Raw genomic sequence first — 72,089 nt, forward strand, 5'->3', positions numbered from 1 at the left:
ACCACCATTACCATACCTCCCAACTGTCCCGATTTCCGCGGGACATTCATGATTTTGGTGTCCTGTCCCGCGGTCCCGGTCGGCAGGAGGTATGTCCTACAGATGCCGATGAGCTGAATACTTAGGTGTTTAAAGCAGGAGCTGTCACAGCTCAGCTCCTGCTTTAACGCTGCGGTCCGACATTTGTAGCTGCGATGTGATGACATCATGTCACGCCTACAACTATGTGTATGAGGGAGAGAGCGGCGGCGGGGGAGCGATGGAAGGTGAGTGTAAGTGTTTGTATTAAACAATGAGGGGAATGTAATTAAGGGGGCCTATGAAATTGGGGGCAGATGGGGGGAGAACAACATCACATTGGGACAGATGAGGGGGGGGGGGAACGGTGTGGACTGGAGGGGTGTTGCAATGACAGGTCCCACTACCAACCTACCTGCCATTCCTAAAAATCCAGCCCAGTACTGAGCATTTACCAAAATACTCAGCAAACGAAAGTTATCTGCTGAGAACAAACATCCCTGGAGTATTCTCATCTCACCCACTTGAGTACTCTGTGTGAGATGTACACCTCCTCCATTATCTGACCGGCTATCCGCTTACACCCCCTCCATTACCTGACCGGCCATCGGCTTACACCCCCTCCGTCACCTGACCGGCCATCCGCTTACACCCCCTCCATCACCTGACCGGCCATCCGCTTACACCCCCTCCATCACCTGACCGGCCATCCGCTTACACCCCCTCCATCACCTGACCGGCCATCGGCTTACACCCCCTCCATCACCTGACCGGCCATCGGCTTACACCCCCTCCATCACCTGACCGGCCATCCGCTTACACCCCCTCCATCACCTGACCGGCCATCCGCTTACACCCCCTCCATCACCTGACCGGCCATCCGCTTACACCCCCTCCATCACCTGACCGGCCATCCGCTTACACCCCCTCCATCACCTGACCGGCCATCCGCTTACACCCCCTCCATTACCTGACCGGCCATCGGCTTACACCCCCTCCATTACCTGACCGGCGATCGGCTTACACCCCCTCCATTACCTGACCGGCCATCCGCTTACACCCCCTCCATTACCTGACCGGCCATCGGCTTACACCCCCTCCATTACCTGACCGGCCATCCGCTTACACCCCCTCCATTACCTGACCGGCCATCCGCTTACGCCCCCTCCATCACCTGACCGGCCATCCGCTTACACCCCCTCCATCACCTGACCGGCGATCGGCTTACACCCCCTCCATTACCTGACCGGCCATCGGCTTACACCCCCTCCATTACCTGACCGGCCATCGGCTTACGCCCCCTCCGTCACCTGACCGGCCATCGGCTTACGCCCCCTCCATTACCTGACCGGCCATCGGCTTACATACCCCCCCTCTTCTCCAGACAGGCCATCATACAATGCATCCTTGACAGGGCATCAGCGTTTCCCAATAATTTCCCTGGCCTGTGTTCTACATCAAACACAAAATTTTGCAGAGACAGGACCCATCAGGTAACCCTAGCATTTCTGTCCTTATTGATTTCCATCCATGTGAGGGGAGCATGGTCAGTGATCATTGTAAACTTTCTCCCGAGGCAGTGACACCTCAGGGCATCCAGCGCCCACTTAAAGAGGACCTTTCATCAGATTGGGCACAGGCAGTTCTATATACTGCTGGAAAGCCGACAGTGGGCTTCTGACAGTAAAGAGCTACGGTACCGGGACCGATAGCACGTTACCCGGGGCACAGATCAGGAAAGCTGCACTGAATTCAGCCCACTGTCGGCTTTCCAGCAGTATATAGATCTGCCTGTGCCCAATCTGATGAAAGGTCCTCTTTAATGGCCAAACATTCCCTCTCTACAATGGCGTAGTTTTTCTCAGCGGGGGACAGCCTCCTGCTCAGGCCCATTACTGGACGCTCCTCACCATTTACCACCTGGGACAGCACCGCTCCTAGACCTGCATCTGTCTGCACCAGGATCTCCTTCCTATAGTCCGGGGCTCTCAGCACTGGCTGCTGGCATAGAGCTTGCTGTAACCTCTGGAGCGCCTCCTCTGCCTCCGCTGTCCATTCGATCATCACTGACTTCCCACCTTTCATCAGGTCAGTGAGAGGAGCTGCAATAGAGGCAAAGTTTAGCACAAACCTCCAGTAGTAGCCCGCAATGCCAAGAAATGCCCGGACTTGCTTCTTGGTTAGCAGTCTTGGCCAGTTCTGTATTGCCTCCACCTTATTGATTTGGGGCTTTATTAGCCCTTTTCCGATGACATAGCCCAGGTACTCGGCTTCCTCCAGCCCTAAAGCCCATTTCTCAGGGTTGATAGTAAGGCCGGCCTCACTTATGGAGTCCAGTACTGCCTGCACCTTACAGAGGTGACTTCCCCAGTCTGGGCTATGAATGGCCACATCGTCCAGGTACATACCTCCCAACTTTTGAAGAACCGAAAGAGGGACAAAATGTGCGGCGCGTGTAGCGCGCCGCGGCAAATTTAGCCCCACCCACTTTTGTGTTGACTCCGCCCACTCGTTAATTTTTCATGTGCCCGCACACAGTATAATCCTCCTACAGTCACCCGTAAATTATATGTCCCCCCTCTATCTCTCCCCCAGTTTCATATACACCCTTCATCTGCCCCCAGTTTCATGTCCCTCTTCCATCTCTGCCCCCAGATTCATGTCCCTCCATCTCTGCCCCCAGATTCATGTCCCCTCCATCTCTGCCCCCAGATTCATGTCCCCCATCTCTGCCCCCAGATTCATGTCCTCTCCATCTCTGCCCCCAGATTCATGTCCCACATCTCTGCCCCCAGATTCATGTCCCTCCATCTCTGCCCCCAGATTCATGTCCCTCCATCTCTGCCCCCAGATTCATGTCCCCACATCTCTGCCCCCATATTCCTGTCCCTCCATCTCTGCCCCCAGAGTCATGTCCCCATCTCTGCCCGCAGAGTCATGTCCTCTCCATCTCTTCCCCCAGTGTCATGCCGTCCTCTCCATCTCTGCCCCCAGTGTCATGCCGTCCTCTCCTTCATCTGCCCCCAGATTCACGTTCCACCTCCACATTAAACTTACCTTCTCCTCCGCTCCCTCGCCGCTCTCTGCCCGCCTCTCTCGCTGACACATGCGGCTGAAGGAAGGAGCTGACACAGGTCAGCTCCTCGCTTCGCCGCTGCCCGCCTCTCTCCCTGACACACGCGGCTAAAGCTGCTCGCGTGCTCGCTTCGCCGCTGCGTCTCTCTCTCGCTGACACATGCGGCTGAAGCGAGGAGCTGACCTGTGTCAGCTCCTCGCTTCGCTGCTGCCGCCGGCTCCTGGCTTGTACATCGCGTACATCGCGTACATCGCGTCTACAAGCCAGGAGCCGGCGGCAGCAGCGAAGCGAGGAGCTGACACAGGTCAGCTCCTCGCTTCAGCCGCATGTGTCAGCGAGAGAGAGACGCAGCGGCGAAGCGAGCACGCGAGCAGCTTCAGCCGCATGTGTCAGGGAGAGAGGCGGGCAGCGGCGAAGTGAGGAGCTGACCTGTGTCAGCTCCTTGCTTCAGCCGCATATGTGTTCAACTCAGATCTGCGTCCTCTGGACGCAGATCTGAGTTGAAATCGGGACATACCTCCCTCCAACCGGGACCGCGGGACATGTCACCCAAATCGTGACTGTCCCGCGGAAATCAGGACGGTTGGGAGGTATGCAGGTAAGCCGCTGCGTAGTCACAATGTGGCCACAAGATCTGGTCCGTCAACCTCTGAAAGGTAGCAGGAGCTCCATGCAAACCAAATGGCCTAACCCTGTACTGGAACAGCCCTCTGGAACAACAAAGGCAGGTCTCTCTCCTTGGCTTCCTTAGACAGAGGTATTTGCCAGTAACCTTGTGTCAGCTCCAGTGTGGTTATGTACCTGGCATTACCCAACTTCTCAATCAGCTCATCAACCCTGAGCATAGGATAAGCGTCAGACTCGGAAATCTCATTCAATTTTCTAAAGTCATTGCAGAACCGCCAAGTACCATTGGGCTTTGGTATCAATACAATTGGGTTAGACCACTCACTTTTGGACTCCTCAATCACTCCTAACTCCAGTATGTGTTTGACCTCAGCTGACCCCACCTCCCTACGTGCCCCTGGTATCCTGTAGGGTTTGAGGTTTACTTTCCTCCCAGGTTCTGTCTCTCCATGGTGCTCTATCAGGTGGGTACGCCCTGGTAGATCAGAGAACTTGCGACTATTCTTCTGCAGGAACGCTCTTGCCTCATTGTTGGGGCACTAAGAGGGTCTCATTCACACTGACTGGAGGGATTGGTGGCAACGAATCACCCACCTCTGTATTTGAGGCCACCAAGGGTTCCCTCTGGTTCCAGGGCGTAATCAGGTTCACATGGTAGATTTGACAAGGCTTCCTTCTCCCTGGTTGGTGAACCTTATAGATGACTGGCCCTACTGTTTCCACAATTTCATAAGGGCCTTGCCATTTCGCTAAGAACTTGATCTCCACATTCGGCACCAAAATAAGGACTCTGTCCCCTGGGTTAAGCTCATGGACTCTGGCAGAACGATTGTAAATTCTGCTTTGGGCCTCTTGTGCACTTTGCAGATGTTCTTACAATTGGCCATGACTGTTGATATAAGGTCCTGCATTTGGGCTACATTGGAGCTAAGTGTGAACATGCTGCAGTGTCTTTGTGAGCAGAAGAAGGCAGTGAATGATTATTATATGCAGCAGAGCACGAGGACAATCTCTTCCTTCCAGATAGGTCATTGGAGGCTCCTGAGAGAAGTTCTCAAGCCCTTTAAAGAAGCCACCAAATTTGTAAGCAGCGATGTGAGACCTCTATTGTATATCTTACAAGAAACCCCTCAAATTCATGCAACAAGGGATGGAAGAGGAGGAACCGATTCCAACTCTAAGTCAATGTCAGCACTTGGTGTGGATGGAGGATGAGGATGATTATGGTTGAGGAACTGGGAATCCTGGTCTGGAAGAGGAGGAGGAGGAGGAGGACCCTCTCTTGGATGCAGAAGAAGCCCTTGATATGTCGCAGGCACAACCAGGGGAGGAGGCTGACCGTTATCATTTGTAAGTAGAAGATAAGGAGGAGGACAATGCTGGTCCAGAACACCAACCACGGCAGGCACCTGGTCCATGCATACACTGGCAATGACAAGTATATTACCCTGTTTCTCCACAAATAAGCCCTAGTTACAGTCACCCCCGCAGTGCGAGGTTATATCACGTGACATCACGGAGGTATCCTGTAGTCAAGGAGCCGTGTCCTCTCTGAATGTCTTCCATCTTTAGTCCTGGAGCCGTGTCCTCTCTGAATGTCTTCCATCTTTAGTCCTGGAGCCGTGTCCTCTCTGAATGTCTTCCATCTTTAGTCCTGGAGCCGTGTCCTCTCTGAATGTCTTCCATCTTTAGTTCTGGAGTTGTGTCCTCTCTGAATGTCTTCCATCTTTAGTCCTGGAGCCGTGTCCTCTCTGAATGTCTTCCATCTTTAGTCCTGGAGTTGTGTCCTCTCTGAATGTCTTCCATCTTTAGTCCTGGAGTTGTGTCCTCTCTGAATGTCTTCCATCTTTAGTCCTGGAGCCGTGTCCTCTCTGAATGTCTTCCATCTTTAGTCCTGGAGTTGTGTCCTCTCTGAATGTCTTCCATCTTTAGTCCTGGAGTCGTGTCCTCTCTGAATGTCTTCCATCTTTAGTCCTGGAGTCGTGTCCTCTCTGAATGTCTTCCATCTTTAGTCCTGGAGTCGTGTCCTCTCTGAATGTCTTCCATCTTTAGTCCTGGAGTTGTGTCCTCTCTGAATGTCTTCCATCTTTAGTCCTGGAGCCGTGTCCTCTCTGAATGTCTTCCATCTTTAGTCCTGGAGCCGTGTCCTCTCTGAATGTCTTCCATCTTTAGTCCTGGAGTTGTGTCCTCTCTGAATGTCTTCCATCTTTAGTCCTGGAGTTGTGTCCTCTCTGAATGTCTTCCATCTTTAGTCCTGGAGTTGTGTCCTCTCTGAATGTCTTCCATCTTTAGTCCTGGAGTTGTGTCCTCTCTGAATGTCTTCCATCTTTAGTCCTGGAGTCGTGTCCTCTCTGAATGTCTTCCATCTTTAGTCCTGGAGTCGTGTCCTCTCTGAATGTCTTCCATCTTTAGTCCTGGAGTTGTGTCCTCACTGAATGTCTTCCATCTTTAGTCCTGGAGTTGTGTCCTCTCTGAATGTCTTCCATCTTTAGTCCTGGAGTTGTTTCCTCTCTGAATGTCTTCCATCTTTAGTCCTGGAGCCGTGTCCTCTCTGAATGTCTTCCATCTTTAGTCCTGGAGTCGTGTCCTCTCTGAATGTCTTCCATCTTTAGTCCTGGAGTCGTGTCCTCTCTGAATGTCTTCCATCTTTAGTCCTGGAGTTGTGTCCTCTCTGAATGTCTTCCATCTTTAGTCCTGGAGTTGTGTCCTCTCTGAATATCTTCCATCTTTAGTCCTGGAGTTGTGTCCTCTCTGAATGTCTTCCATCTTTAGTCCTGGAGTTGTGTCCTCTCTGAATGTCTTCCATCTTTAGTCCTGGAGTCGTGTCCTCTCTGAATGTCTTCCATCTTTAGTCCTGGAGCCGTGTCCTCTCTGAATGTCTTCCATCTTTAGTCCTGGAGTTGTGTCCTCTCTGAATGTCTTCCATCTTTAGTCCTGGAGTCGTGTCCTCTCTGAATGTCTTCCATCTTTAGTCCTGGAGTTGTGTCCTCTCTGAATGTCTTCCATCTTTAGTCCTGGAGTTGTGTCCTCTCTGAATGTCTTCCATCTTTAGTCCTGGAGTCGTGTCCTCTCTGAATGTCTTCCATCTTTAGTCCTGGAGCCGTGTCCTCTCTGAATGTCTTCCATCTTTAGTCCTGGAGTCGTGTCCTCTCTGAATGTCTTCCATCTTTAGTCCTGGAGTCGTGTCCTCTCTGAATGTCTTCCATCTTTAGTCCTGGAGTCGTGTCCTCTCTGAATGTCTTCCATCTTTAGTCCTGGAGTTGTGTCCTCTCTGAATGTCTTCCATCTTTAGTCCTGGAGTCGTGTCCTCTCTGAATGTCTTCCATCTTTAGTCCTGGAGTCGTGTCCTCTCTGAATGTCTTCCATCTTTAGTCCTGGAGCCGTGTCCTCTCTGAATGTCTTCCATCTTTAGTCCTGGAGCCGTGTCCTCTCTGAATGTCTTCCATCTTTAGTCCTGGAGTTGTGTCCTCTCTGAATGTCTTCCATCTTTAGTCCTGGAGTTGTGTCCTCATCCACATATTGGTGGGTCCTCCTGGGTCTGGTTGTCTCCTTCCTGACATGGAGGTATCTGCAGGACATTTCCACCCCGTGACTCGTCTCCGTTTCACCAGATGTGACTTAATCAGAACAAACAACCAGATAAACAAAAGCACAAGAAGTAAATCTGAGCAGACGGGAGCGTCCAAACATCCGGGGTCTTAATGTGGAAAATCTGAGGAGACGTCTCAGTACTGGGGGGGGGGACACGGATTGTCCTTAGTCATCTGAGTAATAAAGTCTCCCCCTGGATTAGTCACTTCAGTTCTAACTAATCCCTAATATCCAGCACTTCCCTCTGCCGACGCCCCGTGGTCTGTTGTGGCCACAGCTGGAGGATGACCCTGAGGTTGGAGGGATTATCAGTATGATGGCGTCCTCCTGCGTATACAGTATACAGCTCAGCCTTAGACATACAGTATATATACAGTATATAGGCTGAGCGGTTTCTGTTTGGCTCTGTTCACATCACACTGTGGCCCTTTCTTTGCTGTTATATCTTATATTGTAAGAGTGGGGGAAGTGATCTATAAGGTACCGGCCGGGCAAGAGGAAGCCCGAACACATATACCATATACATGTACTAAACCCTGGAAGGACAGGGAGGTGCTGGCGTCAGTAGGTGCCCCTATAAGGTTACTACTCCTGGTAGGGCTTCACCGGAGGGGCACAGAGCACATATTGTACCCCCATAATTCACTTCCATTTGGCTGAATTGCTGGGTGCACGGGGCGTGGAGGCGGCTCCTGTGCAGCTCCTACATCGCAGACGTCCCCCTACACACTGCCAGGACTCAGTACACGTGTGGAGGAGGGGGAGGCGCAGGTCCTGCGAAGTGCTGGCGATGTACAGAGCAGAAGACCCTGCAAGTGCTAAAGGTGATGGTGGCTACAAACAGTAGAGTAAGACTGGGCCCCTACTGATGTGGGGACGCTGGGCCCCTACAATCCCTACTGCCTTCCTCCCCAATGCTGGCCCTGCCCACAAGGAGATAGGGACCGTCTTCTGCCGCTGCACTACATCTGCAGCCGGATCTGGCCTTGGTCCCATTTGGGATGCTCAGGGGTCCTGACCAATGCATTTGTAATGGTAAAATGTGGATTAATAGTCAGGCTCGGGGCCCACCGGGGAATTCACCGGTCCCCCTGTATACAATATAGATGTACTATGTATTATATAGATACACTGACTACATATATATAAGATAAGATAATCCTGTAATAGTGGCACAGTGCAGATACTCAGCATGTTACAGCAGCCTAGTAATACAGATACAGGATAATACACAGGAATATATTACAGGACACACAGACTGAGGAGAGAAGATATACTCCGAAGGCTCTAAGAAGTGTCCCCTGGACTCCGAAGGCCCTAATAAGTGGCCCCTGGACTCCGAAGGCCCTAAGAAGTGGCCCCTGGATCCTCGGCCCTAAGAAGTGGCCCCTGGACTCCCAGCCCTCGGCCTCCTGAGCAGGTAGAGTCTGCTGTGGCCCTTTCTGTGCAGCGCCTCCAGGTGATCGGCCCAGTCTAGTTTATTATTGAGGAGCACGCCCAGATACTTATAGGTCCTGACTATCTCCATACATGTTCCTTGGATCTCCACCGGGGTCGGAGCACCTCTCCGTTTACTAAAGTCCACCACCATCTCCTTGGTCTTCCCGGCATTAATCCTGAGCTGGTTCCGCTGGCACCAGTCCACACAGTCCCGGTATAAGTCTCTGTATTCCCTATCGTCGCCATCAGTGATAAGGCCGACTATAGCAGAGACATCGGAGGACTTCTGTAAGTAACAGCTGGAGGAGTTGTGCCTAAAGTCAGCAGTGTACAGTGTGAAGAGGAATGGGGCAAGAACTGGACCTTGTGGTGCCCCCGTACTACAGATCACAGTGTCAGACACACAGTCCTGGGCTCTCACATACTGAGGGCGGGGTGTCAGGTAGTCTAGGACCAGTAGGACAGGTGATGGTCCCTCCACCAAAGTTCAGTTTTCTCCCTCAGTAGTCCTGGCTGATGGTGTTGAAAGCACTGTATATATATATATATATATATATATATATATATATATATATAGTGACAGGCAGAGTGCTGGAGTTCAGGTATATTAGCCCCAGGTCTCTGACCTATGTGAGGTCCGGGGCAGATCTGAGGAGCCTGAGAACAGGGGCGGATCTGGAGGAGCCTGAGAACAGGGGCAGATCTGGAGGAGCCTCAGCACGGGGGCAGATCTGGAGGAGCCTCAGCACGGGGGCAGATCTGGAGGAGCCTCAGCACGGGGGCAGATCTGGAGGAGCACAAGCACAGGGGCAGATCTGGAAGAGACTCAGCACAGGGGCAGATCTGGAGGAGCCTCAGCACGGGGGCAGATCTGGAAGAGCCTCAGCACAGGGGCAGATCTGGAGTAGCCTGAGAACAGGGGCAGATCTGGAAGAGCCTCAGCACGGGGGCAGATCTGGAGGAGCCTCAGCACAGGGGCAGATCTGGAGTAGCCTGAGAACAGGGGCAGATCTGGAGAAGCCTCAGCACGGGGGCAGATCTGGAGAAGCCTCAGCACGGGGGCAGATCTGGAGAAGCCTCAGCACGGGGGCAGATCTGGAGAAGCCTCAGCACGGGGGCAGATCTGGAGAAGCCTCAGCACGGGGGCAGATCTGGAGAAGCCTCAGCACGGGGGCAGATCTGGAGGAGCCAGGATATTGGAGGTGGGGGGGGGGGTGATATAGGAGGGAGCAGGGGGTGATATAAGAGGTAGCAGGGGGTGATATAGGAGGTAGCAGGGGGTGATATAGGAGGTAGCAGGGGGTGATATAGGGGGTAGTGGGGGGTGATATAGGGGGTAGCGGGAGGTGATATAGGGGGTAGTGGGGGGGTGATATAGGGGGGTAGCGGGGGGGTGATATAGGGGTAGCGGGGGGTGATATAGGAGGTAGCAGGAGGTGATATAGGGGGTAGTGGGGGGGTGATATAGGGGGGTAGCGGGGGGGTGATATAGGGGTAGCGGGGGGTGATATAGGGGGTAGCAGGGGGTGATATAGGAGGTAGCAGGGGGGGTGATATAGGAGGTAGCGGGGGGGTGATATAGGGGGTAGCGGGGGGTGATATAGGGGGTAGCGGGGGATGATATAGGGGTAGCGGGGGTGATATAGGGGGTAGTGGGGGGTTATATAGGGGGTAGCGGGGGGTTATATAGGGGTAGCGGGGGGTGATATAGGGGGTAGCGGGGGGTGATATAGGAGGTAGAAGGGGGTGATATAGGAGGTAGCGGGGGGTGATATAGGGGGTAGCGGGGGGTGATATAGGGGGTAGCGGGGGGTGATATAGGAGGTAGCGGGGGGTGATATAGGGGGTAGCGGGGGGGTGATATAGGAGGTAGCGGGGGGTGATATAGGGGGTAGCAGGGGGTGATATAGGAGGTAGCAGGGGGTGATATAGGGGGTAGCAGGGGGTGATATAGGGGGTAGTGGGGGGTGATATAGGGGGTAGCGGGGGGGTGATATAGGGGTAGTGGGGGGTGATATAGGGGGTAGCAGGGGGTGATATAGGAGGTAGCAGGGGGGTGATATAGGAGGTAGCGGGGGGGTGATATAGGAGGTAGCGGGGGGGTGATATAGGGGGTAGGGGGGGATGATATAGGGGTAGCGGGGGTGATATAGGGGGTAGTGGGGGTTATATAGGGGGTAGCGGGGGGTTATATAGGGGGTAGCGGGGGGTGATATAGGGGGTAGCGGGGGGTGATATAGGAGGTAGAAGGGGGTGATATAGGAGGTAGCGGGGGGTGATATAGGGGGTAGCGGGGGGGTGATATAGGGGGTAGCAGGGGGTGATATAGGGGGGTAGCGGGGGGTGATATAGGAGGTAGAGGGGGGTGATATAGGGGGTAGCGGTGGGGTGATATAGGAGGTAGCGGGGGGTGATATAGGGGGTAGCGGGGGGGTGATATAGGGGTAGCGGGGGGTGATATAGGAGGTAGCGGGGGGGTGATATAGGGGGTAGCGGGGGGTGATATAGGGGGTAGCGGGAGGGGGGGTGATATAGGGGGTAACGGGGGTGTGATATAGGGGGTAGCGGGGGGTGATATAGGGGGTAGCAGGGGGTGATATAGGGGGTAGCGGGGGGTGATATAGGAGGTAGAAGGGGGTGATATAGGGGGTAGCGGGGGGGGTGATATAGGGGATAGCGGGGGGTGATATAGGGGGTAGCGGGGGGTGATATAGGAGGTAGCGGGGGGTGATATAGGGGGTAACGGGGGGTGATATAGGAGGTAGCGGGGGGGTGATATAGGGGTAGCGGGGGGTGATATAGGAGGTAGCGGGGGGGTGATATAGGGGGTAGCGGGGGGGTGATATACGGGGTAACGGGGGTGTGATATAGGGGGTATCGGGGGGTGATATAGGGGGTAGCAGGGGGTGACATAGGGGGTAGCGGGGGGGTGATATAGGGGTAGCGGGGGGGTGATATAGGGGTAGCGGGGGGTGATATAGGAGGGTAGCGGGGGGTGATATAGGAGGTAGCAGGGGGTGATATAGGGGGTAGCGGGGGGGGTGATATAGGGGTAGCGGGGGGTGATATAGGAGGTAGCAGGGGGTGATATAGGGGGTAGCGGGGGGGTGATATAGGGGTAGCGGGGGGTGATATAGGAGGTAGCGGGGGGGGTGATATAGGGGGTAGCGGGGGGGGTGATATAGGGGGTAACGGGGGTGTGATATAGGAGGTAGCAGGGGGTGACATAGGAGGTAGCAGGGGGTGATATAGGAGGTAGCAGGGGGTGATATAGGAGGTAGCGGGGGGTGATATAGGGGGTAGCGGGGGGGTGATATAGGGGATAGCGTGGGGTGATATAGGGGGTAGCGGGGGGTGATATAGGAGGTAGTGGGGGGTGATATAGGGGGTAGCGGGGGGGGTGATATAGGGGGTAGCGGGGGGGTGATATAGGGGGTAACGGGGGTGTGATATAGGGGGTAGCCGGGGGGGATATAGGGGGTAGCGGGGAGTGATATAGGGGGTAGCAGGGGGTGATATAGGGGGTAGCAGGGGGTGATATAGGAGGTAGCAGGGGGGGTGATATAGGAGGTAGCAGGGGTGGCATTGGAGGTAGCAGGGGGTGATATAGGGGGTAGCAGGGGTTGATATAGGGGGTAGCGGGGGGGTGATATAGGGGGTAGCAGGGGGGTGATATAGGGGGTAGCGGGGGGTGATATAGGGGGTAGCGGGGGGGTGATATAGGGGGTAGCGGGGGGTGATATAGGGGGTAGCAGGGGGTGATATAGGAGGTAGCAGGGGGTGATATAGGGGGTAGCAGGGGGTGATATAGGAGGTAGCGAGGGGTGATATAGGGGGTAGCGGGGGGGTGATATAGGGGGTAGCGGGGGGGGTGATATAGGGCGTAGCGGGGGGGTGATATAGGGGGTAGTGGGGGGGTGATATAGGGGGTAGCAGGAGGTGATATAGGGGGTAGCAGGGGGTGATATAGGGGGTAGCGGGGGGGGTGATATAGGGGGTAGCGGGGGGTGATATAGGGGTTAGCATTGCTTATACATGTACCATTACATGACCAAAGAGAAGGAAAGTGGCGGAAACATCAGGAAGTGAGAAGAACCAAGACGTACTGATTGTCGCTCTCAGTGGCAGGAATCTTGTGACTCCTTGGACGTGGGCAGACATATGTGGGCTCGGGGCAGGTGACGTCCTCTCCTCTGGGCCGCTTTAGGTCTTATCTCCTGTGTAATATTGGCCCCATAAATCTTCTTCCTCTATTGGCTTCTCCGGCGTTATCAGGAAGGACACATTATCTACTCAACACACAAGATCCAAAGATCATTCTACTCCCAGACAACAGCCGGACGGAGTCTTCCTCCCCGTAGCCGTGTTTACAACGTTGTAGGCCCCACCACCATCCCTGGTGACAGACCCTCCTCTGAAGACAATGAGCCCCATGTGGATATTCCTAGGATTTCTCCTGGCCGGCGTCACAAGAGCACAAGGTAAGAAGACTCCACATAAGACCTATGGGCCCCAGATGTGAGGGCCAACACTCAGCGCCCCCTTCTGGGTCGGCTCTACTGAAGGCTAGTGGTCATGGTGGGAGACGCCAGTCATGTCAGATAGTCGCGATGTCTCCTGGTATTACGGAGTGGAGACTCCTTCCACTGAGTATTGTGACCGCTCTAGTGCCGCACCCTCGTCTGTTCTAGAAGATTCACCATAGTCATGTTCAGTCATAGGAAGGTTCCAGAATCACTTGTCACATTAGAGGCGTCTTCTCCTGTTATTGTGGTTAGAACATGTCAGATTGGATCTTATCTGACTGGTGTTATCTGTGATCCCGCCATATCTGTCACTCTGATAGTAGCTGTGACCCGTGACCAGTATCACCATAATGGTATCTGTGACTCTAGACCAGTATCTGTGACCCGTGACCAGTATCACCATAATGGTATCTGTGACTCTAGACCAGTATCTGTGACCCGTGACCAGTATCACCATAATGGTATCTGTGACTCTAGACCAGTATCTGTGACCCGTGACCAGTATCACCATAATGGTATCTGTGACTCTAGACCAGTATCTGTGACCCCGTGACCAGTATCACCATAATGGTATCTGTGACTCAACCAGTATCTGTGACTCTAGACCAGTATCACCATAATGGTATCTGTGACTCTAGACCAGTATCTGTGACGCGTGACCATTATCACCATAATGGTATCTGTGACTCTAGACCAGTATCTATGACTCTAGACAGATATCTGTGACTCTAGACCAGTATCACCCTGCTGGTATCTGTGCCTCAACCAGTATCTATGACTCTAGACAGGTATCCATGACTCTCACCAGTATGCATCATGCTGCTGTGCCTCAACCAGTATCTGAGACTCTAGACCAGTATCTGAGACTATAGAGCAGTATCCGAGACTCTAGACCAGTATCTGAGACTATAGACAGGTATCTGTGACTCTGGACCAGTATCTGTGACACATGACCAGTATCACCATAATGGTATCTGTGCCTCAACCAGTATCTATGACTCTAGACAGGTATGTATGACTCTCACCAGTATGCATCACGCTGCTGTGCCTCAACCAGTATCTATGACTCTAGACTAGTATTTGAGACTATAGACCAGTATCTACGACTCTAGACAGGTATCTGTGACTCTAGACCAGTATCACTCTGCTGGTATCTGTGCCTCAACCAGTATCTATGACTCTAGACCAGTATCTGTGACTCTAGACCAGTATCTATGACTCTTAGACAGGTATCTGTGACTCTAGACCAGTATCACCCTGCTGGTATCTGTGCCTCAACCAGTATCTATGACTCTAGACGAGTATCTGAGACTCTAGACCAGTATCATCCTGCTGGTATCTGTGCCTCAACCAGTATCTATGACTCTAGACCAGTATCTGAGACTCTAGACCAGTATCTATGACTCTAGACAGGTATCTGTGACTCTAGACCAGTATCACCCTGCTGGTATCTGTGCCTCAACCAGTATCTATGACTCTAGACCAGTATCTGAGACTCTAGACCAGTATCTGAGACTATAGAGCAGTATCCGAGACTCTAGACCAGTATCTGAGACTATAGACAGGTATCTGTGACTCTGGACCAGTATCTGTGACACATGACCAGTATCACCATAATGGTATCTGTGCCTCAACCAGTATCTATGACTCTAGACAGGTATCTATGACTCTCACCAGTATGCATCACGCTGCTGTGCCTCAACCAGTATCTATGACTCTAGACTAGTATCTGAGACTCTAGACTAGTATCTACGACTCTAGACAGGTATCTGTGACTCTAGACCAGTATCACTCTGCTGGTATCTGTGCCTCAACCAGTATCTATGAGTCTAGACCAGTATCTGAGACTCTAGACCAGTATCTGAGACTATAGACCAGTATCTATGACTCTAGGCTGCTAACTGAGACTCTAGACCAGTATCTACGACTCTAGACAGCTATCTGTGACTCTAGACCAGTATCACTCTTCTGGTATCTGTGCCTCAACCAGTATCTATGAGTCTAGACCAGTATCTGAGACTCTAGACCAGTATCTGAGACTATAGACCAGTATCTATGACTCTAGGCTGCTATCTGAGACTCTAGACCAGTATCTACGACTCTAGACAGGTATCTGTGACTCTAGACCAGTATCACTCTGCTGGTATCTGTGCCTCAACCAGAATCTATGAGTCTAGACCAGTATCTGAGACTCTAGACCAGTATCTGAGACTATAGACCAGTATCTATGACTCTAGGCTGCTATCTGAAACTCTAGACCAGTATCTACGACTCTAGACAGGTATCTGTGACTCTAGACCAGTATCACTCTGCTGGTATCTGTGCCTCAACCAGTATCTATGACTCTAGACCAGTATCTGTGACTCTAGACCAGTATCTGAGACTCTAGACCAGTATCTATGACTCTAGACAGGTATCTGTGACTCTAGACCAGTATCTGAGACTCTAGACCAGTATCTACGACTCTAGACAGGTATCTGTGACTCTAGACCAGTATCACTCTGCTGGTATCTGTGCCTCAACCAGTATCTATGACTCTAGACAGGTATCTATGACTCTCACCAGTATGCATCACGCTGCTGTGCCTCAACCAGTATCTATGACTCTAGACTAGTATCTGAGACTCTAGACTAGTATCTACGACTCTAGACAGGTATCTGTGACTCTAGACCAGTATCACTCTGCTGGTATCTGTGCCTCAACCAGTATCTATGACTCTAGACCAGTATCTGTGACTCTAGACCAGTATCTGAGACTCTAGACCAGTATTTATGACTCTAGACAGGTATCTGTGACTCTAGACCAGTATCACTCTGCTGGTATCTGTGCCTCAACCAGTATCTATGAGTCTAGACCAGTATCTGAGACTCTAGACCAGTATCTGAGACTATAGACCAGTATCTATGACTCTAGGCTGCTAACTGAGACTCTAGACCAGTATCTACGACTCTAGACAGGTATCTGTGACTCTAGACCAGTATCACTCTTCTGGTATCTGTGCCTCAACCAGTATCTATGAGTCTAGACCAGTATCTGAGACTCTAGACCAGTATCTGAGACTATAGACCAGTATCTATGACTCTAGGCTGCTATCTGAGACTCTAGACCAGTATCTACGACTCTAGACAGGTATCTGTGACTCTAGACCAGTATCACTCTGCTGGTATCTGTGCCTCAACCAGAATCTATGAGTCTAGACCAGTATCTGAGACTCTAGACCAGTATCTGAGACTATAGACCAGTATCTATGACTCTAGGCTGCTATCTGAGACTCTAGACCAGTATCTACGACTCTAGACAGGTATCTGTGACTCTAGACCAGTATCACTCTGCTGGTATCTGTGCCTCAACCAGTATCTATGACTCTAGACCAGTATCTGTGACTCTAGACCAGTATCTGAGACTCTAGACCAGTATCTATGACTCTAGACAGGTATCTGTGACTCTAGACCAGTATCTGAGACTCTAGACCAGTATCTACGACTCTAGACAGGTATCTGTGACTCTAGACCAGTATCACTCTGCTGGTATCTGTGCCTCAACCAGTATCTATGACTCTAGACAGGTATCTATGACTCTCACCAGTATGCATCACGCTGCTGTGCCTCAACCAGTATCTATGACTCTAGACTAGTATCTGAGACTCTAGACTAGTATCTACGACTCTAGACAGGTATCTGTGACTCTAGACCAGTATCACTCTGCTGGTATCTGTGCCTCAACCAGTATCTATGACTCTAGACCAGTATCTGTGACTCTAGACCAGTATCTGAGACTCTAGACCAGTATTTATGACTCTAGACAGGTATCTGAGACTCTAGACCAGTATCTGAGACTCTAGACCAGTATCTACGACTCTAGACAGGTATCTGTGACTCTAGACCAGTATCACTCTGCTGGTATCTCTGCCTCAACCAGTATCTATGACTCTAGACCAGTATCTGAGACTCTAGACCAGTATATGAGACTCTAGACCAGTATCTATGACTCTAGACCAGTATCTGTGACTCTAGACCAGTATCTGAGACTCTAGACCAGTATCTGAGACTATAGAGCAGTATCCGAGACTCTAGACCAGTATCTGAGACTATAGACAGGTATCTGTGACTCTGGACCAGTATCTGTGACACATGACCAGTATCACCATAATGGTATCTGTGCCTCAACCAGTATCTATGACTCTAGACAGGTATGTATGACTCTCAACAGTATGCATCACGCTGCTGTGCCTCAACCAGTATCTATGACTCTAGACTAGTATTTGAGACTATAGACCAGTATCTACGACTCTAGACAGGTATCTGTGACTCTAGACCAGTATCACTCTGCTGGTATCTGTGCCTCAACCAGTATCTATGACTCTAGACCAGTATCTGTGACTCTAGACCAGTATCTATGACTCTTAGACAGGTATCTGTGACTCTAGACCAGTATCACTCTGCTGGTATCTGTGCCTCAACCAGTATCTATGACTCTAGACGAGTATCTGTGACTCTAGACCAGTATCCATGACTCTAGACAGGTATCTGTGACTCTAGACCAGTATCACTCTGCTGGTATCTGTGCCTCAACCAGTATCTATGACTCTAGACCAGTATCTGTGACTCTAGACCAGTATCTGAGACTCTAGACCAGTATCTATGACTCTAGACAGGTATCTGTGACTCTAGACCAGTATCTGAGACTCTAGACCAGTATCTACGACACTAGACAGGTATCTGTGACTCTAGACCAGTATCACTCTGCTGGTATCTGTGCCTCAACCAGTATCTATGACTCTAGACGAGTATCTGAGACTCTAGACCAGTATCATCCTGCTGGTATCTGTGCCTCAACCAGTATCTATGACTCTAGACCAGTATCTGAGACTCTAGACCAGTATCATCCTGCTGGTATCTGTGCCTCAACCAGTATCTATGACTCTAGACCAGTATCTGTGACTCTAGACCAGTATCTGAGACTCTAGACCAGTATCTATGACTCTAGACAGGTATCTGTGACTCTAGACCAGTATCACCCTGCTGGTATCTGTGCCTCAACCAGTATCTATGACTCTAGACCAGTATCTGAGACTCTAGACCAGTATCTATGACTCTAGACAGGTATCTGTGACTCTAGACCAGTATCACCCTGCTGGTATCTGTGCCTCAACCAGTATCTATGACTCTAGACCAGTATCTGAGACTCTAGACCAGTATCTATGACTCTAGACAGGTATCTGTGACTCTAGACCAGTATCACCCTGCTGGTATCTGTGCCTCAACCAGTATCTATGACTCTAGACCAGTATCTGAGACTCTAGACCAGTATCTGAGACTATAGACAGGTATCTGTGACTCTGGACCAGAATCTGTGACACATGACCAGTATCACCATAATGGTATCTGTGCCTCAACCAGTATCTGTGACTCTAGACAGGTATCTATGACTCTCACCAGTATGCATCACGCTGCTGTGCCTCAACCAGTATCTATGACTCTAGACTAGTATCTGAGACTCTAGACTAGTATCTACGACTCTAGACAGGTATCTGTGACTCTAGACCAGTATCACTCTGCTGGTATCTGTGCCTCAACCAGTATCTATGAGTCTAGACCAGTATCTGAGACTCTAGACCAGTATCTGAGACTATAGACCAGTATCTATGACTCTAGGCTACTATCTGAGACTCTAGACCAGTATCTACGACTCTAGACAGGTATCTGTGACTCTAGACCAGTATCACTCTGCTGGTATCTGTGCCTCAACCAGTATCTATGAGTCTAGACCAGTATCTGAGACTCTCACCAGTATCTGAGACAATATACCAGTATCTATGACTCTAGGCTGCTATCTGAGACTCTAGACCAGTATCTACGACTCTAGACAGGTTTCTGTGACTCTAGACCAGTATCATTCTGCTGGTATCTGTGCCTCAACCAGTATCTATGAGTCTAGACCAGTATCTGAGACTCTAGACCAGTATCTGAGACTATAGACCAGTATCTATGACTCTAGGCTGCTATCTGAGACTCTAGACCAGTATCTACGACTCTAGACAGGTATCTGTGACTCTAGACCAGAATCACTCTGCTGGTATCTGTGCCTCAACCAGAATCTATGAGTCTAGACCAGTATCTGAGACTCTAGACCAGTATCTGAGACTATAGACCAGTATCTATGACTCTAGGCTGCTATCTGAGACTCTAGACCAGTATCTACGACTCTAGACAGGTATCTGTGACTCTAGACCAGTATCACTCTGCTGGTATCTGTGCCTCAACCAGTATCTATGACTCTAGACCAGTATCTGTGACTCTAGGCCAGTATCTGAGACTCTAGACCAGTATCTATGACTCTAGACAGGTATCTGTGACTCTAGACCAGTATCTGAGACTCTAGACCAGTATCTACGACTCTAGACAGGTATCTGTGACTCTAGACCAGTATCACTCTGCTGGTATCTGTGCCTCAACCAGTGTCTATGACTCTAGACAGGTATCTATGACTCTCACCAGTATGCATCACGCTGCTGTGCCTCAACCAGTATCTATGACTCTAGACTAGTATCTGAGACTCTAGACTAGTATCTACGACTCTAGACAGGTATCTGTGACTCTAGACCAGTATCACTCTGCTGGTATCTGTGCCTCAACCAGTATCTATGACTCTAGACCAGTATCTGTGACTCTAGACCAGTATCTGAGACTCTAGACCAGTATTTATGACTCTAGACAGGTATCTGTGACTCTAGACCAGTATCTGAGACTCTAGACCAGTATCTACGACTCTAGACAGGTATCTGTGACTCTAGACCAGTATCACTCTGCTGGTATCTCTGCCTCAACCAGTATCTATGACTCTAGACCAGTATCTGAGACTCTAGACCAGTATATGAGACTCTAGACCAGTATCTATGACTCTAGACCAGTATCTGTGACTCTAGACCAGTATCTGAGACTCTAGACCAGTATCTGAGACTATAGAGCAGTATCCGAGACTCTAGACCAGTATCTGAGACTATAGACAGGTATCTGTGACTCTGGACCAGTATCTGTGACACATGACCAGTATCACCATAATGGTATCTGTGCCTCAACCAGTATCTATGACTCTAGACAGGTATGTATGACTCTCAACAGTATGCATCACGCTGCTGTGCCTCAACCAGTATCTATGACTCTAGACTAGTATTTGAGACTATAGACCAGTATCTACGACTCTAGACAGGTATCTGTGACTCTAGACCAGTATCACTCTGCTGGTATCTGTGCCTCAACCAGTATCTATGACTCTAGACCAGTATCTGAGACTCTAGACAGGTATCTGTGACTCTAGACCAGTATCTGAGACTCTAGACCAGTATCTACGACACTAGACAGGTATCTGTGACTCTAGACCAGTATCACTCTGCTGGTATCTGTGCCTCAACCAGTATCTATGACTCTAGACGAGTATCTGAGACTCTAGACCAGTATAATCCTGCTGGTATCTGTGCCTCAACCAGTATCTATGACTCTAGACCAGTATCTGAGACTCTAGACCAGTATCATCCTGCTGGTATCTGTGCCTCAACCAGTATCTATGACTCTAGACCAGTATCTGTGACTCTAGACCAGTATCTGAGACTCTAGACCAGTATCTATGACTCTAGACAGGTATCTGTGACTCTAGACCAGTATCACCCTGCTGGTATCTGTGCCTCAACCAGTATCTATGACTCTAGACCAGTATCTGAGACTCTAGACCAGTATCTATGACTCTAGACAGGTATCTGTGACTCTAGACCAGTATCACCCTGCTGGTATCTGTGCCTCAACCAGTATCTATGACTCTAGACCAGTATCTGAGACTCTAGACCAGTATCTATGACTCTAGACAGGTATCTGTGACTCTAGACCAGTATCACCCTGCTGGTATCTGTGCCTCAACCAGTATCTATGACTCTAGACCAGTATCTGAGACTCTAGACCAGTATCTGAGACTATAGACAGGTATCTGTGACTCTGGACCAGAATCTGTGACACATGACCAGTATCACCATAATGGTATCTGTGCCTCAACCAGTATCTGTGACTCTAGACAGGTATCTATGACTCTCACCAGTATGCATCACGCTGCTGTGCCTCAACCAGTATCTATGACTCTAGACTAGTATCTGAGACTCTAGACTAGTATCTACGACTCTAGACAGGTATCTGTGACTCTAGACCAGTATCACTCTGCTGGTATCTGTGCCTCAACCAGTATCTATGAGTCTAGACCAGTATCTGAGACTCTAGACCAGTATCTGAGACTATAGACCAGTATCTATGACTCTAGGCTACTATCTGAGACTCTAGACCAGTATCTACGACTCTAGACAGGTATCTGTGACTCTAGACCAGTATCACTCTGCTGGTATCTGTGCCTCAACCAGTATCTATGAGTCTAGACCAGTATCTGAGACTCTAGACAGGTATCTGTGACTCTAGACCAGTATCATTCTGCTGGTATCTGTGCCTCAACCAGTATCTATGAGTCTAGACCAGTATCTGAGACTCTAGACCAGTATCTGAGACTATAGACCAGTATCTATGACTCTAGGCTGCTATCTGAGACTCTAGACCAGTATTTACGACTCTAGACAGGTATCTGTGACTCTAGACCAGTATCACTCTGCTGGTATCTGTGCCTCAACCAGTATCTATGACTCTAGACCAGTATCTGTGACTCTAGACCAGTATCTGAGACTCTAGACCAGTATCTATGACTCTAGACAGGTATCTGTGACTCTAGACCAGTATCTGAGACTCTAGACCAGTATCTACGACACTAGACAGGTATCTGTGACTCTAGACCAGTATCACTCTGCTGGTATCTGTGCCTCAACCAGTATCTATGACTCTAGACAGGTATGTATGACTCTCACCAGTATGCATCACGCTGCTGTGCCTCAACCAGTATCTATGACTCTAGACCAGTATCTGAGACTCTAGACTAGTATCTACGACTCTAGACAGGTATCTGTGACTCTAGACCAGTATCACTCTGTTGGTATCTGTGCCTCAACCAGTATCTATGAGTCTAGACCAGTATCTGAGACTATAGACCAGTATCTATGACTCTAGACCAGTATCTGAGACTCTAGACCAGTATCTATGACTCTAGACAGGTATCTGTGACTCTAGACCAGTATCACCCTGCTGGTATCTGTGCCTCAACCAGTATCTATGACTCTAGACCAGTATCTGAGACTCTAGACCAGTATCTGAGACTATAGACAGGTATCTGTGACTCTGGACCAGAATCTGTGACACATGACCAGTATCACCATAATGGTATCTGTGCCTCAACCAGTATCTGTGACTCTAGACAGGTATCTATGACTCTCACCAGTATGAATCACGCTGCTGTGCCTCAACCAGTATCTATGACTCTAGACTAGTATCTGAGACTCTAGACTAGTATCTACGACTCTAGACAGGTATCTGTGACTCTAGACCAGTATCACTCTGCTGGTATCTGTGCCTCAACCAGTATCTATGAGTCTAGACCAGTATCTGAGACTCTAGACCAGTATCTGAGACTATAGACCAGTATCTATGACTCTAGGCTACTATCTGAGACTCTAGACCAGTATCTACGACTCTAGACAGGTATCTGTGACTCTAGACCAGTATCACTCTGCTGGTATCTGTGCCTCAACCAGTATCTATGACTCTAGACCAGTATCTGAGACTCTCACCAGTATCTGAGACAATATACCAGTATCTATGACTCTAGGCTGCTATCTGAGACTCTAGACCAGTATCTACGACTCTAGACAGGTATCTGTGACTCTAGACCAGTATCATTCTGCTGGTATCTGTGCCTCAACCAGTATCTATGAGTCTAGACCAGTATCTGAGACTCTAGACCAGTATCTGAGACTATAGACCAGTATCTATGACTCTAGGCTGCTATCTGAGACTCTAGACCAGTATTTACGACTCTAGACAGGTATCTGTGACTCTAGACCAGTATCACTCTGCTGGTATCTGTGCCTCAACCAGTATCTATGACTCTAGACCAGTATCTGTGACTCTAGACCAGTATCTGAGACTCTAGACCAGTATCTATGACTCTAGACAGGTATCTGTGACTCTAGACCAGTATCTGAGACTCTAGACCAGTATCTACGACACTAGACAGGTATCTGTGACTCTAGACCAGTATCACTCTGCTGGTATCTGTGCCTCAACCAGTATCTATGACTCTAGACAAGTATCTATGACTCTCACCAGTATGCATCACGCTGCTGTGCCTCAACCAGTATCTATGACTCTAGACTAGTATCTGAGACTCTAGACTAGTATCTACGACTCTAGACAGGTATCTGTGACTCTAGACCAGTATCACTCTGTTGGTATCTGTGCCTCAACCAGTATCTATGAGTCTAGACCAGTATCTGAGACTCTAGACCAGTATCTGAGACTATAGACCAGTATCTATGACTCTAGGCTGCTATCTGAGACTCTAGACCAGTATCTACGACTCTAGACAGGTATCTGTGACTCTAGACCAGTATCACTCTGCTGGTATCTGTGCCTCAACCAGTATCTATGAGTCTAGACCAGTATCTGAGACTCTAGACCAGTATCTGAGACTATAGACCAGTATCTATGACTCTAGGCTGCTATCTGAGACTCTAGACCAGTATCTACGACTCTAGACAGGTATCTGTGACTCTAGACCAGTATCACTCTGCTGGTATCTGTGCCTCAACCAGTATCTATGAGTCTAGACCAGTATCTGAGACTCTAGACCAGTATCTGAGACTCTAGACCAGTATCTATGACTCTAGACAGGTATCTGTGACTCTAGACCAGTATCACTCTGCTGGTATCTGTGCCTCAACCAGTATCTATGACTCTAGACCAGTATCTGTGACTCTAGACCAGTATCTGAGACTCTAGACCAGTATCTATGACTCTAGACAGGTATCTGTGACTCTAGACCAGTATCTGAGACTCTAGACCAGTATCTACAACTCTAGACAGGTATCTGTGACTCTAGACCAGTATCACTCTGCTGGTATCTGTGCCTCAACCAGTATCTATGACTCTAGACCAGTATCTGAGACTCTAGACCAGTATCTATGACTCTAGACCAGTATATGAGACTCTAGACCAGTATCTATGACTCTAGACCAGTATCTGTGACTCTAGACCAGTATCTGAGACTCTAGACCAGTATCTATGACTCTAGACAGGTATCTGTGACTCTAGACCAGTATCTGAGACTCTAGACCAATATCTACGACTCTAGACAGGTATCTGTGACTCTAGACCAGTATCACTCTGCTGGTATCTGTGCCTCAACCAGTATCTATGACTCTAGACCAGTATATGAGACTCTAGACCAGTATCTATGACTCTAGACCAGTATCTGAGACTCTAGACCAGTATCTATGACGCTAGGCTGCTATCTGAGACTCTAGACCAGTATCCATCACGCTGCTGGTATCTGAGACTCTAGACCAGTATCTGAGACTCTAGACCAGTATCTGTGACTCTAGATCAGTATCTTTGACTCTAGACCAGTATCCATCGTGCTGCTGGTATCTGTGACTCTCACTGGTATCCATCACGTTGCTGTGCCTCGACCAGTATCTGAGACTCTAGACCAGTATCTATGACTCAATCACTATGACTGTGGACTTGGGACTTAGGTCTATAAACTCCACTCATTAAAGGAGACCTCCGATGACCACCTAATGTTACCCAGAGCCCTCCCACCAGGAGACCAGTGACTGCGCTTGTATGACGTCACATGATACACCGATGCACATAAACCAATAAAAACGCAATTCCTGTAATTTGCCAACCAGCTCCTGGCCACAACTCCGCTGACAGCACTGAAACCAAATGTTCAGGGGGTTCCTCTCTGAGTGCAGCAGCTGCAGCAACAAGATTCCTGGCACCCTTGGGGTGCGGTGAACAGAAAACCAAGGACTAAGACCGAAAATCAGAAGCTTTAGTGGAAGGGACCCAGGACATCACAACCGGCATGGAATTCCACTGCAAGAAGACAGCCAAGCAGCAGAACCGGACCGAACCGTGGGGACACCGGAGCATTGGGGGACAGGGGAGCACCGTGGGGACACCGGAGCATTGGGGGACAGGGGAGCACCGTGGGGACACCGGAGCATTGGGGGACAGGGGAGCACCGTGGGGACACCGGAGCATTGGGGGACAGGGGAGCACCGTGGGGACACCAGAGCATCAGGGGACAGGGGAACATTGGAGGACACCAGAGCATCAGGGGACAGGGGAGCATCGGAGGACACCAGAGCATCAGGGGACAGGGGAACATTGGAGGACACCAGAGCATCAGGGGACAGGGGAGCATCGGAGGACACCAGAGCATCAGGGGGTCAGGGGAGCATCAGGAGACAGGGGAGTATCGGGGGACAGGGGAGTATCGGGGGACAGGGGAGTATCGGGGGACAGGGGAGTATCGGGGGACACCGGAGCATCAGGGGACAGGGGAACATTGGAGGACACCAGAGCATCAGGGGGACAGGGGAGCATTGGAGGACACCAGAGCATCAGGGGGACAGGGGAGCATTGGAGGACACCAGAGCATCAGGGGGACAGGGGAGCATCGGAGGACACCAGAGCATCAGGGGACAGGGGAACAATGGAGGACACCAGAGCATCAGGGGGACAGGGGAGCATCGGAGGACACCAGAGCATCAGGGGACAGGGGAACATTGGAGGACACCAGAGCATCAGGGGGACAGGGGAGCATCGGAGGACATCAGAGCATCAGGGGACAGGGGAGCATCGGAGGACACCGGAGCATCAGGGGGTCAGGGGAGCATTGGAGGACACCGGAGCATCGGGGGACAGGGGAGCATCGGAGGACACCAGAGCATCAGGGGACAGGGGAGCATCGGAGGACACCGGAGCATCGGGGGACAGGGGAGCATCGGAGGACACCAGAGCATCAGGGGACAGGGGAGCATCGGAGGACACCAGAGCATCAGGAGACAGGGGAGCATCGGAGGACACCATAGCATCAGGGGACAGGGGAGCATCGGAGGACATCAGAGCATCGGGGGACAGGGGAGCATCGGAGGATAGGGGAGCATCAGGGGGACAGGGGAGCATCAGGGGACAGGGGAGAATCGGAGGACAAGGGAGCATCGGAGGACACCAGAGCATCAGGGGACAGGGGAGCATCGGAGGACACCAGAGCATCAGGGGACAGGGGAGCATCGGAGGACAAGGGAGCATCAGGGGGACAGGGGAGCATCGGAGGACACCGGAGCATCAGGGGACAGGGGAGCATCGGAGGACAACAGAGCATCATGGGACAGGGGAGCATCGGAGGACACCAGAGCATCAGGTGGACAGGGGAACATCAGAGGACACCAGAGCATCAGGGGGACAGGGGAGCATTGGAGGACACCGGAGCATCGCGGGACAGGGGAGCATCGGAGGACACTAGAGCACCAGGGGGTCAGAGGAGCATCGGGGGACACCAGAGCATCAGGGGGTCAGGGGAGCATCGGGGGACACCAGAGCATCAGGGGAGCATTGGAGGACACTGGAGCATCGGAGGACACCAGAGCATCAGGGGACAGGGGAGCATCGGAGGACACCAGAGCATCAGGGGACAGGGGAGCATCGGAGGACAACAGAGCATCAGGGGGACAGGGGAACATTGGAGGACACCGGAGCATCAGGGGACAGGGGAGCATCGGAGGACACCAGAGCATCAGGGGACAGGGGAGCATCGGAGGACAACAGAGCATCAGGGGGACAGGGGAGCATCGGAGGACACCAGAGCATCAGGGGACAGGGGAGCATCGGAGGACACCAGAGCATCAGGGGACAGGGGAACATCGGAGGACACCACAGCATCAGGGGGACAGGGGAGCATCGGAGGACACCGGAGCATCGGGGGACAGGGGAGCATCGGAGGACACCAGAGCATCAGGGGACAGGGGAGCATCGGAAGACATCAGGGGACAGGGGAGCATCGGAGGACACCGGAGCATCGGGGGACAGGGGAGCATCGGAGGACACCAGAGCATCAGGGGACAGGGGAGCATCGGAAGACATCAGGGGACAGGGGAGCATCGGAGGACACTAGAGCACCAGGGGGTCAGGGGAGCATCGGGGGACACCAGAGCATCAGGGGGTCAGGGGAGCATCAGGGGACACCAGAGCATCAGGGGAGCATTGGAGGACACCGGAGCATCGGAGGACACCAGAGCATCAGGGGACAGGGGAACATCGGAGGACACCGGAGCATCGGGGGACAGGGGAGCATCGGAGGACACCAGAGCATCAGGGGACAGGGGAGCATCGGAGGACACCAGAGCATCAGGGGACAGGGGAGCATCGGAGGACAACAGAGCATCAGGGGGACAGGGGAACATTGGAGGACACCGGAGCATCGGGGGACAGGGGAGCATCGGAGGACACCAGAGCATCAGGGGACAGGGGAGCATCGGAGGACACCAGAGCATCAGGGGACAGGGGAGCATCGGAAGACATCAGCGGACAGGGGAGCATCAGGGGACAGGGGAGCATTGGAGGACACCAGAGCATCAGGGGGACAGGGGAACATTGGAGGACACCAGAGCATCAGGGGGACAGGGGAACATCAGAGGACACCAGAGCATCAGGGGGACAGGGGAGCATCGGAGGACACCGGAGCATCGCGGGACAGGGGAGCATCGGAGGACACTAGAGCACCAGGGGGTCAGGGGAGCATCGGGGGACACCAGAGCATCAGGGGGTCAGGGGAGCATCGGGGGACACCAGAGCATCAGGGGAGCATTGGAGGACACCGGAGCATCGGAGGACACCAGAGCATCAGGGGACAGGGGAGCATCGGAGGACACCGGAGCATCGGGGGACAGGGGAGCATCGGAGGACACCAGAGCATCAGGGGACAGGGGAACATCGGAGGACACCAGAGCATCAGGGGAGCATCGGAGGACACTAGAGCATCAGGGGACAGGGGAGCATCGGAAGACATCAGGGGACAGGGGAGCATCGGAGGACACTAGAGCATCAGGGGACAGGGGAGTATCAGGAGACAGGGGAGTATCGGGGGACAGGGGAGCATCGGGGGACAGGGGAGCATCGGGGGACAGGGGAGCATCAGGGGACAGGGGAGCATCGGGGGACAGGGGCAGCGCCGCACCTCCCATGAGGCAACCTGAAGCGACCGCTTCAGGCGGCGCTATGTCGGGGCTCCGGGGGGGCGGCATTTTTGCTGTCCTGGACTGGCTTAGCGTCACCGAGCGGTGGATTGGCGCAACCCTCTGGACACAGCGCTGCTCGAGCGGCCGCCCCTCATGCTTAGCAGAGAGCAGGTCCTCTCCCTGCCTGCTCTCTGCCTGCTAACGCCGCCCACTCCGCCCCCTCTGTCCCAATCCGCCCCCTTCGCTCTGCCCCCCCTCCGCTAGGCTCCGCCCCTCCGCTAGGCTCCGCCCCTCCGCTCGGCTCCGCCCCTCCGGGGGGCGGATTTCTGACATCCACCTCAGGCGGCACAAAGACTAGGTTCACCCCTGGACAGGGGAGTATGTGTGTTTTTGTTTTTTTAATTATTATTACACTGGATTGGTAAATCTGCCCCAGTGTTTCTCATTCACACCCTGTGTGGGGCACATGGCAGACGAGGTGCAATGCGGATACATGTAAAGTTCTGTCTTTGGGTAATAATATAACATATGTCCTAGGGGGAGTAATGCTGGGGGGGTCATTGGTGGAGGAGGACCTGGGGGTACTTGTGGGACAATGGGGCGCTCCCTCCTTATGGAGGAAAGATGATCCCCAGTACTGACAAGGCTTCTACACTGTAAGAACTGAATCTGTGGAATAGCCTACCTCAGAACCGGGATCTATACTGTAAAGACTGAATCTGTGGAATAGCCTACCCCAGGACCTGGATCTATACTGTAAAGACTAAATCTGTGGAATAGCCTACCCCAGAACCGGGATCTAAACTGTAAAGACTGAATCTGTGGAATAGCCTACCTCAGAACCGGGATCTATACTGTAAGGGCTGGGAATATGTGGTATAGCCTACCCCAGGATTGGGATCTATACTGTAAAGACTGAATCTGTGGAATAGCCTACCCCAGGACCGGGATCTATACTGTAAAGACTGAATCTGTGGAATAGCCTACCCCAGGAGCTGGTTCTATACTGTAAGGACTGAATCTGTGGAATAGCCTACCCCAGGAGCTGGTTCTATGCTATAAGGATTGAATCTGTGGTATAGCCTACCCTAGGAGCTGGTTCTCTAGTATAAGGAATGTGAATCTGTGGAATAGCCTACCCCAGGAACTGATTGTATACTATAAGGACTGTGAATCTGTGGTATAGCCTACTCTAGGAGCTGGTTCTCTACTGTAAGGACTGTGAATCTGTGGAATTGCCTACCCCAGGAACTGGTCACAGATGACAACTTTATAAATGGTTTAGATGCCTGGTTGTGGAAATGTAGAGACTTAGAGGCCGTCCTGTCCCCTGATAGAACTTGATGGACTTGTGTCTTTTTTTAACCATACTGAGTATATAGCTACAGTGGTCACATGACCGCCTACATCATAACGGTTAGATCTGGTTTTGTAAATGCCATAAAAGGGCGGAGCCTGACACACCCTGACACGCCCACTTAGCCAAATACCACAAGATTTATGCAGAAAAGGGAAGAACATGTCGTAATCAATCAGCCTCCTGTACGTGTCCTCCTCTGTGTCACCTCCTGTACATGTCCTGCTCTGTGTGATTGCCTGTACGTGTCCTCCTCTGTGTGACCGCCTGTACGTGTCCTCCTCTGTGTGACCGCCTGTACATGCCCTCTTCTGTGTGACCGCCTGTACATGCCCTCTTCTGTGTCGCCTCCTGTACGTGTCCTCCTCTGTGTCGCCTCCTGTACGTGTCCTGCTCTGTGTAACCTCCTGTACGTTTCCTCCTCTGTGTGATTGCCTGTACATGTCCTCCTGTACGTGTCCTCCTCTGTGTCACCTCCTGTACGTTTCCTCCTTTGTGTGATTGCCTGTACGTGTCCTCCTCTGTGTGACCGCCTGTACATGCCCTCTTCTGTGTCGCCTCCTGTACGTGTCCTCCTCTGTGTCGCCTCCTGTACGTGTCCTGCTCTGTGTGATTGCCTGTACGTGTCCTCCTCTGTCACCTCCTGTACGTGTCCTCCTCTGTGTGATTGCCTGTACGTGTCCTCCTCTGTCACCTCCTGTACGTGTCCTCCTCTGTGTCACCTCCTGTACGTGTCCTCCTCTGTGTGACCACCTATACGTGTCCTCCTGTACGTGTCCTCCTCTGTGTCACCTCCTGTACGTGTCCTCCTCTGTGTGACCGCCTATACGTGTCCTCCTGTACGTGTCCTCCTCTGTGTGACCACCTATACGTGTCCTCCTGTACGTGTCCTCCTCTGTGTGACCGCCTATACGTGTCCTCCTCTGTGTGACCGCCTATACGTGACCTCCTGTACGTGTCCTCCTCTGTGTCACCTCCTGTATGTGTCCTCCTCTGTGTCACCTCCTGTACGTGTCCTCCTCTGTGTGACCACCTATACGTGTCCTCCTGTACGTGTCCTCATCTGTGTGACCGCCTATACGTGTCCTCCTGTACGTGTCCTCTTCTGTGTGACCGCCTATACGTGTCCTCCTCTGTGTGACCGCCTATACGTGTCCTCCTGTACGTGTCCTCCTCTGTGTGACCTCCTGTACGTTTCCTCCTTTGTGTGACCTCCTGCACGTGCCCTCCTTTGTATCACCAACTGTACATGTCCTCTTCTGTGTCGCCTCCTGTACGTGTCCTCCTCTGTGTCGCCTCCTGTACGTGTCCTCCTCTGTGTCGCCTCCTGTACGTGTCCTGCTCTGTGTCACCTCCTGTACGTTTCCTCCTCTGTGTGATTGCCTGTATGTGTCCTCCTGTACGTGTCCTCCTCTGTCACCTCCTGTACGTGTCCTCCTCTGTGTCACCTCCTGTACGTGTCCTCCTCTGTGTCACCTCCTGTACGTGTCCTCCTGTGTGACCGCCTATACGTGTCTTCCTGTACGTGTCCTCCTCTGTGTGACCGCCTATACGTGTCCTCCTGTACGTGTCCTCCTCTGTGTGACCGCCTATACATGTCCTCCTGTACGTGTCCTCCTCTGTGTCGCCTCCTGTACGTGTCCTCCTCTGTGTCGCCTCCTGTACGTGTCCTCCTCTGTGTCGCCTCCTGTACGTGTCCTCCTCTGTGTCGCCTCCTGTACGTGTCCTCCTCTGTGTCGCCTCCTGTACGTGTCCTGCTCTGTGTCACCTCCTGTACGTTTCCTCCTCTGTGTGATTGCCTGTATGTGTCCTCCTGTACGTGTCCTACTCTGTGTCACCTCCTGTACGTGTCCTCCTCGGTGTCACCTCCTGTACGTGTCCTCCTCGGTGTCACGTCCTCTTCTACGTGTCCTCCTCTGTGTGACCACCTATACGTGTCCTCCTGTACGTGTCCTCCTCTGTGTGACCGCCTATACGTGTCCTCCTCTGTGTGACCGCCTATACGTGTCCTCCTGTACGTGTCCTCCTCTGTGTGACCTCCTGTACGTTTCCTCCTTTGTGTGACCTCCTGCACGTGCCCTCCTTTGTATCACCAACTGTACGTGTCCTCCTCTGTGTCACCTCCTGTACGTTTCCTCCTCTGTGTGACCGCCTATACGTGTCCTCCTGTACGTGTCCTCCTCTGTGTCACCTCCTGTACGTGTCCTCCTCTGTGTGACCGCCTATACGTGTCCTCCTCTGTGTGACCACCTATACGTGTCCTCCTGTACGTGTCCTCCTCTGTGTGACCTCCTATACGTGTCCTCCTTTGTGTGACCGCCTATACGTGTCCTCCTGTACGTGTCCTCCTCTGTGTGACTGTCTGTACATGTCCTCCTGTACGTGTCCTCCTGTATCACCTCCTGTACGTGTCCTCCTGTATCACCTCCTGTACGTGTCCTCCTCTACGTGTCCTCCTCTGTGTGACCACCTATACGTGTCCTCCTGTACGTGTCCTCCTATGTGTCACCTCCTGTACGTTTCCTCCTCTGTGTGACTGTCTGTACGTGTCCTCCTGTACGTGTCCTCCTCTGTGTCACCTCCTGTACGTGTCCTCCTGTATCACCTCCTGTATGTGTCCTCCTCTGTGTGACCGCCTATATGTATCCTCCTTCCTCCTCTGTGTGACTGTCTGTACATGTCCTCCTGTACGTGTCCTCCTGTATCACCTCCTGTACGTGTCCTCCTATGTGTCACCTCATGTACTTGTCCTCCTCTGTGTGATCGCCTGTACGTGTCCTCCTGTACGTGTCCTCCTCTGTGTCACCTCCTGTACGTGTCCTCCTCTGTGTCACCTCCTGTACGTGTCCTCCTCTGTGTCACCTCCTGTACGTGTCCTCCTCTGTGTGATCACCTGTACGTGTCCTCCTCTGTGTCACCTCCTGTACGTTTCCTCCTCTGTGTGACCGCCTGTACGTGTCCTCCTCTGTGTGACCGCCTATACGTGTCCTCCTTCCTCCTCTGCTTCGGAGTAACTTTTTCCAATCCTTTTCCTCAGATAGCCAGTGTTTGGGTTCAGTGCTGGAGGACCCCAGAGGAGCAGAAGTGAGGTGGACGTACGACCACACCCAGGACACCTGCAGAGTCATCCACCTGAAGGACCCAATGAATGGTGGCAACTTATTCAACAGTGAGAAGGAGTGTCTGAGAACGTGCTCCGAAAAGTACAACAGCCTGTACCCCGCCGGAGGTGAGGACACCCCTAAACAATACTGCGTACACCCTGCCCCAGTATAGCCCCTATATCTACTATGTGACCTACTAGCTTCTGCCCGCGACTTCATCTGCGGATTGTTGTTGGCGATGAGCTGCTAATAATTAGCCAATTGTGGTTGGCGGTGATGCACCTGCGTCCGCGTGTCGGCTCTGCTACATCTATGCATATACACAGCAGCCCCAGCTGTATACACATCCATATGGAGAGTAGAGCAAGCTGTGGTACCGCGCTGCCTCAGCTCTGCTACATCTGTGGATATGCGCAGCAGCCCCAGCTGTATACACATCCGTATGGAGAGTAGAGCAAGCTGTGGTACTGCGGTGCCTCAGCTCTGCTACATCTGTGCATATACGCAGCAGCCCCAGCTGTATACACATCCATATGGAGAGTAGAGCAAGCTGTGGTACCGCGCTGCCTCAGCTCTGCTACATCTGTGGATATGCGCAGCAGCCCCAGCTGTATACACATCCGTATGGAGAGTAGAGCAAGCTGTGGTACTACGGTGCCTCAGCTCTGCTACATCTGTGCATATACGCAGCAGCCCCAGCTGTATACACATCCATATGGAGAGTAGAGTAAGCTGTGGTACCGCGCTGCCTCAGCTCTGCTACATCTGTGGATATGCGCAGCAGCCCCATCTGTATACACATCCATATGGAGAGTAGAGCAAGCTGTGGTACCACGCTTCCTCAGCTCTGCTACATCTGTGGATATGCGCAGCAGCCCCAGCTGTATACACATCCGTATGGAGAGTAGAACAAGCTGTGATACCGCGCTGCCTCAGCTCTGCTACATCTGTGCATATGCGCAGCAGCCCCAGCTGTATACACATCCGTATGGAGAGTAGAGCAAGCTGTGGTACCGCGCTGCCTCAGCTCTGCTACATCTGTGCATATATGCAGCAGCCCCAGCTGTATACACATCCGTATGGAGAGTAGAGCAAGCTGTGGTACTGCGGTGCCTCAGCTCTGCTACATCTGTGCATATACACAGCTGCCCCAGCTGTATGCACATCCGTATGGAGAGTAGAACAAGCTGTGGTACCGCGCTGCCTCAGCTCTGCTACATCTGTGCATATACGCAGCAGCCCCATCTGTATGCACATCCGTATGGAGAGTAGAACAAGCTGTGGTACCGTGCTGCCTCAGCTCTGCTACATCTGTGCATATACGCAGCAGCCCCATCTGTATGCACATCCGTATGGAGAGTAGAGCAAGCTGTGGTACCGCGCTGCCTCAGCTCTGCTACATCTGTGCATATACGCAGCAGCCCCAGCTGTATACACATCCGTATGGAGAGTAGAGCAAGCTGTGGTACCGCGCTGCCTCAGCTCTGCTACATCTGTGCATATACGCAGCAGCCCCAGCTGTATACACATCCGTATGGAGAGTAGAGCAAGCTGTGGTACTGCGGTGCCTCAGCTCTGCTACATCTGTGCATATACACAGCTGCCCCAGCTGTATGCACATCCGTATGGAGAGTAGAACAAGCTGTGGTACCGCGCTGCCTCAGCTCTGCTACATCTGTGCATATACGCAGCAGCCCCATCTGTATGCACATCCGTATGGAGAGTAGAGCAAGTTGTGGTACCGCGCAGCCTCAGCTCTGCTACATCTGTGGATATGTGCAGCAGCCCCAGCTGTATGCACATCCGTATGGAGAGTAGAACAAGCTGTGGTACTGCGCTGCCTCGGCTCTGCTACATCTGTGCATATGCGCAGCAGCCCCATCTGTATACACATCAATATGGAGAGCAGAGCAAGCTGTGGTACCGCGCTGCCTCGGCTCTGCTACATCTGTGCATATGCGCAGCAGCCCCAGCTGTATGCACATCCGTATGGAGAGTAGAACAAGCTGTGGTACTGCGCTGCCTCGGCTCTGCTACATCTGTGCATATGCGCAGCAGCCCCAGCTGTATGCACATCCGTATGGAGAGTAGAACAAGCTGTGGTACCGCACTGCCTCGGCTCTGCTACATCTGTGCATATACGCAGCAGCCCCAGCTGTATGCACATCCGTATGGAGAGTAGAACAAGCTGTGGTACTGCGATGCCTCGGCTCTGCTACATCTGTGCATATGCGCAGCAGCCCCATCTGTATGCACATCAATATGGAGAGCAGAGCAAGCTGTGGTACCGCGCTGCCTCGGCTCTGCTACATCTGTGCATATGCGCAGCAGCCCCATCTGTATGCACATCCGTATGGAGAGTAGAGCAAGCTGTGGTACCGTGCTGCCTCGGCTCTGCTGCATCTGTGCATATACGCAGCAGCCCCATCTGTATGCACATCTGTATGGAGAGTAGAGCAAGCTGTGGTACCGCGCTGCCTCGGCTCTGCTACATCTGTGCATATATTCGCAGCAGCCCCAGCTGTATACACATCCATATGGAGAGTAGAGCAAGCTGTGGTACTGCGCTTCCTCAGCTCTGCTACATCTGTGGATATACAGCCCCAGCTGTATACACATCCGTATGGAGAGTAGAGCAAGCTGTGGTACCGCGCTGCCTCAGCTCTGCTACATCTGTGCATATACGCAGCAGCCCCATCTGTATGCACATCCGTATGGAGACCAGAGTAAGCTGTGGTACCACGCTGCCTCAGCTCTGCTACATCGGGCAATTTGGATCACAGGGGTTGTCTTGTCTGAGTGTCCCAGCAGCGTCTGTGTTAGACACGGCTGAATGGCTGCTGATGAAATTTGAGTTCACCCTCCCCCCCTCAGACAGTCCAAAGACCCCATACCCCTGTGTTATGCATACAAACTGCTAGCGCGCTGCCTGAGCTCTGCTACATCTGCTAATTTGGATTACACGACTTGTGTTGTGTGTGACTGTCTGAGCAGCTTCCGTGTTACAAAGGGCTGGATGGATGTTGCTGAAATGTACAACAGAACTCCCCCCTCCGAGGCAGAATAACACATTCCCCGTCCTACTCACTGAAACACTACACCCGATATACTGCTCTTACCCACACACAGCTGCATGTTCTGTAGTCTCCTGATCTTCTAGGAGACTCCATTTTCTTCAGCTTTCACACTGTCCGGCTCCCTCCTGTTTAGCTCCGCCCCCAAATTAGTGTGTAGCTCCGCCCGCCACATAGCATGATCCTATAGGACGGCTGAAGGGCCTGTGATGTCATCGAAGGTCCTCAAACATAATGTGTGTGTAAATTCGTGCTTAACGATCATGCAGTGATGTCATTTACCGGGATGAATAGTAGCCTGTGTGGTATTCGGGGTTCTATCTATCTACGTGCCAAATTTCAGCCAAATCCGTTCGGCCGATTTTGCGCGATTTAATAACAAACACACAAACTATCACACTTATAATATTAGTAGGATGGGGGAGGGGTGCAGAGAAACTGTACTAGACCTCACAACCGTCACGAATTCTGCGGGACATTCATGGATTCGGTGTCCTGTCCTGCGGTTCCGGTCGGTGGGAGGAATGTCCGGGGGACGCCGATGAGTTGAACTCATATGCGAGTAAAGCAGGAGCTGTCACAGCTCAGCCCCTGCCTTACCCCTGCGCTCCGGCATGTATAGGCCCGATGTGATGATGTCACACCGCACCTACAACTATGTGAGTGACCACGGAGAGAGCGGCGGCGGGGGAGCGAGGGAAGGTGAGTATAAGTGTTTCATTGTGTTAACCAATGAGGGGAACATAATGAAGGGGGACCATGAAACTGAGCAGATGAAGGGGGGGGGGGGAGAACGGCATGACACTGAAGGGGGGGGGGGCAGCTTGACACTGGGAGGAGATGAAGGGGGGAGGGCTTGACACTGGGAGGAGATGAAGGGGGCGCGGCGTGACACTGGGGGCAGATGAAGGGGGGGAGGCATGACACTGGGGACAGATGAAGGGGGGAGAACGGCATGACACTGGGGGCAGATGAAGGGGGGAGAACGGCATGACACTGGGGGCAGATGAAGGGGGGGAGGCATGAAACTGGGAGAAGATGAAGGGGGGAGAACGGCATGACACTGGGGGCAGATGAAGAGGGGGAAGGCATGACACTGGGGGCAGATGAAGGGGGGAGGCATGACACTGGGGAAAGATGAAGGGGGGAAGGCATGACACTGAGGGGAGATGAAGAGGGGGAAGGCATGACACTGGGGGCAGATGAAGGGGGGGAAGGCATGACACTGGGGGCAGATGAAGGGGGGAAGGCATGACACTGGGGGCAGATGAAGGGGGGGAAGGCATGACACTGGGGGCAGATGAAGGGGGGGAAGGCATGACACTGGGGGCAGATGAAGAGGGGGAAGGCATGACACTGGGGGCAGATGAAGGGGGGAGGCATGACACTGGGGAAAGATGAAGGGGGGAAGGCATGACACTGAGGGGAGATGAAGAGGGGGAAGGCATGACACTGGGGGCAGATGAAGGGGGGGAAGGCATGACACTGGGGGCAGATGAAGAGGGGGAAGGCATGACACTGGGGGCAGATGAAGGGGGAAAGGCATGAAACTGGGGGAAGATGAAGGGGGGGGAAGGCATGACACTGGGGGCAGATGAAGGGGGGGAGGCATGACACTGGGGGTAGATGAAGGGGGGGAAGGCATGACACTGAGCAGATGAAGGTGGGGAAGGCATGACACTGGGGGCAGATGAAGGGGGGACGGCATGACACTGGGGCAGAGATGTAGGGGGGACATGAAACGGAGAACAGAGATAGAAGGGGGACATGAAACTAGGGGCAGATGAAGGGGGAGAGAACGGCATGACACTGAGGGGCAGGTGAAGGGGGGATGGCATGACACTGGGGCAGAGATGGGGGGACATGAATCTGGGGGAAGAGATGGGGGCACATGAAACTGGGGCAGAGATGGGGACACATGAGTCTGGGGGTAGAGATGGGAGGACATGAAATTGGGGACAGAGATGGGAGGACATGAAACTGGGGGTAGAGATGGGGGGACATGAAACTGTGGCAGAGATGGGGGGACATGAAACTTGGGGCAGAGATGGGGGGACATGAAACTTGGGGCAGAGATGGGGGGACATGAAACTTGGGGCAGAGATGGGGGGACATGAAACTTGCGGCAGAGATGGGGGGACATGAAACTTGGGGCAGAGATGGGGGACATGAATCTGGGGGGAAGAGATGGGAGGACATGAAACTGGGAACAGAGATGGGAGGACATGAAACTGGGGACAGAGATGGGAGGACATGAAACTGGGGACAGAGATGGGAGGACATGAAACTGGGGCAGAGATGGAGGGGACATGAAACTTGGGGCAGAGATGGAGGGGACATGAAACTGGGGACAGAGATGGAGAGGACATGAATCTGGGGGCAGAGATGGGAGGACATGAAACTGGGGCAGAGATGGGGGGACATGAATCTGGAGGGCAGAGATGGGAGGACATGAAACTGGGGCAGAGATGGGGGACATCAAACTGGGGGAACATGAATCTGGTGACAGAGATGGGGGAACATGAATCTGCGGGCAGAGATGGTGGGGACATGAATCTGGGGACAGAGATGGAGGGACATGTAAATGGGGAAAGAGATGGGGGGACATAATTTTCGGGTGACTGTAGGCAGATTATACTGTGTGGGAGCACATGAAAAAAATGAATGAGAATGGGTGGAGTCAAATTAAAATTGGGCGGAGCTAAATTTGCCGCAGTGCGCTACATGCACCACACATTTTGTCCCTCTTTCTGCTCTTCATAAGTTGGGAGGTATGGTAGACTACAGGAGAAGATTGGTATGGAGCCATGACAGAGGGCAGTGCATTATGGGAACAACAACTGACAGCAGACAGGACAATAACAACCTGACACTACTGACAACCAGCTGTATATATCATGTCTGAGAGGTAGTCACAGCCCCGCCCCCTGTTACTGACAACCAGCTGTATATATCATGTCTGAGAGGTAGTCACAGCCCCGCCCCCTGTTACTGACAACCAGCCTGTATATATCATGTCTGAGAGGTAGTCACAGCCCCGCCCCCTGTTACTGACAACCAGCTGTATATATCATGTCTGAGAGGTAGTCACAGCCCCGCCCCCTGTTACTGACAACCAGCCTGTATATATCATGTCTGAGAGGTAGTCACAGCCCCGCCCCCTGTTACTGACAACCAGCCTGTATATATCATGTGTGAGAGGTAGTCACAGCCCCGCCCCCTGTTACTGACAACCAGCCTGTATATATCATGTGTGAGAGGTAGTCACAGCCCCGCCCCCTGTTACTGACAACCAGCCTGTATATATCATGTGTGAGAGGTAGTCACAGCCCCGCCCCCTGTTACTGACAACCAGCCTGTATATATCATGTGTGAGAGGTAGTCACAGCCCCGCCCCCTGTTACTGACAACCAGCCTGTATATATCATGTGTGAGAGGTAGTCACAGCCCCGCCCCCTGTTACTGACAACCAGCCTGTATATATCATGTCTGAGAGGTAGTCACAGCCCCGCCCCCTGTTACTGACAACCAGCTGTATATACCATGTCTGAGAGGTAGTCACAGCCCCGCCCCCTGTTACTGACAACCAGCTGTATATACCATGTCTGAGAGGTTGTCACAGCCCCGCCCCCTGTTACTGACAACCTGCTGTATATATCATGTCTGAGAGGTAGTCACAGCCCCGCCCCCTGGTACTGACAACCAGCCTGTATATATCATGTCTGAGAGGTAGTCACAGCCCTGCCTCCTGTTACTGACAACCAGCCTGTATATACCATGTCTGAGAGGTAGTCACAGCCCCGCCCCCTGTTACTGACAACCAGCTGTATATATCATGTCTGAGAGGTAGTCACAGCCCCGCCCCCTGTTACTGACAACCAGCTGTATATATCATGTCTGAGAGGTAGTCACAGCCCCGCCCCCTGTTACTGACAACCAGCTGTATATACCATGTCTGAGAGGTAGTCACAGCCCCTGCCCCCTGTTACTGACAACCAGCCTGTATATACCATGTCTGAGAGGTAGTCACAGCCCCGCCCCCTGTTACTGACAACCAGCTGTATATATCATGTCTGAGAGGTAGTCACAGCCCCGCCCCCTGTTACTGACAACCAGCCTGTATATATCATGTCTGAGAGGTAGTCACAGCCCCGCCCCCTGTTACTGACAACCAGCTGTATATACCATGTCTGAGAGGTAGTCACAGCCCCGCCCCCTGTTACTGACAACCAGCTGTATATACCATGTCTGAGAGGTAGTCACAGCCCCGCCCCCTGGTACTGACAACCAGCCTGTATATATCATGTCTGAGAGGTAGTCACAGCCCCGCCCCCTGTTACTGACAACCAGCCTGTATATATCATGTCTGAGAGGTAGTCACAGCCCCGCCCCCTGTTACTGACAACCAGCCTGTATATATCATGTGTGAGAGGTAGTCACAGCCCCGCCCCCTGTTACTGACAACCAGCCTGTATATATCATGTCTGAGAGGTAGTCACAGCCCCGCCCCCTGTTACTGACAACCAGCTGTATATATCATGTCTGAGAGGTAGTCACAGCCCCGCCCCCTGGTACTGACAACCAGCCTGTATATATCATGTCTGAGAGGTAGTCACAGCCCCGCCTCCTGTTACTGACAACCAGCTGTATATATCATGTCTGAGAGGTAGTCACAGCCCCGCCCCCTGGTACTGACAACCAGCCTGTATATATCATGTCTGAGAGGTAGTCACAGCCCCGCCTCCTGTTACTGACAACCAGCTGTATATACCATGTCTGAGAGGTAGTCACAGCCCCGCCCCCTGTTACTGACAACCAGCCTGTATATATCATGTCTGAGAGGTAGTCACAGCCCCGCCCCCTGTTACTGACAACCTGCTGTATATATCATGTCTGAGAGGTAGTCACAGCCCCGCCCCCTGGTACTGACAACCAGCCTGTATATATCATGTCTGAGAGGTTGTCAGGGGGTGGTTGTACACTCACTATGGCACTCTTCACGCCTGTAGTTATTAACCCTTTCTGTTTCCCTCCTCTCCAGACGCCGCCTGTGACCTCGCACTGGATCCGGGACCTTGTATGGCCGCGATTGTCATGTGGTCTTATAACAAGGAGAAGGGGATCTGTGACACCTTCTTCTATGGTGGTTGTCAGGGCAATGGGAACAGATTTGACAGCGAGGAAGACTGTCTCACCCAGTGTGTGGTGCCAAAGAAAGGTTAGTGGGGGTGTCGGGTGTATCCGGCATTGGGGTATATTCAGGGTGTATTCTGGTATCGTGGTGCATCGGGCGTGTACTCTGGTGCCTGGGATATTCAGGCTGTTTTCTATTATCCAGTTGTATTCAGGCTGTTTTTCTAGTGTTTGGGTGTATTTTCAGGTGTCGGTGTATTGGACTTTTTTCTTGTATCGGGGTGTATTCTAGTGTTGGGGTATACTCTGGTCTCTGGGTGTATTTGGGGTGTTTTCTGGTCTCTGGGTGTATTTGGGGTATTTTCTGGCATTGAGGTGTATGGGCGTGTATTCTGGTGTTAAGGTGAATTCGCGGCATATTCAGGGTGTATTCTGGCGTTGGTGTATTGGGATGCATTCGGGGTGTTTCTCTGGCATCATGGTCAGTGTAGAACAAGGTCATGGCAATGGGGGAGAGGTCAGTGGAGAACAAGGTCATGGCAATGGGGGAGGGGTCAGTGGAGAACAAGGTCATGGCAATGGGGGAGGGGTCAGTGGAGAACAAGGTCATGGCAATGGGGGAGGGGTCAGTGGAGAACAAGGTCATGGCAATGGGGGAGGGGTCAGTGGAGAACAAGGTCATGGCACTGGGGGAGGGGTCAGTGTAGAGCAAGGTCATGGCGCTGGGGGAGGAGTCAGTGTAGAACAAGGTCATGGCGCTGGGGGAGGAGTCAGTGTAGAACAAGGTCATGGCGCTGGGGGAGGAGTCAGTGTAGAACAAGGTCATGGCGCTGGGGGAGGGGTACTTCCTATAGATATAATGATAATGTTACCCTATCTTGTTGAGGTGACCTGGGGTCAGTATGGGCTGTGGTGAGGATACTGTAGTGTATGGGCTGGATGTGAGTGTGGTTACAGGTGAGAGTCAGGTGTGAGAGTGGTTACAGGCGAGTATCAGGTGTGAGTGTAGTAAAAGTTGAGTGAGAGTTTGTGAGTGTAGTTACAGGTGAGTGTCAGGTGTGAGCGTGGTTACAGGTGAGTGTCAGGTGTGAGCGTGGTTACAGGTGAGTGTCAGGTGTGAGTGTGGTTACAGGCGAGTGCCAGGTGTGAGTGTGGTTACAAGTGAGTGCCAGGTGTGAGCGTGGTTACAGGCGAGTGTCAGGTGTGAGCGTGGTTACAGGCGAGTGCCAGGTGTGAGCGTGGTTACAGGCGAGTGCCAGGTGTGAGCGTGGTTACAGGCGAGTGTCAGGTGTGAGCGTGGTTACAGGCGAGTGTCAGGTGTGAGCGTGGTTACAGGCGAGTGTCAGGTGTGAGCGTGGTTACAGGCGAGTGTCAGGTGTGAGCGTGGTTACAGACGAGTGTCAGGTGTCAGCGTGGTTACAGGCGAGTGTCAGGTGTGAGTGTCAGGTGTGAGCACAGGTGAGTGTCAGGTGTGAGCGTGGTTACAGGCGAGTGCCAGGTGTGAGCGTGGTTACAGGCGAGTGCCAGGTGTGAGCGTGGTTACAGGCGAGTGCCAGGTGTGAGCGTGGTTACAGGCGAGTGTCAGGTGTGAGCGTGGTTACAGGCGAGTGCCAGGTGTGAGCGTGGTTACAGGCGAGTGCCAGGTGTGAGCGTGGTTACAGGCGAGTGCCAGGTGTGAGCGTGGTTACAGGCGAGTGCCAGGTGTGAGCGTGGTTACAGGCGAGTGCCAGGTGTGAGCGTGGTTACAGGTGAGTGCCAGGTGTGAGCGTGGTTACAGGCGAGTGCCAGGTGTGAGCGTGGTTACAGGCGAGTGTCAGTTGTGAGCGTGGTTACAGGCGAGTGCCAGGTGTGAGCGTGGTTACAGGTGAGTGCCAGGTGTGAGCGTGGTTACAGGCGAGTGTCAGTTGTGAGCGTGGTTACAGGCGAGTGCCAGGTGTGAGCGTGGTTACAGGCGAGTGTCAGGTGTGAGCGTGGTTACAGGTGAGTGCCAGGTGTGAGTGTGATTAAAAGTGAGTGCAGCTTCAGGTGAGTGTGGTTACAAGTGAGTGCCAGGTGTGAGCGTGGTTACAGACGAGTGCCAGGTGTGAGCGTGGTTACAGGCGAGTGCCAGGTGTGAGCGTGGTTACAGGCGAGTGTCAGTTGTGAGCGTGGTTACAGGCGAGTGTCAGGTGTGAGCGTGGTTACAGGTGAGTGCCAGGTGTGAGTGTGATTAAAAGTGAGTGCAGCTTCAGGTGAGTGTGGTTACAAGTGAGTGCCAGGTGTGAGCGTGGTTACAGACGAGTGCCAGGTGTGAGCGTGGTTACAGGCGAGTGCCAGGTGTGAGCGTGGTTACAGGCGAGTGCCAGGTGTGAGCGTGGTTACAGGCGAGTGCCAGGTGTGAGCGTGGTTACAGGCGAGTGTCAGGTGTGAGCGTGGTTACAGGCGAGTGCCAGGTGTGAGCGTGGTTACAGGCGAGTGTCAGGTGTGAGCGTGGTTACAGGTGAGTGCCAGGTGTGAGCGTGGTTACAGGCGAGTGTCAGTTGTGAGCGTGGTTACAGGCGAGTGCCAGGTGTGAGCGTGGTTACAGGCGAGTGTCAGGTGTGAGCGTGGTTACAGGTGAGTGCCAGGTGTGAGTGTGATTAAAAGTGAGTGCAGCTTCAGGTGAGTGTGGTTACAAGTGAGTGCCAGGTGTGAGCGTGGTTACAGGCGAGTGTCAGGTGTGAGCGTGGTTACAGGCGAGTGTCAGGTGTGAGCGTGATTACAGGCGAGTGTCAGGTGTGAGCGTGGTTACAGGCGAGTGTCAAGTGTGAGCGTGGTTACAGGCGAGTGTCAGGTGTGAGCGTGGTTACAGGCGAGTGTCAGGTGTGAGCGTGGTTACAGGCGAGTGTCAGGTGTGAGCGTGGTTACAGGCGAGTGCCAGGTGTGAGCGTGGTTACAGGCGAGTGCCAGGTGTGAGCGTGGTTACAGGCGAGTGCCAGGTGTGAGCGTGGTTACAGGCGAGTGTCAGGTGTGAGCGTGGTTACAGGCGAGTGCCAGGTGTGAGCGTGGTTACAGGTGAGTGTCAGGTGTGAGCGTGGTTACAGGCGAGTGTCAGGTGTGAGCGTGGTTACAGGTGAGTGTCAGGTGTGAGCGTGGTTACAGGTGAGTGTCAGGTGTGAGCGTGGTTACAGGTGAGTGTCAGGTGTGAGTGTGGTTACAGGAGAGTGTCAGGTGTGAGCGTGGTTACAGGTGAGTGTCAGGTGTGAGCGTGGTTACAGGCGAGTGCCAGGTGTGAGCGTGGTTATAGGCGAGTGTCAGGTGTGAGCGTGGTTACAGGTGAGTGTCAGGTGTGAGCGTGGTTACAGGTGAGTGTCAGGTGTGAGCGTGGTTACAGGCGAGTGCCAGGTGTGAGCGTAGCTACAGGTGAGTGTCAGGTGTGAGTGTGGTTACAGGTGAGTGCCAGGTGTGAGCGTGGTTACAGGCGAGTGCCAGGTGTGAGCGTGGTTACAGGCGAGTGTCAGGTGTGAGCGTGGTTACAGGCGAGTGTCAGGTGTGAGCGTGGTTACAGGTGAGTGTCAGGTGTGAGCGTGGTTACAGGTGAGTGTCAGGTGTGAGCGTGGTTACAGGTGAGTGTCAGGTGTGAGCGTGGTTACAGGTGAGTGTCAGGTGTGAGCGTGGTTACAGGTGAGTGTCAGGTGTGAGCGTGGTTACAGGTGAGTGTCAGGTGTGAGCGTGGTTACAGGTGAGTGTCAGGTGTGAGCGTGGTTACAGGTGAGTGTCAGGTGTGAGCGTGGTTACAGGTGAGTGTCAGGTGTGAGCGTGGTTACAGGCGAGTGCCAGGTGTGAGTGTAGCTACAGGTGAGTGTCAGGTGTGAGTGTGGTTACAGGCGAGTGCCAGGTGTGAGTGTAGCTACAGGTGAGTGTCAGGTGTGAGTGTGGTTACAGGTGAGTGCCAGGTGTGAGCGTGGTTACAGGTGAGTGTCAGGTGTGAGTGTGGTTACAGGAGAGTGTCAGGTGTCAGCGTGGTTACAGGAGAGTGTCAGGTGTCAGCGTGGTTACAGGCGAGTGTCAGGTGTGAGCGTGGTTACAGGCGAGTGTCAGGTGTGAGCGTGGTTATAGGCGAGTGTCAGGTGTGAGCGTGGTTACAGGCGAGTGTCAGGTGTGAGCGTGGTTATAGGTGAGTGTCAGGTGTGAGCGTGGTTACAGGTGAGTGCCAGGTGTGAGCGTGGTTACAGGTGAGTGTCAGCTCTTTGCACAGACTAATGCCTTCCTCTGCTCCGGTTTGCAGGGCGCTCTGGTGCGACTCAGGACTCCAAGCCCTCAGGTTCAGGACCAGACACAGGTACGGAGTGTCTCCCATCATCCCACTCTGCAGACACTGATCAGGGTTGTCTTGTGATGTCTCTTCTCACCTGAGTGTGGTTACTCTGCCCGCAGGTCTCATCATTGGCATCGTCTTTGGGGTAATCTTCGGAGCAGCTTTTCTCGTCACACTTGGGCTCTACTTGGTCCAGAGGTGAGGTCACATCTTCTGGCTGCAGCTCGCCAAAGACCGAACTAAACCTACGGCCGCCCTAGGAAATGGATGGAGGGGGACGGGGGGACGGGGGGACGGAGGGACAGGGGGGGACGGAGGGAAAGGAGGGAGGGGTGGGGCGAGGGGGACAGGGGGGAGGGGGACAGGGGGGGGGGGTCCAGAGACTGGTACAACACAGCAGGAGACAACAATATATAGTAATATAATCAGATAGAAGCCCATTACTAGATGGGTCAGGACGGTGAAGGGGTTAACCTAATCGGCCCTGACCCCAATACACCAGAGCGGTCTCCGGCCCTGACCCCAATACACCAGAGCGGTCTCTGTCCCTGACCCTAATCCACCTGACCCCAATACACCTTCTGCAGACCATCTTCGTATCTGCGGTTATTTAGGTGACACCACGGACAGCAGATTCTCGGCACACTCCACCAGATGTAGCCGGACCTGCCAGATGTCTGCAGATAAGTGTGATCTTACATGTATGGCCGTCTGTAGGGTCACCTGACCAGTCACTGGGCCACAGGACAAACCCCAAGGGAGCGGCCGACTCTGCCTGTGTAACATCGCATTCATCTCTATTATTTTCAGGAAGAAACTAAAGAAGCAGCAGCACAAGCGCGTCCCCGCCACCGAGATGAAGTGAAGGCCGAAAACCAAGACTCCAATATTTTATACCAGAAATGTTTTCAAATAAAGAGAAAACTGAGGTGGATGTGAGAGATGTCTATAAACACTGGGGGCCCAGGAGCATAGCCCACCCTCATACCACCCGAGAGGAGGACACAAATCATCCAGGGCTCTGTAGGGGTCAGTGTACGGGAGGAGAGCTCCTCACCATCAATGGTCAGTGTACGGGAGGAGAACTTCTCACCATCAATGGTCAGTGTACGGGAGGAGAACTTCTCACCATCGATGGTCAGTGTACGGGAGGAGAGCCTCTCACCATCGATGGTCAGTGTACGGGAGGAGAACTTCTCACCATCAATGGTCAGTGTACGGGAGGAGAGCTCCTCACCATCAATGGTCAGTGTACGGGAGGAGAGCCTCTCACCATCGATGGTCAGTGTACGGGAGGAGAACTTCTCACCATCAATGGTCAGTGTACGGGAGGAGAGCTCCTCACCATCAATGGTCAGTGTACGGGAGGAGAGCTCCTCACCATCAATGGTCAGTGTACGGGAGGAGAACTTCTCACCATCAATGGTCAGTGTACGGGAGGAGAGCCTCTCACCATCGATGGTCAGTGTACGGGAGGATAACCCCCCCAACATAGATGTCAGTGTATGGGAGGAGAACCCCTCACCATCAATGGTCAGTGTACGGGAGGATAAGCCCCCCAACATAGATGTCAGTGTATGGGAGGAGAACCCCTCACCATTAATGGTCAGCGTGCAGGAGGAGAACCTCTCACCATCAATGGTCAGCGTGCAGGATAACCCCCCTACCATCGATGGTCAGTGTACAGGAGAACTTCTCACCATCAATGGTCAGCGTACGGGAGGATAATCCCCCCCTAACCATCGATGGTCAGTGTACAGGAGGATAAGCCCCCCAACATAGATGTCAGTGTATGGGAGGAGAACCCCTCACCATTAATGGTCAGCGTGCAGGAGGATAACCCCCCCAACCATCGATGGTCAGTGTACGGGAAGATAACCCCCCACCATCGATGGTCAGTGTATGGGAGGATAACCCCCCAACATAGATGTCAGTGTATGGGAGGAGAACCTCTCACAATCAATGGTCAGCGTGCAGGAGGATAACCCCCCCAACCATCGATGGTCAGTGTACGGGAAGATAACCCCCCACCATCGATGGTCAGTGTATGGGAGGATAACCCCCCAACATAGATGTCAGTGTATGGGAGGAGAACCCCTCATCATCAATGGTCAGCGTGCAGGAGGATAACCCCATCCAACCGTCGATGGTCAGTGTATGGGAGGAGAACCCCTCACCATCAATGGTCAGTGTACAGGAGAACTTCTCACCATCAATGGTCAGTGTACGGGAGGATAAGCCCCCCAACATAGATGTCAGTGTATGGGAGGAGAACCCCTCACCATTAATGGTCAGTGTGCAGGAGGAGAACCTCTCACCATCAATGGTCAGCGTGCAGGATAACCCCCCTACCATTGATGGTCAGTGTACGGGAGGATAACCCCCCAAAATAGATGTCAGTGTATGGGAGGAGAACCCCTCATCATCAATGGTCAGCGTGCAGGAGGATAACCCCATCCAACCGTCGATGGTCAGTGTATGGGAGGAGAACCCCCCCCAACATAGATGTCAGTGTATGGGAGGAGAACCCCTCATCATCAATGGTCAGTGTATGGGAGGACAACCCCCCAACATAGATGTCAGTGTATGGGAGGAGAACCCCTCATCATCAATGGTCAGCGTGCAGGAGGATAACCCCATCCAACCGTCGATGGTCAGTGTATGGGAGGAGAACCCCTCACCATTAATGGTCAGTGTGCAGGAGGAGAACCTCTCACCATCAATGGTCAGCGTGCAGGATAACCCCCCTACCATCGATGGTCAGTGTACGGGAGGATAACCCCCCCAACCGTCGATGGTCAGTGTACGGGAGGAGAACCCCTCACCATCGATGGTCAGTGTATGGGAGGATAACCCCCCAACATAGATGTCAGTGTATGGGAGGAGAACCCCTCATCATCAATGGTCAGCGTGCAGGAGGATAACCCCATCCAACCGTCGATGGTCAGTGTATGGGAGGAGAACCCCCCCCAACATAGATGTCAGTGTATGGGAGGAGAACCCCTCATCATCAATGGTCAGTGTATGGGAGGATAACCCCCCAACATAGATGTCAGTGTATGGGAGGAGAACCCCTCATCATCAATGGTCAGCGTGCAGGAGGATAACCCCATCCAACCGTCGATGGTCAGTGTATGGGAGGAGAACCCCCCCCAACATAGATGTCAGTGTATGGGAGGAGAACCCCTCATCATCAATGGTCAGTGTATGGGAGGATAACCCCCCAACATAGATGTCAGTGTATGGGAGGAGAACCCCTCATCATCAATGGTCAGCGTGCAGGAGGATAACCCCATCCAACCGTCGATGGTCAGTGTATGGGAGGAGAACCCCCCCCCCCCCCAACATAGATGTCAGTGTATGGGAGGAGAACCCCTCATCATCAATGGTCAGCGTGCAGGAGGATAACCCCATCCAACCGTCGATGGTCAGTGTATGGGAGGAGAACCCCCCCAACATAGATGTCAGTGTACGGGAGGAGAACCTCTCACAATCAATGGTCAGCGTGCAGGAGGATAACCCCCCCAACCATCGATGGTCAGTGTACGGGAAGATAACCCCCCCGACCATCGATGGTCAGTGTACGGGAAGATAACCCCCCACCATCGATGGTCAGGGTATGGGAGGAGAACTCCTCACCATCAATGGTCAGCGTGCAGGAGGATAACCCCATCCAACCGTTGATGGTCAGTGTATGGGAGAACCCCCCACAATCAATGGTCAGTGTACGGGAGAAGAACCTCTCACAATCAATGGTCAGTGTACGGGAGGAGAACCTCTCACCATCAATGGTCAGCGTGCAGGAGGATAACCCCCCCTAACATAGATGTCAGTGTACAGGAGAAGAACTCCACCATAATGGCTTAATGATAGGACATTGACCATCACAGCGATCAGAGATTTACCAAGATTGTCCAGGTCAAGGTAACGGGCTCTAGAGACCCAATAATGTCCCCACACCCAGACCCTCCAGTATAGGACCTCTCCTGGTCACCCACTCCAGTTCACACTGCACAGTTGTGACCAATGACTCCACTGATGGACAGAAAGTTTAGAGAAATGGGAGCAGAACGGGCAGATATAGTCCGTGCTTATTCACACATTGCAGTTCTCTCGGAGTCTTCTTCATTTACAATAAATCAAAACACAAAAGAAAAGACATCTCAGAATCACTAAGACCGCAGCGCCTACAACAAAGGATCCTGATCTAGGACATGTTCAGCAATCAATCCCTCAGCACCGGCCTCAGGCTGCACCAAAACCATCTACCGATCCCAGCACCGGCCTCAGGCTGCCTCAAAACCATCTATCGATCCCAGCACCGGCCTCAGGCTGCCCCAAAACCATCTATCGATCCCAGCACCGGCCTCAGGCTGCCCCAAAACCATCTACCGATCCCAGCACCGGCCTCAGGCTGCCCCAAAACCATCTACCGATCCCAGGACCGGCCTTGTGCTGCACCAAGACCATCTACCGATCCCAGCACCGGCCTCAGGCTGCCTCAAAACCATCTATCGATCCCAGCACCGGCCTCAGGCTGCCCCAAAACCATCTACCGATTCCAGGAACGGCCTCAGGCTGCCCCAAAACCATCTACCGATCCCAGCACTGGCTTCAGGCTGCCCCAAAATCATCTACCGATCCCAGGAACGGCCTCGGGCTGCCCCAAAACCATCTACCGATCCCAGCATTGGCCACAGGCTGCCCCCAAAACCATCTACCGATCCCAGCACCAGCCTCAGTCTGCCCCAAAACCATCTACCGATCCCAGGAACGGCCTCAGGCTGCCCCAAAACCAATCTACCGATCCCAGCACCGGCCACAGGCTGCCCCAAAACCATCTACCGATCCCAGCACCGGCCTCGGGCTGCCCCAAAACCATCTACCGATCCCAGCACCGGCCTCGGGCTGCCCCAAAACCATCTACCGATCCCAGCACCGGCCTCGGGCTGCCCCAAAACCATCTACCGATCCCAGGAACGGCCTCAGGCTGCCCCAAAACCATCTACCGATCCCAGGAACGGCCTCAGGCTGCCCCAAAACCATCTACCGATCCCAGGAACGGCCTCAGGCTGCCCCAAAACCATCTACCGATCCCAGGAACGGCCTCAGGCTGCCCCAAAACCATCTACCGATCCCAGGAACGGCCTCAGGCTGCCCCAAAACCATCTACCGATCCCAGCACTGGCCTCAGGCTGCCCCAAAATCATCTACCGATCCCAGCACCGGCCTCAGGCTGCCCCAAAACCATCTACCGATCCCAGCACTGGCCTCAGGCTGCCCCAAAATCATCTACCGATCCCAGCACCGGCCTCCGGCTGCCCCTAAACCATCTACCGATCCCAGCACTGGCCTCAGGCTGCCCCAAAATCATCTACCGATCCCAGCACCGGCCTCAGGCTGCCCCAAAACCATCTCCCGATCCCAGCACCGGCCTCCGGCTGCCCCTAAACCATCTACCGATCCCAGCACCGGCCTCGGGCTGCCCTAAAAGCATCTACCAATCCCAGCACCTGCCTCGGGCTGCACCAAAACCATCTACCAATCCCAGCACGGGCTTTGGGCTGCCCCAAAACTGATCCTGAATGAGGGGCAGCTTTTAACACACCAGCATTGCGGGTGGTAATAAAAGTCCTATTTAATGGAAGAACTGAATGGTCAGGGCAACTAGTTCTCCGAGTACCCAGCACAAGTAGAAGGACCCAACAGGTACACGTCAGAGGGCAGCCAGATTAAATCAGTATTCCCTGTGGTTGCCTGTAAAGCTGCATTAATCCTCTTAGCTTCTCATGCAGATTGTTCTGGATCATACAGAACTTTCCATCACTCTTCTGCAGACTTTGCGGTCTTGCTCCAAGTCAATGCAGGTTTTCACAAACAGTAGCCATGCAAAATTCATGGCCCTGTGGCGGTCCCAACATGTAAAGAACAAGGTGCAGTGATCAGGGGCCTGTGAAGGTCTCAACATCTGCAGAACGATGTGCAGTGATCAGGGGTCTGTGAGGGTCCCAACATCTGCAGAACAAGATACAGAAATCAGGGGCCTGTGAAGGTCCCAACATCTGCAGAACAAGGTGCAGAGATCAGGGGCCTGTGAAGGTCTCAACATCTGCAGAACAAGGTGCAGAGATCAGGGGCCTGTGAAGGTCTCAACATCTGCAGAACGATGTGCAGTGATCAGGGGTCTGTGAGGGTCCCAACATCTGCAGAACAAGATACAGAAATCAGGGGCCTGTGAAGGTCCCAACATCTGCAGAACAAGGTGCAGAGATCAGGGGCCTGTGAAGGTCTCAACATCTGCAGAACAAGGTGCAGAGATCAGGGGCCTGTGAAGGTCCCAACATCTGTAGAACGAGGTGCAGGAGATCAGGGGCCTGTGGAGGTCCCAACATTTGCAGAACAAGGGGCAGAGATCAGGGGCCTGTGGAGGTCCCAACATCTGCAGAACAAGGGGCAGAGATCAGGGGCCTGTGGAGGTCCCCACATCTGCAGAACAAGGTGCAGAGATCAGGGGTCTGTGGAGGTCCCAACATCTGCAGAATAAGGTGCAGTGATAAGGGGCCTGTGAAGGTCCCAACATCTGCAGAACGAGGTGCAGTGATCAAGGGCCTGTGTGAGTCCCAACATCTGCAGAACGAGGTGCAGTGATCAGGGGCTTGTGAAGGTCCCAACATCTGCAGAACAAGGTGCAGTGATCAGGGGCCTGTGGAGGTCCCAACGTCTGCAGAACCTCACATGGACCAGACCCCATCCTGACCGTGCTGTGTACTGGAGTGTCTGGGATATCTCTACTGTCAGGTCACTGTTCACAATGTTCATAACTAGATTTTTATAAGGTAGTAGATTTGTCTGATATCAGTGAAGTCTCCGAGACACATTCAATGGTGGTCGATGATCTCCCCGACTAACCCATAACGCCAGATCTGTCAAGCATTTACAGCTATAAGGAGGGGGAGACTTCTCTGCTCCCACAATCTCTGAGGTCTTCTGTAGCACCGCTATTACTCCCCCCCCCCCCTCCACCACCTGTCTCTGCACCCTCCTCATATGCCCAATGCACTGCTGATGGATCTAGCATAGACCACCAATGAGAAAGTGACATGAATGATCAACTCGGTACAGAAGATCAGTAGGTCCTACAAGAAGAGCTTCTCAAGTTCTACTCCAAGTAATCCCTCCAGGAGTAGAGAAGCCACCACTCTGTTCAGCAGCCCTGGAGCAGAGGACACCCCAGCACCACCGCTGCCCGATCCATCCAGGAGAAGGGAACCACCCTTCCCCAACCTGATTGGTTCCACGACCAGGTGATCTGCCCGTCCCCGTGCATCAGGCCACCCCAACCTCCTCTGATTGCTGCATGAGCAGGAGAGTCATCCCAATCAGTCAGAAGACGGGCAGAAGTGGCCACCATCCCACCGATTGCTCTGGGTACAGTCACATTTCTTTATTTTGCATTTCTATCATCAGTTTCATGTAAAAATTTAAACAACGGAGAAAGATTTGATCACAGGATTCAAAGAGGAGGAGTCCCAACTGGAGAGGTCGCAGAGTCCAACCATGAGCGGCTCCTCCTCACAATGGGGTCACTAGAGCTGGTCATCTCCACAACCTCAGACTCCATAGCGCCTTGGCTCGCTGGTAAGTTCCGATCGCTACGTCACAGATTCTCTTCGCTCTTCTACTTTACAACCATCAGCAGAGGCCTGAAGGGAAGAGAAGGAAAGTCAGGAACCGGTCCGAGTGGTTGTACCATCATGGTTAGGAGAACCTCAACGTATTGGGCCTGAGGGAACACCTGAGAGCAGGACTTATGTACAAGTAACTCACCAGCTGGATCTCCTGCATCGCTCGCCGGATTGACTTGCGGTAATGCTGAGACGACTCCTCCGACCTGGAGACCACCAGCGTAGGGGGATCAGGAGACTGGACGTTCTCAACCCCCAGAGACAACGTTCTTCTCAGAAACTTCAACTCCTCACAGTCCAGATCCCGGGTTTCCATCTACAGACAGAAGAGCACCAGAGTATGGGAAGATGGCGCCACCACAAAACCCTCCAAACTTCACCCCCATCGTACAAAGAGGTGAGCGGGCGCCAATCACCACAGCGGCCTCCTGGGCTCAGGGATGATGGCAGTGACACACTGGATGGTATGGTTACCTTTCCACATGGTTCTCGCAGGATTTCCCCGTATGGCTGGATCCCGGTTATCTGGTGGAATTCCACTAGTGCCAAGAGAGATGTGTGAGCGCGGTCCTCACCCAGAATGACGTAACAACCGTTGGAGCGCACATCAATCATGTAATGGCGGCAACGGTCAACGGCTCTGACAGGATACATGGTGACGGAACAAAGAGCAACATGGAGCGTTAACCAACGTATAGTATATAGTGCAGGGTATACAGTGAGGTTGTATATATGCTAGTGATGTACACAGTGCATAATGTATAATGGAGGGTATGTAGTGTGGTGGTATATAATCCAGTGGTGTACACAGTATATAGTGTAGGGTGTACAGTGTGGAGGTATATAATCCAGTGGTGTACACAGTGCATAGTATATAGTGCAGGGTGTACAGTGTGGAGGTATATAATCCAGTGGTGTACACAGTGCATAGTATATAGTGCAGGGTGTACAGTGTGGTGGTATACTGTATAATCCAGTGGTGTACACAGTATACTGTATAGTGCAGGGTGTACAGTATGGTGGTATATAATGCAGTGGTGTAAAGTGTATACTATACAGTGCAGGGTGTACAGTGTGGTGGTATATAATCCAGTGGTGTACACAGTGTATAGTATACAGTGCAGGGTATACAGTGTGGTGGTATATAATCCAGTGGTGTACACAGTGTATAGTATATAGTGCAGGGTGTACAGTGAGGTGGTATATAATCCAGTGGTGTACACAGTGTATACTATACAGTGCAGGGTGTACAGTGTGGAGGTATATAATCCAGTGGTGTACACAGTGCATAGTATATAGTGCAGGGTGTACAGTGTGGTGGTATACTGTATAATCCAGTGGTGTACACAGTATACTGTATAGTGCAGGGTGTACAGTATGGTGGTATATAATGCAGTGGTGTAAAGTGTATACTATACAGTGCAGGGTGTACAGTGTGGTGGTATATAATCCAGTGGTGTACACAGTGTATAGTATACAGTGCAGGGTATACAGTGTGGTGGTATATAATCCAGTGGTGTACACAGTGTATAGTATATAGTGCAGGGTGTACAGTGAGGTGGTATATAATCCAGTGGTGTACACAGTGTATACTATACAGTGCAGGGTGTACAGTGTGGTGGTATATAATCCAGTGGTGTACACAGTGCATAATGTATAGTGGAGGGTATACAGTGTGGTGGTATAATCCAGTAGTGTACACAGTGTATAGTATACAGTGCAGGGTGTACAGTGTGGTGGTATATAATCCAGTGGTGTACACAGTGCATAATGTATAGTGGAGGGTATACAGTGAGGTGGTATATAATCCAGTGGTGTACACAGTGCATAGTATATAGTGCAGGGTGCACAGTGTGGTGGTATATAATCCAGTGATGTACACAGTGTATACTATACAGTGCAGGGTGTACAGTGTGGTGGTATATAATCCAGTGGTGTACACAGTGCATAATGTATAGTGGAGGGTATACAGTGTGGTGGTATAATCCAGTAGTGTACACAGTGTATAGTATACAGTGCAGGGTGTACAGTGTGGTGGTATATAATCCAGTGGTGTACACAGTGCATAATGTATAGTGGAGGGTATACAGTGAGGTGGTATATAATCCAGTGGTGTACACAGTGCATAGTATATAGTGCAGGGTGCACAGTGTGGTGGTATATAATCCAGTGATGTACACAGTGTATACTATACAGTGCAGGGTGTACAGTGTGGTGGTATATAATCCAGTGATGTACACAGTGTATACTATACAGTGCAGGGTGTACAGTATGGTGGTATATAATCCAGTGGTGTACACAGTGTATAGTATACAGTGCAGGGTGTACAGTGAGGTGGTATATAATGTGTCCTTTCATAGTGGCGGTATATATACATGTAAGATACAAGGTAGGGATATCTGATCCAGTTGCGCACTCACCTGTAGCTCAGGATGTAGCCGGCCCGGTTCTGACTGATCCGGATGAGGAAGTCTCCGGGTTCTTTCCCCATCAGTAGATTTTCAGTGTCCCTGTAAAATGTCAGTAAAGTGCGAACTGATCATCCTCTAGTACTGCCCAGTCACTGCCAGGAGGAGTTATCTACAGCTAATCCCCCTACCCTCACACTGCACTCACTACCACCCGGCTATGAGGACAATCCATCCACCATTACTCCTACCCTCACACTGCACTCACTGCATCACTACCACCCGGCTATGAGGACGGTCCATCCACTGTCACTCCTACCCTCAAAATGCACTCACTGCATCACTACCCCCCGGCTAAGAGGACGATCCATCCACTGTCACTCCTACCCTCACTGCACTCACTGCATCACTACCCCCCGGCTAAGAGGACGATCCATCCACTGTCACTCCTACCCTCACACTGCACTCACTGCATCACTACCACCCGGCTACGAGGACGGTCCATCCACTGTCACTCCTACCCTCACACTGCACTCACTGCATCACTACCCCCCGGCTAAGAGGACGATCCATCCACTGCCACTCCTACCCTCACACTGCACTCACTGCATCACTACCACCCGGCTAAGAGGACGATCCATCCACTGTCACTCCTACCCTCACACTGCACTCACTGCATCACTACCACCCGGCTACGAGGACGGTCCATCCACTGCCACTCCTACCCTCAGACTGCACTCACTGCATCACTACCCCCCGGCTAAGAGGACGATCCATCCACTGTCACTCCTACCCTCACACTGCACTCACTGCATCACTATCACCCGGCTACGAGGACGGTCCATCCACTGCCACTCCTACCCTCACACTGCACTCACTGCATCACTACCACCCGGCTAAGTGAATGATCCATCCACTGTCACTCCTGCCCCCTCACTGCATGACTACCACCCGGCTATGAGGACGGTCCATCCACTGCCACTGCTACTCTCACAATGTGATCACTGCATCACTACCACCCAGCTACGAGGACGGTCCATCCACTGCCACTCCTACCCTCACACTGCACTCACTGCATCACTACCACCCGGCTACGAGGACGGTCCATCCACTGTCACTCCTACCCCCTCACTGCAATCACTGCATCACTACCACCCGGCTACGAGGACGGTCCATCCACTGTCACTCCTACCCTCACACTGCACTCACTGCATCACTACCACCCGGCTACGAGGACGGTCCATCCACTGTCACTCCTACCCCCTCACTGCAATCACTGCATCACTACCACCCGGCTACGAGGACGGTCTATCCACTGTCACTCCTACCCTCACACTGCACTCACTGCATCACTACCCCCCCGGCTAAGAGGACGATCCATCCACTGTCACTCCTACCCTCACACTGCACTCACTGCATCACTACCACCCAGCTAAGTGAACGATCCATCCACTGTCACTCCTGCCCCCTCACTGCGTACCTACCACCCGGCTATGAGGACGGTCCATCCACTGCCACTGCTACTCTCACAATGTGATCACTGCATCACTACCACCCAGCTACAAGGACGGTCCATCCACTGCCACTCCTACCCTCACACTGCACTCACTGCATCACTACCACCCGGCTAAGAGGACGATCCATCCACTGTCACTCCTACCCTCACACTGCACTCACTGCATCACTACCACCCGGCTACGAGGACGGTCCATCCACTGCCACTCCTACCCTCACACTGCACTCACTGCATCAATACCCCCCGGCTAAGAGGACGATCCATCCACTGTCACTCCTACCCTCACACTGCACTCACTGCATCACTACCACCCGGCTACGAGGACGGTCCATCCACTGCCACTCCTACCCTCACACTGCACTCACTGCATCACTACCACCCGGCTAAGTGAATGATCCATCCACTGTCACTCCTGGCCCCTCACTGCATGACTACCACCCGGCTATGAGGACGGTCCATCCACTGCCACTGCTACTCTCACAATGTGATCACTGCATCACTACCACCCGGCTATGAGGACAGTCCATCCACTGCCACTCCTACCCTCACACTGCACTCACTGCATCACTACCACCCAGCTACGAGGACGGTCCATCCACTGTCACTCCTACCCTCACACTGCACTCACTGCATCACTACCACCCGGCTACGAGGACGGTCCATCCACTGTCACTCCTACCCCCTCACTGCAATCACTGCATCACTACCACCCGGCTACGAGGACGGTCTATCCACTGTCACTCCTACCCTCACACTGCACTCACTGCATCACTACCACCCAGCTAAGTGAACGATCCATCCACTGTCACTCCTGCCCCCTCACTGCGTGACTACCACCCGGCTATGAGGACGGTCCATCCACTGTCACTCCTACCCTCACACTGCACTCACTGCATGACTACCACCCGGCTACGAGGACGGTCCATCCACTGCCACTGCTACTCTCACAATGTGATCACTGCATCACTACCACCCGGCTATGAGGACAGTCCATCCACTGCCACTCCTACCCTCACACTGCACTCACTGCATCACTACCACCCAGCTACGAGGACGGTCCATCCACTGTCACTCCTACCCTCACACTGCACTCACTGCATCACTACCACCCGGCTACGAGGACGGTCCATCCACTGTCACTCCTACCCCCTCACTGCAATCACTGCATCACTACCACCCGGCTACGAGGACGGTCTATCCACTGTCACTCCTACCCTCACACTGCACTCACTGCATCACTACCACCCAGCTAAGTGAACGATCCATCCACTGTCACTCCTGCCCCCTCACTGCGTGACTACCACCCGGCTATGAGGACGGTCCATCCACTGTCACTCCTACCCTCACACTGCACTCACTGCATGACTACCACCCGGCTACGAGGACGGTCCATCCACTGCCACTGCTACTCTCACAATGTGATCACTGCATCACTACCACCCAGCTAAGAGGACGGTCCATCCACTGCCACTGCTACCCTCACTGCATCACTACCACCTGGCTACGAGGACGGTCCATCCACTGTCACTCCTACCCTCACACTGCACTCACTGCATGACTACCACCCGGCTATGAGGACGGTCCATCCACTGCCACTGCTACTCTCACAATGTGATCACTGCATCACTACCACCCAGCTACGAGGACGGTCCATTCACTGTCACTGCTACTCTCACACTGCACTCACTGCATCACTACCACCCAGCTACGAGGACGGTCCATTCACTGTCACTGCTACTCTCACTGCATCACTACCACCCAGCTACGAGGACGGTCCATTCACTGTCACTGCTACTCTCACTGCATCACTACCACCCAGCTACGAGGACGGTCCATCCACTGTCACTCCTACCCTCACACTGCACTCACTGCATCACTACCACCCGGCTACGAGGACGGTCCATCCACTGCCACTCCTACCCTCACACTGCACTCACTGCATCAATACCCCCCGGCTAAGAGGACGATCCATCCACTGTCACTCCTACCCTCACACTGCACTCACTGCATCACTACCACCCGGCTACGAGGACGGTCCATCCACTGCCACTCCTACCCTCACACTGCACTCACTGCATCACTACCACCCGGCTAAGTGAATGATCCATCCACTGTCACTCCTGGCCCCTCACTGCATGACTACCACCCGGCTATGAGGACGGTCCATCCACTGCCACTGCTACTCTCACAATGTGATCACTGCATCACTACCACCCGGCTATGAGGACAGTCCATCCACTGCCACTCCTACCCTCACACTGCACTCACTGCATCACTACCACCCAGCTACGAGGACGGTCCATCCACTGTCACTCCTACCCTCACACTGCACTCACTGCATCACTACCACCCGGCTACGAGGACGGTCCATCCACTGTCACTCCTACCCCCTCACTGCAATCACTGCATCACTACCACCCGGCTACGAGGACGGTCTATCCACTGTCACTCCTACCCTCACACTGCACTCACTGCATGACTACCACCCGGCTACGAGGACGGTCCATCCACTGCCACTGCTACTCTCACAATGTGATCACTGCATCACTACCACCCAGCTATGAGGACAGTCCATCCACTGCCACTCCTACCCTCACACTGCACTCACTGCATCACTACCACCCAGCTACGAGGACGGTCCATCCACTGTCACTCCTACCCTCACACTGCACTCACTGCATCACTACCACCCGGCTACGAGGACGGTCCATCCACTGTCACTCCTACCCCCTCACTGCAATCACTGCATCACTACCACCCGGCTACGAGGACGGTCTATCCACTGTCACTCCTACCCTCACACTGCACTCACTGCATCACTACCACCCAGCTAAGTGAACGATCCATCCACTGTCACTCCTGCCCCCTCACTGCGTGACTACCACCCGGCTATGAGGACGGTCCATCCACTGTCACTCCTACCCTCACACTGCACTCACTGCATGACTACCACCCGGCTACGAGGACGGTCCATCCACTGCCACTGCTACTCTCACAATGTGATCACTGCATCACTACCACCCAGCTAAGAGGACGGTCCATCCACTGCCACTGCTACCCTCACTGCATCACTACCACCTGGCTACGAGGACGGTCCATCCACTGTCACTCCTACCCTCACACTGCACTCACTGCATGACTACCACCCGGCTATGAGGACGGTCCATCCACTGCCACTGCTACTCTCACAATGTGATCACTGCATCACTACCACCCAGCTACGAGGACGGTCCATTCACTGTCACTGCTACTCTCACACTGCACTCACTGCATCACTACCACCCAGCTACGAGGACGGTCCATTCACTGTCACTGCTACTCTCACTGCATCACTACCACCCAGCTACGAGGACGGTCCATTCACTGTCACTGCTACTCTCACTGCATCACTACCACCCAGCTACGAGGACGGTCCATCCACTGTCACTCCTACCCTCACACTGCACTCACTGCATCACTACCTCCCGGCTACGAGGACGGTCCATCCACTGTCATCTTACCCTCACACTGCCCTCACTGCATCCTTCTCCTCCCACACACGGCCCCCTTACTCCGCTCTCTTCCTGGATGATCGCCGTTCGGTGAGGAGTTACCTGCGTGAGATCATGCCGTGTAGCCATGGAGGGATTTCTCCTCGGTCCAGCACCTTCTCAGCCTCGGTCTCCTTAAACCAGCGCAGGGTTTTCTGCCGCTGCATCCGCTTCTTCTCACTGATCTCATTCACTTCAGAGGGAAGTCGTGGACGAAACGTGGGATTATCAAATGGGGAAAGCTGCAACCAATGACATCATATGATATAGGCGGATACAGGGACACGAGGGAAGATGAAGAGTCTGCCCCAAGATGACACGTATAGAGGAATAGAGCAGAATATCAGCATCATGTGCACATGCCTGTAGCAGCCGGCTGCGTGGTCGGGGTACCGGGGGCTCTGAAGGGGTGTCACTCAAGCTCAGCTTTATAGGGGGTGTCTTCCTTCGGGGCAGAGGCACAGGGCGGGAGGCGACTCCTGGAATACATCAGAGATTTGTACAAACATGGTATGATGACACCCATCCCCCAAACAGTGACCTCATAAGGTGCCGTACTCTGAGCCGCCTCCTCCTGGCGTCTTGTGCGCTCCTTCTCCGCCTCCAGCTCCTTCTGCTTCTCCTTCAGTTTCTGCATTTCATCCAGGAGGTTCTGGAACGTTCTTCGGCAAAGGAGACCTTTGTAACCTGAAGAAGAAGATAGTGGGACAGGTCAGGCTGCCGAGAGCCCCCATAACACAAAACAGATGACAGAACCTAGGGGGACGAGGCGTAATAATCCATAGAATAATCACGCGGTACATAGACAGACGAGGAGCCAGGACGACAGACTGCCGACAGCGATCCACGACGACAGACTGCCGACGAGGAGCCAGGACGACAGACTGCCGACAGCGAGCCACGACGACAGACTGCCGACGAGGAGCCAGGACGACAGACTGCCGACGAGGGGCCAGGACGACAGACTGCCGACGAGGGGCCAGGACGACAGACTGCCGACAGCGAGCCAGGACGACAGACTGCCGACAGCGATCCACGACGACAGACTGCCGACAGCGATCCACGACGACAGACTGCCGACAGCGAGCCAGGACGACAGACTGCCGACAGCGAGCCAGGACGACAGACTGCCGACAGCGAGCCAGGACGACAGACTGCCGACAGCGAGCCAGGACGACAGACTGCCGACAGCGAGCCAGGACGACAGACTGCCGACAGCGATCCACGACGACAGACTGCCGACAGCGATCCACGACGACAGACTGCCGACAGCGAGCCAGGACGACAGACTGCCGACAGCGAGCCAGGACGACAGACTGCCGACAGCGAGCCAGGACGACAGACTGCCGACAGCGAGCCAGGACGACAGACTGCCGACGAGGAGCCAGGACGGCAGACTGCCGACAGCGAGCCAGGACGACAGACTGCCGACAGCGATCCACGACGACAGACTGCCGACAGCGATCCACGACGACAGACTGCCGACAGCGAGCCAGGACGACAGACTGCCGACAGCGAGCCAGGACGACAGACTGCCGACAGCGAGCCAGGACGACAGACTGCCGACAGCGAGCCAGGACGACAGACTGCCGACAGCGAGCCAGGACGACAGACTGCCGACAGCGAGCCAGGACGACAGACTGCCGACAGCGAGCCAGGACGACAGACTGCCGACAGCGAGCCAGGACGACAGACTGCCGACAACGAGCCAGGACGACAGACTGCCGACAGCGAGCCAGGACGACAGACTGCCGACAGCGAGCCAGGACGAAAGACTGCCGACAGCGAGCCAGGACGACAGACTGCCGACAGCGAGCCAGGACGACAGACTGCCGACAGCGAGCCAGGACGACAGACTGCCGACGAGGAGCCAGGACGACAGACTGCCGACAGCGAGCCAGGACGACAGACTGCCGACGAGGAGCCAGGACGACAGACTGCCGACAGCGAGCCAGGACGACAGACTGCCGACGAGGAGCCAGGACGACAGACTGCCGACGAGGAGCCAGGACGACAGACTGCCGACGAGGAGCCAGGACAACAGACTGCCGACGAGGAGCCAGGACGACAGACTGCCGACGAGGAGCCAGGACGACAGACTGCCGACGAGGAGCCAGGACGACAGACTGCCGACAGCGAGCCAGGACGACAGACTGCCGACGAGGAGCCAGGACGACAGACTGCCGACAGCGAGCCAGGACGACAGACTGCCGACGAGGAGCCAGGACGACAGACTGCCGACGAGGAGCCAGGACGACAGACTGCCGACGAGGAGCCAGGACGACAGACTGCCGACGAGGAGCCAGGACGACAGACTGCCGACGAGGAGCCAGGACGACAGACTGCCGACGAGGAGCCAGGACGACAGACTGCCGACGAGGGGCCAGGACGACAGACTGCCGACGAGGAGCCAGGACGACAGACTGCCGACGAGGGGCCAGGACGACAGACTGCCGACGAGGAGCCAGGACGACAGACTGCCGACAGCGAGCCAGGACGACAGGCTGCCGACAGCGAGCCAGGACGACAGGCTGCCGACAGCGAGCCAGGACGACAGGCTGCCGACAGCGAGCCAGGACGACAGACTGCCGACAGCGAGCCAGGACGACAGGCTGCCGACAGCGAGCCAGGACGACAAACTGCCGACAGCGAGCCAGGACGACAGACTGCCGACAGCGAGCCAGGACGACAGACTGCCGACAGCGAGCCAGGACGACAGACTGCCGACAGCGAGCCAGGACGACAGACTGCCGACAGCGAGCCAGGACGACAGACTGCCGACAGCGAGCCAGGACGACAGACTGCCGACAACGAGCCAGGACGACAGACTGCCGACAGCGAGCCAGGACGACAGACTGCCGACAGCGAGCCAGGACGAAAGACTGCCGACAGCGAGCCAGGACGACAGACTGCCGACAGCGAGCCAGGACGACAGACTGCCGACAGCGAGCCAGGACGACAGACTGCCGACAGCGAGCCAGGACGACAGACTGCCGACAGCGAGCCAGGACGACAGACTGCCGACGAGGAGCCAGGACGACAGACTGCCGACGAGGAGCCAGGACGAGACTGCCGACGAGGAGCCAGGACGAGACTGCCGACGAGGAGCCAGGACGAGACTGCCGACGAGGAGCCAGGACGAGACTGCCGACGAGGAGCCAGGACGACAGACTGCCGACGAGGAGCCAGGACGACAGACTGCCGACGAGGAGCCAGGACGACAGACTGCCGACGAGGAGCCAGGACGACAGACTGCCGACGAGGAGCCAGGACGACAGTGAGCCAGGACGACAGACTGCCGACAGCGAGCCAGGACGACAGACTGCCGACAGCGAGCCAGGACGACAGACTGCCGACAGCGAGCCAGGACGACAGACTGCCGACAGCGAGCCAGGACGACAGACTGCCGACAGCGAGCCAGGACGACAGACTGCCGACAGCGAGCCAGGACGACAGACTGCAGACAGCGAGCCAGGACGACAGACTGCCGACAGTGAGCCAGGACGACAGACTGCCGACAGTGAGCCAGGACGACAGACTGCCGACAAGGAGCCAGGACGACAGACTGCCGACAAGGAGCCAGGACGACAGACTGCCGACAGTGAGCCAGGACGACAGACTGCCGACAGTGAGCCAGGACGACAGACTGCCGACAGTGAGCCAGGACGACAGACTGCCGACAAGGAGCCAGGACGACAGACTGCCGACGAGGAGCCAGGACGACAGACTGCCGACAAGGAGCGAGGAGAGATGACAACGACCACAATGACTGTGGACTATGGACAAACAATGGTGATGTGGGACAATAGAGAGATGATAATGACCAAAAGGACAGACAACGACCCAGGACTAAAACCAGATATCTGCAGTGATGTCCAGGGGTATAAACTGCCGATGTTGTCGCTTCCCTGGCACTAACCACAGATGACTATGATGACCCAGGACTGGAGCATCAGAACATTGGACGATAGACCGGAAATGATGATGATGGTGACAATGGTAACACAGAACCAAAGAACAGTCCAGTTGTAGGCCATTATCTGTGACCAGCAGGGGTTAGCGGAGTACAGACTGCGCTACTTACGCTTCTGGATGGCGACAGCGGCGTCCCGCAGCCTCAGTAGGTTCTGCGTCATCTCATCCTGGTGCCAATATTTGAAGAAAAGCCGCGATGTTCTGTTGGGTTAGAGGAAGACGTGTGAACAAACGAGGTCAGCTATGAATGGGAATCCGGCCAGAGTACTTACCCGCACTGCCAGCCGCTCAGCTGCGCCCTCTGCAGGATCTGTATACAACTGGGGGAGAGGAGGGAATAGTCATTACATATACTGTGTATATACCGGCAGAGCAGGTATATGAGAGCGCAGACACTGCAGCTCAACAACAATGGCCGACTGTCCACTCACCTGTCTCTGGTCACCGGTACATCAGGGGTGAGGAGTAGAATCCCAAACCTGCAGAGTAGAATGAAGGACACTATGATATCATCCAGCCAGGAGGAGGCGCTCATGTGCCGGACAAACTGATAACCAACCTATCCCATGAGCGTGTAGACAGGTTTATGGTGAACACGCATCGTGACCCCAGTGCAGATCACATGACCATGTACAAGGCTCTGACCTCAGTGGTCATCACATACTGCCAACATTTGGGTCAGGGAGAATGACACATGAAGGAGAAGACACCCCATTCTTCTGTGTGGGCACTGGATGTGCTGGGAGGTTTGACTACTCGCCAGAGTCCAGGGGGTCACATGGTTTTCAGGAACCTCTCAGAGATTGCGGGAGAGTTGCCGAGTCTGGTAGAGCACATGAACTTGTCATAGTCGGCTCTACAGCCTTGTCAGCAGAGAATCTACGACTGTGCGGTCAGTGACTTGTACACACATGGAATGATCAAAGGGATTTATAGGGATGTGGACCCTTCAGGGAGATCCAAACTCCTGGAATGTGGACAGGACACAATCATGTGGTGGGCCAACACCAAGAGACCATATTGTGTGCAGGACAGCGCCATGTGGTGGGCCAACACCAAGAGACCATATTGTGTGCAGGACAGCGCCATGTGGTGGGCCAACACCAAGAGACCATATTGTGTGCAGGACGGCGCCATGTGGTGGGCCAACACCAAGAGACCATATTGTGTGCAGGACGGCGCCATGTGGTGGGCCAACACCAAGAGACCATATTGTGTGCAGGACAACGCCATGTAGTGGGCCAACACCAAGGGACCATATTGTGTACAGGACACAATCATGTGGTGGGCCAATACTAAGAGACCATATTGTGTGCAGGACAGCGCCATGTAGTGGGCCAACACCAAGAGACCATATTGTGTGCAGGACAGCGCCATGTGATGGGCCAACACCAAGAGACCATATTGTGTGCAGGACAGCGCCATGTAGTGGGCCAACACAAAGAGACCATATTGTGTGCAGGACGGCGCCATATGGTGGGCCAATACCAAGAGACCATATTATGTGCAGGACGGCGCCATGTGGTGGGCCAATACCAAGAGACCATATTGTGTGCAGGATGGACCTATGTGGTGGACCACCACCAAGAGCCCATATTGTGTGCAGGACAGGGCCATGTGGTGGGCCAACACCAAGAGATCATATTGTGTGCAGGACAGGGCCATGTGGTGGGCCAACACCAAGAGATCATATTGTGTGCAGGACAGCGCCATGTGGTGGGCCAACACCAAGACACCATATTGTGTGCAGGACAGCGCCATGTGGTGGGCTCACACCAAGAGACCATATTGTGTACAGGACGGACCTATGTGGTGGGCCAACACTAAGAGACCATATTGTGTACACGATGGACCTATGTGGTGGGCCAACACCAAGAGACCATATTGTGTGCAGGACGGCGCCATGTGGTGGGCCAATACCAAGAGATCATATTGTGTGCAGGACGGCGCCATGTGGTGGGCCAATACCAAGAGATCATATTGTGTGCAGGACGGCGCCATGTGGTGGGCCAATACCAAGAGATCATATTGTGTGCAGGACAGCGCCATGTGGTGGGCCAACACCAAGAGACCATATTGCGTGCAGGACAGGGCCATGCGGTGGGTCAACACTAAGAGACCATATTGTGTGCAGGAGAGCGCCATGTGGTGGGCCAACACTAAGAGACCATATTGTGTGCAGGACAGCGCCATGTGGTAGGCTCACACCAAGAGACCATATTGTGTACAGGACGGACCTATGTGGTGGGCCAACACCAAGAGACCATATTGTGTACACGATGTACCTATGTGGTGGGCCAATACCAAGAGATCATATTGTGTGCAGGACAGCGCCATGTGGTGGGCCAACACCAAGAGACCATATTGTGTGCAGGACGGCGCCATGTGGTGGGCCAACACCAAGAGACCATATTGTGTACAGGACACAATCATGTGGTGGGCCAATACCAAGAGACCATATTGTGTACAGGACGGCCCTATGTGGTGGGCCAATACCAAGAGACCATATTGTGTACAGGACGGCCCTATGTGGTGGGCTCACACCAAGAGATCATACTGTGGAAACGGAAACTTCCTATGTACTAGATACTGAGACATAGCGCCCCCTGGAATACGCAGGTCATGACAGCTCCACTTTTTTTTTTCTTTTTTTTTTTTCACAGAGCTGCACACACCAGTGACATGGCACAGACACCTCCAATGGTCTATAGGTGGAGATAAGACTTACTGCCCAATGAAGTCCTGGAAGGAAGGTCTCCACGAGAAGCCATCCCTGCGGATCCGAAGCGTCTCCATCAGACCATTGTAACGCAGCTGGAGGATGAGACAAATTGAGTCCTGAAAATTAGTGGGGGCCCACGTCACATCCTGCCCACATGCTGACAATTCCCACAATGCTCCTCACCTGGTTCAGCACTTCAGTACACTGGAAAACCCCCGGCTGCTTCTCACGGTTGGGTTTAATGCAGCGGATAAAGTGGGGGCTAGCGGCATACAACTTCTCCATGAGAACGCCAAGTGACCGCTGCCATCACAAAAGTCACAGTCAGAACACCATAAAAGACCTCAGTGTCAACAAGACAAGATGGCCCCATATTAACATTCCTCACCAATGTCCATCGACCACATCAAGGAGAACCTCCACAGCCACAGCTCCTCACCAATGTCCATCAACCACAGCTCCTCACCAATGTCCATCAACCACATCAAGGAGAACCCCCACAGCCACAGCTCCTCACCACCATCCACATATCAAGGAGAACCTCCACAGCCACAACTCCTCACCACTCACATATCAAGGAGAACCTCCACAGCCACAGCTTCTCACCACTCACATATCAAGGAGAACCTCCACAGCCACAGCTCCTCACCATCCACATATCAAGGAGAACCTCCACAGCCACAGCTCCTCACCACTCACATATCAAGGAGAACCTCCACAGCCACAGCTCCTCACCATCCATATATCAAGGAGAACCTCCACAGCCACAGCTCCTCACCATCACTAACATATCAAGGAGAACCTCCACAGCCACAACTCCTCACCACTCACATATCAAGGAGAACCTCCACAGTCACAGCTCCTCACCACCACTCACACATCAAGGAGAACCTCCACAGCCACAGCTCCTCACCACCATCCACATATCAAGGAGAACCTCCACAGCCACAGCTCCTCACCACCATCCACATATCAAGGAGAACCTCCACAGTCACAGCTCCTCACCACCACTCACACATCAAGGAGAACCTCCACAGCCACAGCTCCTCACCACCATCCACATATCAAGGAGAACCTCCACAGTCACAGCTCCTCACCACCACTCACACATCAAGGAGAACCTCCACAGCCACAGCTCCTCAACACCACTCACACATCAAGGAGAACCTCCACAGCCACAGCTCCTCACCATCCACATATCAAGGAGAACCTCCACAGTCACAGCTCCTCACCATCCACATATCAAGGAGAACCTCCACAGTCACAGCTCCTCACCACCACCCACACATCAAGGAGAACCTCCACAGCCACAGCTCCTCAACACCACTCACACATCAAGGAGAACCTCCACAGCCACAGCTCCTCACCATCCACATATCAAGGAGAACCTCCACAGCCACAGCTCCTCACCACCCACATATCAAGGAGAACCTCCACAGCCACAGCTCCTCACCATCCACATATCAAGGAGAACCTCCACAGTCACAGCTCCTCACCACCACCCACACATCAAGGAGAACCTCCACAGCCACAGCTCCTCACCACCACCCACACATCAAGGAGAACCTCCACAGCCACAGCTCCTCACCACCCACATATCAAGGAGAACCTCCACAGCCACAACTCCTCACCACTCACATATCAAGGAGAACCTCCACAGCCACAGCTCCTCACCATCCACATATCAAGGAGAACCTCCACAGCCACAGCTCCTCACCACCCACATATCAAGGAGAACCTCCACAGTCACAGCTCCTCACCATCCACATATCAAGGAGAACCTCCACAGCCACAACTCCTCACCACTCACATATCAAGGAGAACCTCCACAGCCACAACTCCTCACCACTCACATATCAAGGAGAACCTCCACAGCCACAGCTCCTCACCATCCACATATCAAGGAGAACCTCCACAGCCACAGCTCCTCACCACCCACATATCAAGGAGAACCTCCACAGCCACAGCTCCTCACCACCCACATATCAAGGAGAACCTCCACAGTCACAGCTCCTCACCACCACCCACACATCAAGGAGAACCTCCACAGCCACAGCTCCTCACCACCACCCACACATCAAGGAGAACCTCCACAGCCACAGCTCCTCACCACCCACATATCAAGGAGAACCTCCACAGCCACAACTCCTCACCACTCACATATCAAGGAGAACCTCCACAGCCACAGCTCCTCACCACCCACATATCAAGGAGAACCTCCACAGTCACAGCTCCTCAACATCCACATATCAAGGAGAACCTCCACAGCCACAACTCCTCACCACTCACATATCAAGGAGAACCTCCACAGCCACAACTCCTCACCACCACCCACACATCAAGGAGAACCTCCACAGCCACAGCTCCTCACCACCACCCACACATCAAGGAGAACCTCCACAGCCACAGCTCCTCACCACCCACATATCAAGGAGAACCTCCACAGCCACAACTCCTCACCACTCACATATCAAGGAGAACCTCCACAGCCACAGCTCCTCACCACCCACATATCAAGGAGAACCTCCACAGTCACAGCTCCTCAACATCCACATATCAAGGAGAACCTCCACAGCCACAACTCCTCACCACTCACATATCAAGGAGAACCTCCACAGCCACAACTCCTCACCACTCACATATCAAGGAGAACCTCCACAGCCACAGCTCCTCACCACCACCCACACATCAAGGAGAACCTCCACAGCCACAGCTCCTCACCACCCACATATCAAGGAGAACCTCCACAGTCACAGTGGAGATCATCATACCCGAAACTGTGCGCCAACAGACATCTTACGAGCAGAAGCTTTATCCTGCGTAATCTGAACCTAAAAACCAGACACACAACAGAGTTACTGAGATGCTTCACTATGGGGAGGTCATGTGCGAGGGCATCGGACAATGAAGGGGGTTCACAGTAATGGTTCACCAGTCAATGGGGTCACAGGGTCAATATTTGGGCCAATATCTCCAAATATCAGGATAACCTTGTTCTCCATACAGGGGATGATGGAGCAGTATGAACATGGGGAGTAGTGGGGTGGAGCACAGTATACGGTCACTTACCTTTTCCTTTTGTGAAGGCATTAAGGTTCCCGTCCTTGAGATGCTGGCTGAGAAAACACAAGATCTACGATTATTATAGAGAGGTGGGGTTATTGAGGACACCTCCCCTGGACCCCCACCACAATCATCTCATCAGCGACAACCCACCTGAGAAGAGCAGGCTCAGTAATGAGGTCTCACTATTTATGAACAGGTTCTGGATGTTCATCGGAATCGTGTCCCTGTTCTTCTCCAAGAACCCGACCGCCGTGTACTGCACCTGAGAGAGGAGGAACAACAGGACCTATGGAGTCAGCAACACAGAGGAGCAACAGGACCTATGGAGTCAGCAATCCAGAGGAGCAACAGGACCTATGGAATCAGCAATCCAGAGGAGCAACAGGACCTATGGAGTCAGCAATCCAGAGGAGCAACAGGACCTATGGAGTCCTCAATACAGAGGAGCAACAGGACCTATGGAGCCAGCAATCCAGAGGAACAACAGAACCTATGGAGTCCTCAATACAGAGGAGCAACAGGACCTATGGAGTCAGCAATACAGAGGAGCAACAGGACCTATGGAGTCAGCAATCCAGAGGAGCAACAGGACCTATGGAGTCAGCAATCCAGAGGAGCAAAAGGACCTATGGAGTCAGCAATCCAGAGGAGCAACAGGACCTATGGAGTCAGCAATCCAGAGGAGCAACAGGACCTATGGAGTCAGCAATCCAGAGGAGCAACAGGACCTATGGAGTCAGCAATCCAGAGGAGCAACAGGACCTATGGAGTCAGCAATACAGAGGAGCAACAGGACCTATGGAGTCAGCAATCCAGAGGAGCAACAGGACCTATGGAGTCAGCAATCCAGAGGAGCAACAGGACCTATGGAGTCAGCAATCCAGAGGAGCAACAGGACCTATGGAGTCAGCAATCCAGAGGAGCAACAGGACCTATGGAGTCAGCAATCCAGAGGAGCAACAGGACCTATGGAGTCAGCAATCCAGAGGAGCAACAGGACCTATGGAGTCAGCAATCCAGAGGAGCAACAGGACCTATGGAGTCAGCAATCCAGAGGAGCAACAGGACCTATGGAGTCAGCAATCCAGAGGAGCAACAGGACCTATGGAGTCAGCAATACAGAGGAGCAACAGGACCTATGGAGTCAGCAATACAGAGGAGCAACAGGACCTATGGAGTCAGCAATACAGAGGAGCAACAGGACCTATGGAGTCAGCAATACAGAGGAGCAACAGGACCTATGGAGTCAGCAATACAGAGGAGCAACAGGACCTATGGGGTCAGCAATACAGAGGAGCAACAGGACCTATGGAGTCAGCAATACAGAGGAGCAACAGGACCTATGGAGTCAGCAATCCAGAGGAGCAACAGGACCTATGGGGTCAGCAATCCAGAGGAGCAACAGGACCTATGGGGTCAGCAATCCAGAGGAGCAACAGGACCTATGGAGTCCTCAATACAGAGGAGCAACAGGATCTATGGAGTCAGCAATACAGAGGAGCAACAGGACCTATGGAGTCAGCAATCCAGAGGAGCAACAGGACCTATGGAGTCAGCAATACAGAGGAGCAACAGGACCTATGGAGTCAGCAATACAGAGGAGCAACAGGACCTATGGAGTCCTCAATACAGAGGAGCAACAGGATCTATGGAGTCCTCAATACAGAGGAGCAACAGGACCTATGGAGTCAGCAATCCAGAGGAGCAACAGGACCTATGGAGTCCTCAATACAGAGGAGCAACAGGACCTATGGAGTCAGCAATCCAGAGGAGCAACAGGACCTATGGAGTCCTCAATA

General features: G+C 53.3%; 2 protein-coding genes across 2 annotated transcripts in view; one reads left to right on the forward strand and one right to left on the reverse strand.

Annotated features, from left to right (window-relative positions):
- The first annotated feature begins 13,046 nt into the window (after nt 1-13,046).
- Nucleotides 13,047-46,316, forward strand: LOC142187387 (inter-alpha-trypsin inhibitor-like). The gene is made up of 6 exons (XM_075261591.1): nt 13,047-13,233; nt 32,839-33,030; nt 41,021-41,197; nt 45,359-45,412; nt 45,508-45,586; nt 46,199-46,316. Exons 1-6 carry the CDS (start codon nt 13,176-13,178, stop codon nt 46,251-46,253), a joined length of 615 nt encoding a protein of 204 aa, XP_075117692.1. The 5' UTR covers nt 13,047-13,175; the 3' UTR covers nt 46,254-46,316.
- A 6,660-nt stretch (nt 46,317-52,976) lies between these two features.
- Nucleotides 52,977-72,089, reverse strand: part of LOC142187388 (myosin-IIIb-like) — a gene marked incomplete at its 5' end in the record, with an annotated part of 59,480 nt that continues 40,367 nt past the window's right edge. The window contains 15 exons of the mRNA XM_075261592.1: nt 52,977-53,091; nt 53,216-53,389; nt 53,548-53,713; nt 55,494-55,583; nt 60,591-60,769; nt 60,921-61,006; nt 61,086-61,214; nt 64,612-64,703; nt 64,775-64,822; nt 64,934-64,981; nt 67,231-67,316; nt 67,408-67,527; nt 69,996-70,055; nt 70,294-70,340; nt 70,441-70,552. Of these exons, the coding sequence (XP_075117693.1) occupies nt 53,041-53,091; nt 53,216-53,389; nt 53,548-53,713; nt 55,494-55,583; nt 60,591-60,769; nt 60,921-61,006; nt 61,086-61,214; nt 64,612-64,703; nt 64,775-64,822; nt 64,934-64,981; nt 67,231-67,316; nt 67,408-67,527; nt 69,996-70,055; nt 70,294-70,340; nt 70,441-70,552 (1,488 nt within the window). The remainder of the gene's footprint in view (nt 53,092-53,215; nt 53,390-53,547; nt 53,714-55,493; nt 55,584-60,590; nt 60,770-60,920; nt 61,007-61,085; nt 61,215-64,611; nt 64,704-64,774; nt 64,823-64,933; nt 64,982-67,230; nt 67,317-67,407; nt 67,528-69,995; nt 70,056-70,293; nt 70,341-70,440; nt 70,553-72,089) is intronic.

The sequence above is a fragment of the Leptodactylus fuscus genome, unplaced genomic scaffold, assembly GCF_031893055.1.
Source record: "Leptodactylus fuscus isolate aLepFus1 unplaced genomic scaffold, aLepFus1.hap2 HAP2_SCAFFOLD_227, whole genome shotgun sequence".
Lineage (NCBI taxonomy): Eukaryota > Metazoa > Chordata > Amphibia > Anura > Leptodactylidae > Leptodactylus > Leptodactylus fuscus.

What these genes read in the sequence shown, in the direction of transcription:
- LOC142187387 (XM_075261591.1), top strand. Translation starts at nt 13,176, where the DNA reads ATGAGCCCCATGTGGATATTCCTAGGATTTCTCCTGGCCGGCGTCACA. An exon ending in CAGCCTGTACCCCGCCGGAG is followed by an intron (nt 33,031 to 41,020) that starts GTGAGGACACCC and finishes CCTCCTCTCCAG; the next exon opens with ACGCCGCCTGTGACCTCGCA. An exon ending in AGGTTCAGGACCAGACACAG is followed by an intron (nt 45,413 to 45,507) that starts GTACGGAGTGTC and finishes CTCTGCCCGCAG; the next exon opens with GTCTCATCATTGGCATCGTC.